General features: G+C 40.4%; 1 protein-coding gene across 3 annotated transcripts; it reads left to right on the top strand.

Moving 5' to 3' along the window:
• The first annotated feature begins 1,681 nt into the window (after positions 1 to 1,681).
• Positions 1,682 to 52,247, top strand: sptbn2 (spectrin, beta, non-erythrocytic 2). Of its 3 annotated transcripts, none has more exons than XM_074671864.1 (40): positions 1,682 to 2,199; positions 14,597 to 14,786; positions 31,340 to 31,491; positions 32,155 to 32,328; positions 32,681 to 32,772; positions 32,930 to 33,010; positions 33,755 to 33,870; positions 34,210 to 34,322; positions 34,429 to 34,616; positions 34,742 to 34,859; positions 35,017 to 35,175; positions 35,293 to 35,595; positions 36,982 to 37,135; positions 37,238 to 37,632; positions 37,717 to 37,980; positions 38,061 to 38,272; positions 38,874 to 39,011; positions 39,126 to 39,345; positions 39,477 to 40,013; positions 40,537 to 40,739; positions 40,843 to 40,933; positions 41,106 to 41,252; positions 41,399 to 41,662; positions 41,775 to 41,999; positions 42,090 to 42,179; positions 42,379 to 42,657; positions 42,743 to 42,873; positions 42,964 to 43,168; positions 43,271 to 43,645; positions 43,737 to 43,981; positions 44,089 to 44,227; positions 44,375 to 44,459; positions 45,054 to 45,250; positions 45,382 to 45,509; positions 45,650 to 45,725; positions 46,586 to 46,660; positions 47,697 to 47,875; positions 47,970 to 48,143; positions 48,336 to 48,378; positions 48,509 to 52,247. In XM_074671864.1, the coding sequence occupies exons 2-40, from the start codon at positions 14,630 to 14,632 to the stop codon at positions 48,719 to 48,721; spliced, it is 7,137 nt and encodes a 2,378-aa protein (XP_074527965.1). In that variant the 5' UTR covers positions 1,682 to 2,199; positions 14,597 to 14,629; the 3' UTR covers positions 48,722 to 52,247. The 3 variants fall into 3 exon arrangements, with proteins under 3 accessions (XP_074527965.1, XP_074527964.1, XP_074527966.1); XM_074671863.1 differs by having other exon boundaries at positions 46,583 to 46,660; XM_074671865.1 differs by lacking the exon at positions 46,586 to 46,660.
• Positions 52,248 to 52,470: the final 223 nt, after the last annotated feature.

Genomic DNA, 52,470 nt, shown 5'->3' with positions numbered 1-52,470 from the left:
AACTCAAAAGGGAACAGTAAGTTTTGAAACTCAAGAGGATGCCAAGTTTTGTGTGAAATGTTAGTTGTGTTAACAATCGACCAACCATTAGACAACAGCCAATGTGGATGTAGCATTTGTAGTTTACATCACTGTAGGCCCAAAACGGTCATTTTAGGTATAACTGAACTTTAAGTGGGAAATCTGTGAAAAACTGTAACTATATAGTTAACTAAGTAACTTAGCCATTAGCTGGAAGTCTTAATTGTGTATTTTACCAGTATTTCCTGCCTTTTTATATACATTACCAGCTTTATATTGTTCAGTTGGCCTTACGCTTTTTTTCGTTTGTTTTGGAGTAAATGTAACTAGGTTTTTTCTTTTTCAGCCCACTTTATGTAAAGCCTCCTTTTCGCATAATAACTTGGCTTTGCAATCACCAATCAAGGGGAAAAAAAGAGTCTGTTGAGTCACAGAGTATGTAAAAAAAAATTGAAGAGTCAATCTTTCATAAATATGTTGACAGTGCAAATCAATAACACCACAGAAGTTGTAGCTGTGGCTGAAAAAAAATCCATCCTAGTGGGAAAGCTCAAATGACAATAATACATTCACAGCAAAAATGCAAAATACTGGCACAGCACTAACAACATGGTAGGGCTTTTTCACCACCACTAACTGCTTATAATGAGTAGCATGCTAGTTTCCAAACTGCTCAGCCCTCCCTTCAAGACCCATCATCCCATAAAAACCCTCACCACTACTACTTTGTTGGTTCAGCTACACCCATACTTGAAAACACACACCCTATAGAGTGACGGAAACAGGGCAGATGGAAAACACAAAGGCATAAAAATAATGTACCGTAGGTGTCAGAGGGTGTCTGGTTGCCTGTCTACAGGCCAACAACAACCTCTCTAAAGTCTTTTTTAACAATGTACTACCTTTAAATCAAAGCTTGCCAAACTATAGAGTAAAACAAAGGAAAACAAATTATGGAAATATTTTGCCAGCTCTGGAGGATCTTATAAATAAACCAGATCTTGGTGACTTGCTTGATGTCACATAGTACTAAGGTGTGGCATGGTGTCTCAGGAATAATTTAGTAGGGCTGCAGTTCTTGGAGATAGAAAAAGATAATTAAAAAAAACTTGATAGACATTGTAAACTTCAGTGCTTGAGGATTTTAATCTTGATTTCGTAGAATAATTTTTAAGACAAAATAAGGTGCTGTCAATACTGAAATGTTTAAATGGTTTACTGTGCTGAAATTGTGCAGATTATCTGGGTATTATGAGCCAGAGGCAATGTGTGCATGCAAAGAAGCTTGTATTGTATGTATTTGTATAAAGTACCCTGTTTTAGATTCGTGATTAAGAGAATACTCCATAACAGGTGAGCTGCAACCCCATGCTGAATATAGGGCATGTATTTAGTGTTCATTCTCTATGCTGCTTTTTGTAGAATTTGCTCATTTGCAAGGCTGCATATCATGTCCAGATGTTCTTTCTGAAATATAAACCTAAGTAATATGCGAATGTAAATGGTTTTAGTACCAGGGACAGCACCAGATGCAAGGACTGAGCATCATCTTCTCAGTCTTGTTCAGTTATAGTTGAGAATACTAAGAATAATGTGCACGGTGTTTCCCATGTGACTGTGAAGGGTCAACACCCACCCACACACACACCCACCAACCCACTCACCACCACCTCAACCACCCACACCCCCCAACGCACACCCCTAACTACCACCACCACGGACACTTTTTCTTTCTTCTCCCTGTTCAACGGGAGTATCGCTACAGGGAGCGGGAGTGAGCAAGGTACGGACGGCCCTTCGGATGCTCGGCCGCGGGGGTAGAAGAAACGGCTGCGGATACCTGCCTCAAAACGGGCTCTTCTCGTCGCCCCTTTTCTTCTTACTCGCTGAACGTTTTGAATGAAGGCTAGATAGAAAAGGAAAAAAATCTGGTACGGTTTTGCAACGCGCTGCACCAGAAGCAGCGCGGAGGAAAATATATTAACTGAAGATGCGGATTTAACGGAGATACGTTATGAGAGTCACCTGGGATTTTTGAACGTTAAAATTCGAATTAGCTCAGGCGCACGCGTCGTTAGCAACGGAAGATCTCTTTCATGTCTGGTGAAGTATCTCACATAATAGCGACGCGGTAGTGGTGAAAAACGACAGCGTCTGATACAGAAGACGAAATAAGAGGTAAGCGCGAATTTTCTGTTTTCTTTTTCTTTCCCCGCCATCAGCAGGCTACCCACTAATAACTAAGCTAATGAGAGGGGGGATCTGTGATATTCAGGTGACTGCTGTTAGCATACCACTGCTATTAGCTGTCCAAGCAAGCAGATAACGTTATTGTAAAACAGCTAGTGCCATTTTTGAAAGTCTGAAAGAGATGCTGCTTAAAATAAGCCTATATGTAATTCTGTATTGTTAGCTGCCTGGGGGAGAAGTGTATCTGACTGCAGTGCCTTATGTTAGTTATTGAGAACCATCTCTGTATGTCTGTCTCTTCTTGCCTTTGTTTGAATCGATGTCAAACGTAGCCACATTTCATCTTCATGTTCTATAACGAGCAGCCTGTGGATCATCGATTCATCATCTGGTGTTGAACCAAACAAGCCTTGTTTCCTGCCTGCTAGTCAGCCTAGAATTTGTATCCTCTTACCCAGATGTGATGTAGTGCTGGTATTTTAAAAGCATGGACCTGCATTTTATTTGTCTCTCGACATTGTGGGCTGTGTGGTTATGTTATGATAGGACCGAGATTTATTCTGCGTGCCTGGCCTAGACTGTGAGTCATACCAAGGATGCATCAGGTTAAAAAAGTGTTAAAACCTGCACAAAACTAAGGCTAGTAAACAACTTGTTTTGAAACGCAGATATTGGGTTGCCAAAAGCTAGTTTTTTAATCTTTTGCTGACAATTGCAAGCCACGTGTGAAAGCTCTTGGAAAGAAATGACCCAGAAACATCAGCCCATTGTTAATTGGTAATCTGACTGAAAAGCAAAAACACATGGGCGTGCATATTAATGAGTTTATCTTCTGAATCATCATTCTTGATGTGCTATTTGATATGTGATGTTTTGCATACAGTGTATTGCAGGTGTCTTGAATAGCTGAGACCAACTAATTTTGAGAGGAATTAAGTTAGAGTTTGTGTGTATTTTTGCTGTTTTTCTCAGCAGTGGAAGAGAGCTGAAAGATAGGACACTGTAGGATACAGGAGCTAAGCAGGAGCCTTGTGAACCCCATTGGATTTTGCAAGCTAGAGTGTCCCTCTCACATGCAAAGGTCTGACTTGTGTCACAAGCAAACCTTGGCCACATTAAACAACCACATTTTGGTACATCATCTAACCACCACTATCTTTTGTCAGCACTGTTTTGTGAAAATAAATGGTCTCGCCATAAAATGCTGTCCATTACCATCCCATATGTCAGCTGTGCCCAATATAACACATGGCAGGTTGTCAGCCTGCTTTATATTCAGTGACTGATTTACACATTGATTGCCACCTGATGCAAGAAATTGTAGCCATTTAGGAGATGAGATGGAGAAAGGGGGTTTTTCTGTTGGACTTAAGATGCTTCCTCCTTCCCCTTTGCTTGCCTTGTGTTTCTGGAAAGGTTACTGGGTCGCATGGAAACCTAAAGCATAAAGATGATTTGGTCACATGAATTACTTGGCAATTTAGCATTTCTACTTCCATGCTTCTAAATAATTACCACTTCCCTTTATTTTTTCAGCACAGTTAGCACCCTGCTTCCATCCTAATTTTGTTTTCTACATCCCAGGTTTTAGAAAAGGAACATTTTTTGTTATGTTTAGGTTATGAGTTATGCAGATACCAACCCAAATCCTCAGAACTTTACATGAAATGCAAGTTAGATTGAATAGAAAAAATAAATAAAGAAAAACAAAGCAACTAGAGTTGCAAAAAAAAACCTGGCAGCCCTTGCCACATTCAAAGACAAGTTTCTTTCTTGAAAGGCATTGTATATTAAACCTTTGGGTCAGCTCCTTCTATGGATTAAGTAATACAGAGCTTTGATGATTATGATAAGTGAAGTTTTGCTTTTGAAAAATATTTTTTAAACTAAAACAAAAATGATTCCTTTTATTGGCTTCCATGTTTTAGTGAGTTCTGCAGGGTACCACCAGAGGGCGACATGATGGCTTTTCTTCTGGTCTTGTTGAAATGATGCTCATGGAGCATTGTCTGCAGGCCACATGCTAAATAATTAACAACGTCCCTTTGGAGCTGTCACTGAAATCTAGCCGTAAAAGCCTGCTGTGATATGACTTAACTCTAAATGTGACAATAACACTGTGTAATTGTGCATTAAACTAGCTGTGTTCTCAGAATAATTTAAAGGCCATGAGACGTTTCTTTGTCTTGGCAGGTGAGATGGACAATTCCCCCCCATGGCCCACCCCCACTATTATAGCTTCACAAGAAGAGTACTTACTGCATGATGGGTGTCTTTGAGAAATCTCAATATAATTCAACAAAATCCCTCTTCATTCGACTTTATCTGATGTGTGGTTTTTAAATCACAAAATCCTGGTGGGATTGTACCACGTTAGTGTGTTCTGAGCTGCAGGGTGAAATAAATGTAAAGGCTTTTGATGGAGTGACAGACTGGCTGTGATGATGGATGGATGAGACATGGCTGTTGGCTGGCGAGATGAACAGCATTCAACAATAGACTGGGACTGTGAATGTGGGCCCCCCATAGTGCTGATTCTCAAAATCCCTCTCGAACAAGCTTTTTTTCAGTTCCTGCCATTCACACATCTATTGTAATGCAGTGAACCGTGACATCAACTCAGCCTTGTGTAACTAGTGCTGCTTTCTGATGTGCAGTTTTTTTATGCATCACTACAGGTTTTTAATCTGTATTGTAAAAAAATCTGTTACTTTTCGCTGCTAGTTTGTCTTTCAGTGATAATTAGAGAGGGATGGTACAGGTTTCTTTTAGATGAAAATTATAAAAAATCTGCTCCTGGAAGCCAATACTGATGAGATAACTCACTTATTTCATTTTATTTATTTATTTTTTTAAACATTTTTTTCTTTAGCTTAGGATGTGTTTTTGGCAAACCTGATGATAAAAAGATCTCGTGATCAAAGATGTAAGCCATACTTTTTAATTCTTGGTATAATCAATTCTGTTGACATTTAAAGATGAAAGAAAGGCTCTGACTCCTCAATTTTCATTATTTATTAGTTCAAGATATATAAAACTAAACTGTGCAGCCATGAGTTTATCCTGTGCAGGTGGGGATCTTCTGCAAAGCAGCAGCTACTATGAATAATGCTCCAAATAGGGATGCACGATATTGGATTTTTGACGATATCCGTTATGCCAATATATCGAAACCCCTTTTGGCCGATACCGATACCAATACCAATACCAATACCGATAATCACAAGTTTGTTTGTTTTTTTCACAGTAAAGAAAGCTAAGTCTATCCTGTACTGGAATTTATATGTTACTCTTATTGTGACGGTCTTATTTGTTTAAGAAACACACATAAAACAAGACAAAAAACATTTGATTTTACCATAAACGAGAAATGTATTATTTTTTCAAACTCAAGACATTCAGTATTGAAATACAGAAAAATAATTTCTTTAGATCACATGAATTTTAAATGTACAATGCATTTTTAAGCATTTCAGATGGAAAATAATAATAATCCTTACTGAATAGCACCTTATCGGCTGTGCCTATCAGCAGAAATTTTCATATCTGCCGATGCCGATAGACGTGTTTCTAAGCTTTTACCAGCCGATACCGATACTGTGCCGATAATATCGTGCATCCCTAGCTCCAAACACTATCAGCTACCAAAATCCTTGGTTGTGTTTTATAGAGGGGGGGGGGTCTTAAAATGCCTACTCTGGGTTGCTTCAGGTAAACTCTAGTTCTTCAATATGATTATCATTTTTTAGTTAACTCAAAAGATTTCTTGTGTTAAAACTCAAGTACTCATGTCTGCAGAATACTTGCGTCACATATTTTGCAAGTTAAAACTGTGTTATCCTCCTCTAAGATAGTGAAAAAATACAGGGTGATGTAAGTGTAACTTTCTTGTCAGCTTGTAGCTGGCGGGGATGTTCTTCCTCTCTGTATCTTCAGGCAGATCCCATACTGGCACCTACTATTTTGGAAAACGTAGGCTTGACAAGTTAATTTGGGCAACTTTTATTGATGGATTGCCAGATAAACTGGTACTATTATTATAATAAAATATAACCTTTATCCAACCTCTAACCTATCTTATGGATATATATCATGCATCTTTGACCATGATTGAACCTCAACACAATCAAAAGTAGATGAAAGTTGGTTTATCAATCCAAAGCCAAAATAATGAGTTACAATGACACATCATGTAGCTCTCATTTTTAACTGTACCAGATACATAAGAAGTGTTCACTCATTAGGCCACTTCAGTTTATCTTCAGAATCCTCAAAACTGGGTCATGAGCATAAATATTACAGCATCTCTTCAACAAAGTGATGCTGAAACACATTTTTTTTGGTGTGACATATGATTTATTTCATCTCAAAACCATCAGAGACCAATTAAACTGAAGATCTGTCCCAAAGAAGCGTCATCTGCGTAGAATATGCACCCATTTTTGTGAGTTGTGTCATTAAAATAAATAGAAAATTATCTTGTATCAATAACTAACCAAAAGCCGATTAGTAATGTGGATAGAATGGAGTTTTAGTGCTTTGATTGCATTTACAGTCAATGGAATAAACATGTTCAGTATGCAGTTTTCTTTCCACACTACAAGCCTTGATTTGCTTTGTCCTCATCAGTATTTAAAAAAAAAACTTTTGTTGTTGTTTTTGTAACAACATGCACTGACTTTAAATTGCACTCCTCTTTGTCTTTACTTAAGAAATGATCCTCAGGTTACATCTTAGGTTTCAGGCCACTCTAAGTCTGATGCTTATATTTCACTCATACAATAATGAGTATGCTAATATTTCAGCGTAATGCTTAATGGTTCATAAAGGGGACAGGCGACTCATCCACTCAGTTTTTTGATTATAGAAAGGAAGAAGAGCAGAAAGAAAGTGTTGGGCTGCAGGGCAAAGCAACACAATCCAGAAAATGTGATGGATTTCGCAGGCGTTTTGTATTTTTTATTTATGGCACTGCATGTTCTACAAATGCCATATTTACAGAATTTTCTGTTATAGGAAAAAAAGATCAGATCACTTAAAGGTTTTTATTAAGTGTAGTGCCTCTTGTGTGGGCAGTCTCTTTATGCAGGGGCAGAAACAGGGAGCAGTTGTTGCACATGTGCACCACAGGCCTACAGTGTTGCCACCCCCACAGGAATCTGACAGTGTAAAATCTCTGCCAATTCAACACAGAGCTATGTTCAGCAAGTCTAACAATTCTGATATCGATCTCTGCAATATTTTGACTCCTAAAAAGGGAAATGTATGCTTTTAATTGGAGTCTGACTGATATCAGGGCTAAACTAGCACAAAAATGGAAAAATGAGAAGTGATGATTGCTCACCTATCAGCCCACAAAATCAGCAAGTATGAAGATTCACCTTTTTGTAATTGGGGTTTGCAGTGAGATGACTTTGCTGAGATTTTCCAAAGGCTGTTATCAGTAACAGAATAACACTCCGTGAGTCAAACTTTGCGATGGCATTTCTGAATTAACTCAAGAATTGTTTTCTGCTTGAAGAAAGATTTCATAGAACCAACCAGAAAACTGTGAGTAAGCTGGAGCAGGGTTACCTGTCTCCCAAACGCAAGGTTGGTAGTTTGATCCCAGGTCCTGTTGCCCATAATCTGAAGTGTCTTTTATATTTTGTACAGCAGCCCCTGCCATCAGTTTGTTGTGAACTAATACATTTTACATGTAATGCGCATTACTATGCTGATATGGGTCCACCCAACCAGTTAATTATTAAGACTCTTAGATGAACTCAAGACAACAAAATGCAATAGGAATTGGTCATTTTTGAGCCTTAAGTTATAAATCTTTTCTTTTTGCAGGATGGACTGCCTTGTAAGTACTTTCAAGACTCATAACTTAGCAGAATTCAGTGGTCGAAGCAGGTTTTTTCAGTCACTGGTCCATGAGGGCAGACCAGCAAGGATGCTGACACTGCTAACTCTTGCACTTGGGCTCGTGAGGTTTAAAATGGACAGAACCAATCCACGGTAGATTAGCCTGATCTGCATGAATATTTCATTCAGTGATGTTTTTAATTTGGGTTTTTGGCTGCTCAGGGGATTGATGCCGCCACTGACTTCCAGCCAAGTGCACTTCAAAGCTCAGACTGAGCTCAGAATTCATTCAGACACAGACCCGGGATTAGCAGCAGCTACTACAACTTTGCTTTACTTGTTTTGCCTGGCATGCAGTGGACACTCTTTGGAAGGTTTAGGTCTTTATAGTACAATATTGTAGCTTGGCTGGAACTTTGTATATGAAGAATGATATAATAAAGCACAAGCTGATTTTTTTAACTGTCCTGTAAACCAGTAGTGTTTGTTTTTCTTTTATTTTCAGAGTAGTAGTAGTAGTTGCTACACATCATTCTAGGGGATACTTTAAGAATTGAGCAGTAAAAGTCTTACTCCCCCATCTTGTTTACTCATACATCTTATTGATCAGCATGTGCAGCTTGTCTCACCCAGAAGCTTCTGATGAGTCAAGGCTGCATTTCCTCATAGAAGGAGGAGGCTGTGTTTGCTTTTATGATTTGAAAAATTAGGAAAAAAGTAGCCTTGTACAACACAAGACATTCATTTTGCATTATTGTGCCGTGTGCAGAACTCATGCCAAAAACAAGCAAATTGTCCGTGTCTATGCGGCGTGCTGCCGCTTGAGTGTTTGATGAATGTGATGCTACAGGTCAACAAAGGACCTCTGCTGTCCTATTCAGCAGGGCATTCAGGCCAGGATCAGCGGCCTGTGGAGGGGCCTCTGATGCATATGTGCCTCTGGCTGCCTCATCCCTGCAAACAGGAAAGGCTTGACGGCTGGCCTCAGCTCTCTGCTGACTCCTCTATTGTATGGGGCCAGTTTTGCGAGGCAGGCTTTGTGCACTGCATTTTGGGATCGGCCTCTCCACCCTCCTGGCTCATCTGAATATCACAGGCAACGGGGCAACGCAGAGGTGCCGCCTCCGCTCCCACTCATTAAAATTTGTTCATTTGAAGCTCCTGGCTGCTTTACTGTCACAAAGATTTGTTTTCAGCCGAAATGTTAGAATAATGACTGTGTATTTTGAAGACCTTTATCAAACTGGGGCTTTTAGTTAGAGCTGTGTGGTAAGGCTGATAGCTCCTTTGTTTGGCAGACCTAGGAGTGTTTTTTTGTGTGTATACGTCTCTATCCTATTCCCTTGGTGCCCAGTGGCAGTGTGTCTGGCTAATGTGCACAGGCCTAATTCCCTGCAGGCAACTGATTGTGGGCTCTATTTTTCTCCTCCTCTCTCCCTGATTAATGGGTGCAGTGACAAACAGACCTGGCGGGTGAAGGGAAGCAGCACCAGGGAGGGGAGGGATGATGGTGAGGGGTGTGTTGGTGGCACTGCCTCTTGCTCTGCTTTCTTAGCCGGTGTTGTTCTGCTGTGAGCGATAGCCTGATGTGTGTCTGTGTGTGAAGCTGGGAATCAGCCCTGAGGCGTTCCCCATTGTCCGACTCTTCACTGTTCTTTGTCCCTCAGATGCACTTTGAGGGTGTATGTCCTCATGTACATATATCCTTTTCTATTTTAGAAACACATGATGCCTTGGCCTCAGCTTTCCATTTTGGGATATTTCATGATAGCATTGAAGACCTGCTGTCAGTGTACATGTGTGCACTTTGCCTGAGGTTTTTCATTGCTTAAAAAAAGCCCTGCTGCGTTTCCAATGATCACAAAAACAGATCTATTTTTATGTTTCTCTTGATAGACTTAGAGTTGAAATTTAAAGGCCATTATCATTTGAGGGATATGCAACAAATTTTAAATCTTTCATTACATTAACGTGCGTCCTATGTAACATTTAGTGGATTTGGCCTTGAGGGGATTTCCTTTCATGGGACCTCTTTTATGCCCCCCTTTATGTGGCACATCTGTCTGACTGACTGCCTGTCTGTGTCTCTGTCTGGTATGAGCTGCATTGTTGTAGCACAGTAGCTTTGGGGTTAACATCTGATGTCTCCAGAAGGTTTGTGTTTGGAAAAAGGAAAACAGGACTCAAAAGGCTCCTTTTGTGCTAGTTTTAGTTTTTTTTTCTGTTTCTTATTTTGTTCCTCTCTGGTCCAGAGGGAGATAATTTTACACTACTGTGGCCTAGCATGACTGTTGGTCTTGAGTTCTCCCGTTGTGTGTGCTGAAAGCTGATACACTTTATGGTTACATGCTGAGTGGGTGGATTTGCATGTGGGGCTGTCAGGCGCAGCACTAACATGTGTGAAAAAGGGTTGATGGTGGAGGTAAAAGGTGTAAAAGGTCAACTCGGCTTGCACATGCTGTCTCACTGTGATGTGTGTATTTGTGTGGATTAGACGATGAGTACAGTAGGCTGTATCATAGTAGGTCAGGGGATTGTTTGTCTGATCCATTGAGGTGCGATTAGCGCAGACACTGAGTTGACCCTCTTCCTACCAACGTTGAGGGGAGGATTGTCCTCGATTTGCCACATCCAGACTCTTGTGACCTCACTGGTTCTGCCCTCCCACAGATGAATTTTTATAGACTTCTTTGCAGAAAGGTCTTTCCCCAACAGTGTACTTTATTTGCCTCCATGCTGTGACTTTTTAATCATATAAGCTGCATGGAAATCTTACTGCTTAGCTCTTTGTCAGCAGCAGCAACCACAATAAGTCTCCTGGTGTAGGTTATATATTATATTATTTATTTTACCATAACCTGGAGTTGTTGAACTGAAGGATTGAGATCCAACAAAATTGATTACTGGGATCAATAGTGTGATTTTTGTACGTGAGATAAAACTCAGTCTGTAAATGAAGGACAGAAATATCACACTGTCTCCTTGGCACACAAACTCGGTGCTTTCAGGGTCTTAGCCGAGCACCGGGGTTCCACTCAGAGGGGAGGTGACAGGTTGGGGGGCAGTGTGGAGGCGTTGTTCTGCCTTCTTCTCTAATCCCTGCATTTAGTTTCTATTCCCAGCGACTTCTTAATCTGCTCCTAATAGGATTTGTGTAGCTTTTGTTTTATTTTTTTATTGCTAGAATGCGTGTGTGATGTGCTTGATAAAAGTAAAGTGAACTTGGGGGTCGGGATACAGCCATGGTTTGGTGGTTCAGAGGCAGGAGCCAAAAGTAATGCTTGTGTGTTTGACGTGATGGTCGAAAGCTAAATCATAGGATAAGAAGGACATTTCATTCCACTGTGGGAGAAAACCTTTCCCGTCCATTTACATAGTGTCCTAATGTTAGCGCTGCTGCTGTATTCTACAAAAGAAATGGCTTTCATGGCAAAATCTCATCCCTTGGGTCATTGCGGCCTAATGGATCTAAATTGCTGTCAACAAAATGCAAAGTGCAACTCTGGCCACAGACCTTATGAAGCATCTGATTTCCTTCTTTCATTTTTTTTCTTACTGTCCCTGAGCGCATTGTGACCCTGCTCTTGTAATGTGCAATGTAGTTAAATTTTAAAAACGTAATATATGTTTTTTACCAATCAATAGCTCCCTACAAAATAAACAACAAGATAAAAGTTTAGGGATGCACGATATTGGATTTTTGCCGATATCCGATATGCCGATATATCGAAACCCCTTTTTGGCCGATACCGATACTGATAATCACAAGTTTGTTTGTTTTTTTCACTGTAAAGAAAGCTAAGTCTATCCTGTACTGGAATTTATATGTTACTCTTATTGTGACTGTCTTATTTGTTTAAGAAACATTTTACCATAAATAAGAAATGTATTATTTTTTCAAACTCAAGACATTCAGTATTGAAATACTGAAAAATAATTTCTTTAGATCACATGAACTTTAAATGTACAATGCATTTTTAAACATAACCAAGTTGCATTTGATTATTTTAGAGCAACTGTAACAACCTGGTGACAGACACAGAGCTCTGCAGTGCAAATAAATGAAGTGCTACATTTTATTTAAGGAGCTTATTTTTCAGATGGAAAATAATAATAATCCTAACTGAATAGCACCTTATCTGCTGTGCATATCAGCAGAAATTTTCATATCTGCCAGTACCGATAAACGCGTTTTTAAGCTTTTATCAGCCGATACCGATATTGTGCCAATAATATCGTGCATCCCCATAAAAGTTAACAATGTGCTCAACATGTGTGGACTCCTTCCATCACCCTCTTTTACTATCCGCTGAATGGTGCTAGCTGGTGTCTGTCATTAACCCTTCAAGACCTGCAATTGTGCAAGTCTGCCAGGATATATTCTTACATTTCTATTTTCTGTAGTTCATTTTTTTGGGTATTTTAATTTTCTTTACACCAATATGACCATTATATCCCAAGTTATAATGATATGTATTAACATATGTCTTAGCCACTACAATAAATTGCTTTTTGTCACCCACTTGTTTCAAAATATAGAAATGGTATAGCTGTTGTAAATGCGAAAAGAAGCACAGGAAATTTATGTGAAGTCTGTGCAAGACTATGTACAAAACCATGGTCACCTGTAAAAAGTGCATTTGAAAATTAAAGAAAATCAAAATCATTATCTGAAACCAGAGTAGAGGACCACAAATGACAAAAAGCCATCATGTTGTAACATAGGAAGTGAGGTAAATACCTGTCGTCTCATTTCTTGTAATGTGCACTTTATTGTGTATTTTCACAAACTCATCACTGCAACGAAAAAGTGCTCTGGGACATGGTGAAAGTGTGAAATGTCTGGTTAACTCCCCAGATTTTGCACGCAAAAAGAATGATCAACCTTTCTTATCTGTTTTTTTTAGGTGCTACACTGGGCGCTATAGGGTTAACTGCATCACTTAGTATAAAAACATATGTTTTGGCTCATCTTGACTAAACACTGAAATAGTCATTTAAAGTATTGGCTCTGGTAACTGTCTGTTATTGATCTGCAGGTTTGGCTTAGGAGTTCACTAACATAGCTTACCATGAGTGATCCAAGTGTTGCTCAATCGCACCTCAAGGAAGAGAACAGAGAGTGAATACATGAATCCCTCATTAGCGTGCAATGTGTTGCTTTGCTGGCCTACTTAATCTCTCCAGAGAACCACCTCATTTGTTGCCTGGAATCTCTCTCTTCCATCCTCACACTTTAGTGCAAAATCATTTGACACAGACTGAAGTGAATCCACCACGCCAGATATCATAGAGTTATTACATAACCAAAATATAACCACTGCAGTTTTTTTTGTGTGCGAATTAAATGATCAGAACAATCTGATAACACGACAAACACCACCTTCCTCTCTCTGTATATTTGTTATCTCTACAGCAGGCACAGCTACTAGACACAACAAAAGATAAACTCTAAGGTATTAGCAAACTGACTATTCAGCCTCATCTATAAATCCGTTCCACAAATGGCCTCAGTTAGTTAATGGGTCTGTCTAGTGTGGGGGACGGGAGGGGGACTTAATCCTGATGTAGATCCCCTATTGGGTGTCAGTGTCTCATACTAAGACATGATCTGTCTGGTGACTTGCAGTTATTGTTCTTTTTTTTAAAAACAATGGGATCACACTTCTGGCTCAACATAAATCTGTCTTTACGATAACTAACAACCAACCCTCTCTGAGGAGGGGTATGATTGACCTCCTTGTTTATGAGATATTGATTATTGCTATATGAGGATACCCTTGTTGTGCCAAAGCTTGCTTCACATGCTGTTTATAACTGGATGCTGACGTAGAACATATAGCAGGAGTGGAGGGGTTTTGTATGGCTAACAGTGAGTAGAAGGGCAGGGACTGAAAATATAAACAGAGCCTCTTCCGTGGAAGCCATGGAGCCATATTTCATGAACTAGTTACCATACTGTTTGGATATGCAAAAAGAGGCTGGCTGAGTTGACCAGTTAACTTCATGCTAAGTAGGCTCTGACTGGCACTTTGTGTGTATGTGAGGTTTTGTGCAAGTCCAAACCTAATCATCCAAGATTGAAGTTTTTCATGCCATTGACAGAAATATCGGCACTCTGGTTGAAATGAGATTACTGTAGTTGCTCTGGCTTACAGGAGAAGCTTAATTCAATTATTTCTTTGCTAACTCAACGTCATCATGGCAGTTGCAGAACTTATCTCAAAGTTTTTATCTCATTACCCTCTCTGGCGGTTGTACAGTCCAAGCTACTATTTGCATGACTGTCATTTGATAAAATAAAACTTGAGTGCAGCTGTGAGGCAGTGAGTGGAGTGTGGCTGATGGATGTTGCACTGAATCATCTGAGCCCTGATGAAATAGAAACAGACGCTCAGCTCCTAAACTTCTTACAATCCTAGCCTTTGTAAACATTTCAGTGGTCAGTCTTGTGAAGCCTCTGGTATTACTCAGTGTCCTTCTTTTTAAATGCAGTGACTTTAGATAATTTTCTGACTCTTTGTTTGCATTGCAGGTTGAATGTGTTTTCCTGAGTAGCCTTGACACCATGAGCACCATCTCACCAACGGACTTCGACAGCTTGGAGATCCAGCAGCAGTACAATGACATTAACAACCGCTGGGACCTGGCAGCAGAGACTGACTGGGACAATGAGAACAGTTCTGCACGCCTCTTTGAGCGCTCACGCATCAAGGCTCTCGCAGGTATGCTACACTTACAGGCTCCTAAAGTTTATGTGATTGCAGTCTGTCATCATGCAGCTGTCTGGTCTGTATGTGTGATGATGTACTCTGAAAAAGTAATTTTCAAGTTTAAAAACAAAAACAAAAAAACCCACCTGGTAGGAGTTGGCTCGTGGACAGAAAAAGATCATCATATCAAGATTAACTTTTTAAGTGTTTTTGATAAATTAAGTCATGTGTGACTTTGTGTAAAAACATATTTTAGCTTATTTTTTCTGAGTCACATACCATCACACTCTTGTGTCAAGCCTTTTCTTTAGAAATTCTTCTGTGACTGTCTGCCTTCTTGGGCTTGTAATGTAACACAGCAGTGTTTGACAGTGTGTTTCTCAGAGGTTTGACAGATCAGTCTATTTTTATGGCTGGGTAACCAGAAGATGCTGTCCATTGTGATGAACATTCTTAGTCTCTCTGCCTTGTGGTACTGGCCAGATAGAACAGATAGTGAAAAACTCAGAGGATGTGTAGCAAACTGATGCTATAACACACTGTTTTAATAATATGATAATTTTCTTATCTGTGATGATGGACCACTAAGATAAACCATTTTCAAGCAGAGAGGTCAAGTTTTATTAATCAACTGATTTCTCTTTGGTACCATCAGAGTCTATACTGCATTGACTAAACCTGTTTATCAGCACTGCTTTAGAAGAAATATAGGCTAAAACATTTTTGAGTAACAGATAACATGAAAAGAGAAATTACAGATGAATTGCCAGTTGCTCAAATCAAACAGGGCCTTTCGGACTGAGGTACCCACTATTTTTTCCTGTCCCTAAAGGCAAAACTCACTTTTTATAGGGCAAGACAAAAATACTCCCAAAATGAGGACAAAGGCAGACGGCTGTGGAGTCAATTCACCAAAGAGCATGAAGCAGTGATTGAATGAGGTGATGAGACTAGACTTTAGGGTTATACGAGGGAAAATTTTCCATTAGTACATCACCACTCACTCATAAACCAAGCATCAAAATTTTCCTTATTCATCCTCAATACCAGTTATGGAATGATTGTTTTTTTTTTTCAAATAGAACTATCCCAGAATTTAATAAAGTGTATACAGATAGACTTTTTTTTTCCTCATTTATGCTCTAACAGTACTCTACATACAACAGTTTAACTGAAACTAACCTTTTTGTAATTGGATGCTCTTGTCTGTTTCTGGCTTTGTTCCTCACCTACACCTGGCATCCACCTTTCTAAGCTGTGCATGTCTGCTTATTAATCCTTTAGGAGTTTTTTTAATGTCTGTGTGAAAGCAACTCTGCCTTTGTGATTTTACATTCTGCAGATAGAATTTCTACTTTTGAAAGTCAAAATAGGTTGCAGTATCATAGAGAACCCAGCAGGGGGGAGCAACAGGCAGACAGGCACACACAGACATTCACACACTAGCAGCAGAAATACCATGCTCTGTTGATCCTGAGCACCACTGTAGTCAAAGTACTCCTGAAAGATAAACCACATTTCACTTACAAATACAGCATGATTCATTTCCTCATGCCAACATTGGACATATTTTGATGCTACCTGGTTCTACATGCAGTGTTCTGTATTTAAAGCTATTCTGTTTCTTCCTGTCGTGTAATTACGGTGGTGTGTGTGTACGTGCACTTCTGTGTGAATACCTGTGATACCATCTCTGTTTGACGAGTATGGGCTTGAAGTACACATTCTTTGACATGCTGGAGCACCCCCCCCTTCCAGGCACAGCTCCTGCCCACCTTTTACAACTAATCCCCACATGTCAAGACCTTCTGCATCCTGTAAGCTGCTGCTTACTTACGCTGCTCTCTCAATGAAACCGTCTGCTTTTTCTCTCTGTAATATGATCACTGTATTTCCTGCTTCACACCTCTTGCACTCATGTGATCTACAGGAATCACTTTACTCACCGTGTGACAGTATTGTTTGCCACAGAGAACACATAACACTGATTAAGATAATAGAAACTTGCGTGAATAGCCCCTGTATCTTCTCAGCTATACTGTGTGGGAAGCAAGCCAACTGTGCAAGTTTGCCCTATTAGAAGTAGTGCTCTGCTTTGCACTCAGTTACATGTATTGACAAGATTCTCCAGGAGAAAAGGGCAAAAAAAAAATCTGTTTTAACATTTCATGTCTTAAATACAGACATGAGAAAGTACGCAGAAGCAGGTGTGGTGAAATGTTGAACTTTTGCCCACATTTATAATACTGGCACTGGGATGAGTGATTGTATGACCCATAAGAATTCAACTCTGCTTGCTCCAGGAGGATTCCCTTCAGATCAGATACTTACCACCAGCATTTGGACTGTGGTCAGCCCTCATCAAGACCCACAGACAGGCTTGTACTGTAAGAGGCATAAAATTCATAGTCTCAGCAAAGTTGTCTGTGTTCATTCACCACACCAAACTATCATTAATTTTCATTAAACGTTGTTTCCACAAAGCAGTAGTTCCCTCCCCCACTTCCTTTGGCAGACTTCTCACAGTTTGTCTTATTTCACAAGATTTAGAAAATAACTTTTTCTGTTTATTTCATGTAAGTATCCAAATAACTGATGAGTTTTACAGGGAGTTAACTGTCCAGCTTGACAATTTAAGATGCATAAGCCAGACACAAACCTGCTATCGCATCTGCCCCTCATGTTAATTGGAAATGTAACGTTTGATATAACCCCAGTGGGATTTTAAATGGCCATTACTGAGATTTACCAGCTCCCTGCTCTTCATCCCTCCCTGCATGTGTCCAAACCATATCGTCTGTTCCTCAGAAGGAAGTGTTCGCTTTGGCTCTCATTAGTCCAGTAACCCCCCCTCCCTCATAAACACTCACTCGTAGAAAGCCTGGAGCATTTTTGTCCCCTAATGAGACCCATCCAGATGCTCCCTGCTCATCACGACAAACTCAGATCAAAAAAACCCACCCAGACCTTTTTACTGACACCCCTGACCAGACCAGACCAAAAAAATAAAAAAACACTCAGAAGACCTGTGACCTTAGCCCTCACTGTGTTTACAGTCTTGTGTAATAATTGCACACTCAGGCATTTGGTGTGTTATTTTCTTCTCTGCAGCATTTTGAAACATGTTAATAAGTTTCTTCTGCAAAAAGAAGTAAAGCTCTCACCCAGTTACTTGATTATTATTTAAGTATTCCATAATTTCCTTCAAATCCACAGAATCCCCTGATTGATATCTTGGTGTGTATCAAATACATTTCAGTGAAATATTTTTCAAAATATGTGCTATATAGGAAAGCCTTGAATTTCAGGTCCAAATTGGTAAACAATTTTGTGAATTAGATATTTTGTCATACATTTATCTTTCTGTCTAAAAGTTTTAATCTAATTATTTTCCAAAAACTCAAGACTTAAATACCAGTGTGCGAGATATGACTCAGTTTTCGTTCCTCTTCTTGTTAGACAAAACAGTAAGTCTACTACTGCAACTGTTTTCAGGTGATGACTTGCCTCTGCCCCCACTTTTTTAACCACCTGCTTATCAAACAGACTTACAACTTCACCATTTTAAATCTTGTTGAGGCAGGAAAAAGTGTGTTCTGCTTCTCAAACTGACTCAACAACTTCCTTCCTGTCTTAACGTCTTAGTGAAGGTAGACCTCGTGCCTCGTGAGCATAAAGAGAAAGTGATCAGATATTGTCTCAGAGAGAGTCATCGAAATCAGATGAAACTACGCAGAGAGAATACAGGCCAAGAGATGGGGCTGTCATGATATACCTTCTTGGCAGGCCACACCCGCTTCTCAGTGGAATTAAGGTGGAGCTGAATAATCTGCCTTGAGCTACACTGAGCAAAGAACTCCTAATGGTTAAGTCCACCTCTATACCTCCTCCCTCCTCTCATCCATCTACCATGTTTCTCCTTTGTGCTCCTCCCTCAAACACACCTTATGCAAATGGCTCTATGTTCAGACGGCACAGCAGGCTTTGTTTACACAGCTATCCGACCGCAGCCGGTTAGCCTTCTCTGCTGTGCTCAGCTCCACCAAATGCGTGTTCAGAGTTTGAAGTGAGGGCATAGCCAGTATTATGTTGCTAGAACTGCAAGGGAGTGCAACCAAAAGCTTTTACTTTGCGCCGTGGTGAGATTTTCACAGGAGGAGGTGAAAAAAGGGACATTTTGTTCTTTAGTTCTGTTTGAAATTACTTTTTTAAATCTTCTGCTCGGCCAGTCACTGCTGTGTTTTCATTGGACAAGGTGGGACATACAGTAGATGAAGAAAAGAACTGGCGCCAACATTACCAAGCCACAGAATTGAAGCAATAGAAGAGAAGGACAGACCAAAGCTTTTTGGAATTAAAGAACTTTTGTTTCCTGGATCTGCAGGGTCGCATAATTTTTGGTGGAAATTGTCGCTCTTGCTGTGCTATGCACACAACTTCCATTCAATCTGTGTCTGAGAGGAATATTTAGGAGAGATCCAGACAAAAGGCCATGGAGTTAGACCACAGGGACAGAGAGCCCTGCTTGTCCCCAGCAGCATTTGTTAACCAGGTGCAATATTCTAACATCCTGGAGGGAAGGTTTAAACAGCTGCAAGGTAAGAGTCAAAACAAGATGTTGATTTGGATGAAAATGAAAACTTTTGTTGTTTAAAGAGTGTAAAACAGTTTTTTAATGGTTTGTTTAGATTACGAAATACATTTGCAGTTAAAACTTTCACAGGTGAGTCTTTGATTCTTTCTGTAGCCCTGTTTTTGGCTCTTGGAATCAGCTCTATCAAAGGGTATTAATACTTGCATGGAGTGAGAGAAGTAATCCTTTACGATGAGTACTATGGAGAAAATATAAAGTAGAACTAGACCATCAGTTGATGCCCTAGTGGTCGTTTCATAATAAATTTTTAGCTGTTAACTAGCCAAACAGCTCAGCATTTTCAGGCATTAAGTGGTGACCTGCGAAAGTCTGTAGACACTCCCCTTTCAATCCGGTACAATTTCAAAGCTTAATGTGGAGAGAGCCAAGGAGAGCCATAGTAGGCTTCAGCTCAGCTCTAAAGCAGGCCAGCAGTCTGGCACCTGATCACTGGGCCACCTGTCCTCCTTATCTCATTACAATGCACGGCTCTGTCTCTGGCTAACGCCTGTGAGGTCTGCGAGGCCCTGCAAAGTGAAATCACAGAAGCCCCGGGTTTTCACCTGCCACTTTGGAAAGTAGTAGTAACTATAGTAACTGGAGTTTAAAACCGCTGACCCCCAAAACTCAAACTGAAAAGATTAATTTTCGGGGAAACCTCTTTACGTCTCTTTGCACAGTTATTTTTTTCTATCAATATGAGTCAGATTGTCTTTGAAATGCACTTTTACTCATGGGTTCTTAATCACATTTTCTTACTAAAGTTCTTGTATAACCAAACGACCTGTGCCTGTGAGCTTTAGACCCCCTTGTTGCACGCCATAAGACAAGGTATTTGCATTACTCGAATGGTCATGCTTCAGCATATGGAGCTGTCAGCCACTGGTGCGCATGATGATTGCAGAGTTTGCTGACTTCCGGTCCCTCCCTGGGTGCCGTCTGACATTGAAAGTTGTCTTCAAGTGTACTTAAGGGGCAAGTCTACTCTCTCCACATATTTGACATTCCAGTGGACAAACAAAATTCACCTCCAGTATTAAGCACTATCCTCATTGATTGTAAGGAAGAAACTAGTATGAGGAAGTATAAAGCCAGTATAGACACGTGGATGCATGTACGTACAGTATGTGAAGTTATACCTCAATAACACATCTCCACACTGACAGCCCCAGGATTTTTGACAGGAGATAACAATCACTGAAGAGATAATGTCTCCTTTTTTCAAGATTCACAACATTTTCACATTCAACCATGCAGCCTCATGCACAAGGAATTTTAAGGTACATACCACTGTGTCAACTGTTCATACCTACTCGTTTATTTTTCCCTTTAACTCGTCAGGCAAGAAAATCTTTAACTCACTGTGTAATTTGGGGGTCAGAAAACTGTCACATAATTTGTGCTGACGGGCCTTTTTGACACTTCCTTGCAACAAGAATATTGTGAAACAGAATTCAGAGCTCCTGGTTATGAATATAAGATTTAGGGAGTGTAGATGTTGAGCATGTATATGAGATACATACTTAAATGTACTTCTCCTGTCTCTATTGGAGTGCATGAGGATGTTTTTTTGATAGAGTTTGCTGTAAATATTCTTGTGCACACACATACTCAGACGCATAAACACATTTTGGCAACACCCACTTGTATTTCCAGTTTGTCTACCCTTGAGGCTCATTCCTGGTGTCACTCATTCCCTCCCCGTTTTAAATTATGGTACCAGCAAGAATGACGAAGTAGATAATGTTAGAGATACCAAAGTGCTTTGGTGTCATTACCAGCACTTAGACAAATGGAATCAATTAAAAATGTCTGTGCATTTATATGAAGTCATTGTTATCTTTCTTTCAAGGTTGGTGCTTCCTAACTTTTGTGATGCATAAAAATTAACCACAGCATTGCAAGTTACTGTCTTAAAGAAATCATGAACATCTATACATATAAACTTGCAAAGAAATGTGTAAATAGTATCAGTATTTTTGGATATAGAAATTGCTGAAGACAGATTTTAGCCTGTCTCCAGTCCTAAAAGCACTGAACACATCTGTCATTATATGACTCATTGGTAAATGATACCCAACAAGCAAAGAATGAACTGAGTAACTAAATAACTATCGCCAAGGGAGACAGGTTTAATGAAACACTGGCCCACATGGTATGACCGAAGTGAGAGGAAAAAAATCATTTTTGTGCCATGGAACAGGCTCTATTGACAGATGGAGGGACAGTTGCGTCTTTTTTATAGCTTTGTCTGTTGGCTCACCCTCATATCAATCATTCATGGCTGAATGTACAGATTATTGCAAAGCCTGGCACCACTGTGTCCACTTTGTATTAATTATTCTACCTTATTTTATAAAAGCTTTTCTTATCTACTTATCTTTTATCCAAGTTTTAATTTAGACATCAAGCTTGGTTTGATGGTCACAGGGTGTCATGTTAGACTGCAGGGGACTCATCAACAGGGTCACTACCCCAGCTACCTGCACCCTCTGGACTTTAGTTTGGACTGTCACTCAGTGGGCGTCAGCTGTATGACTGTTTGAATAGAAAGCTCGAAGCCTTTTTTGTTTGCTTCTATACTTGTTCAAAATAAACAAATACAGAGATGAGAATGAAAACTGAAAAGCTGTCTAAATGAAGTCTGCAGCTTAAATCTTTGTTTGCTCTCAGTTGACTGATCCCATGCTGTAATGTCTGGTTGTGTGCTGTAAATCTGCCTCTATAGACTTGTTTTCCTCGGTTAATTTATTCTGACATCTTTGAAATAAAATTATTTTTTTTTCTCAGTACATGTTAAGTGTTTTGGTAAGAAGCCTTTTTGTTCTTATACTTTATTTAGGGGGCTAAATCGATACTGGGAGAGATAAATATCACATTTTGGTTCCAGTTTCAGGACCAGTAGCACAGTTTGAATTGAACAATGTAACTTAATATTTCTAACACTCCTAGTGAAAGCCCTGACTCCTGTGGCCTCAAGCTGCAACTCAGAGTCACATTACCTGGGTGCGGAGGGTTCACCAAATGTACACATGCACACTTACACACACACACACACACACACACACACACACACACACACACACACACACAATTGCCTTTTCGTTTGTTTGGTTTGACTAATATTGACTCTGTCCTACTTGGAAGACTAACAACTAAGTGCAGTTTTGGATTCTTCGGGATAATTATATTGTCTTGTTGACATTTCACACCCTGTTTGTGTGCAGATGTTATGGCTGTGAGGTGCCTGTTTCCGGTTACTTTCTCAGGGGATTGGCCTTGGCCATTCCCCCCCCATCTCTCCTATCTTCCCCATTATCAGCCCCAGTTGCAGATGGTGCAGAGGGCCATGACCTGAAGGACATGTGCAGTGCCTTCAGTGTGTGCAGAAAAGGGAAGACAACAGTATTGTAAGGTTTTGTCATAGCTTTAACTAACCTGTTAGAGTTGAGAAATGCACAATATTTTACTATAGGCGTCAAACTGTTCAAAGTGTAAAAATAACTCATGCCACATGTGGCAAGGCGTCGGTTTCACCACAGGCCTACTTTCAAAGTACTCAAAGGGGGGCAGTTCCGCTTCTGTGCTTCTGTAGAGAAGAGCATGCACATCTGTACATTTAGTTTCACTTAATTTTTATGGGTTACATGGGTGCAAAACATTTATTTGGAAAGATAATTGGGGCAATTAGAAGTGTACAGACATGCAACGTCAACTGGTTGTGCAGAGGAAACAACCTCTGAAAAAGCGTTTATTTCATCACTATTAAATAACTGAAGCAAATAAAGACTTAGAAGGACAATCTTTACAGTCTTTATTTTGAAAAATAATGCTAACTGAGTACAAAAAAGTACAAATGTCCTTTGTTAAGTTCTGGGCAGTTAGGGATAAAGCAATGTAGCTTCAATTACGGAGTACATTGTGTATCAGTTTTCCTTGTGTTGTAGAATTAAATTAAAATGTAAACACAAACTTCTACTACAGCCACTCTTAGACGGTCCATTCCTGTTGTTTGCATTCCTCACAGCACCCATCAAGTACCCCACCACAGCCATAGGCTCTCAGCTTAAACCACCCGCTGATGTCAGCACAGAATGGCAACCACCAGCCAGTGTTTACAAGATGCTTTCTGTCTGAGCTTGGTCACTTCTGTGTGTGATAGATACCTCATGAAGTTAAATAACAGAGTAAAGTTCAAGACGTCAGAGGTATTCCTGTGATAACAGCCTTGCTTTAACACTGTTATTTCAAAGAGACTATTGAACCTAATAGTTCAGGGTGTGTTTTTTAGTTGTTAGCTCCAGTTTGAAAAATTCAGGCCAACCGCAAAATGATTTACTGTCTGATTGTGGCACTACTAACTATAAATATGTATCTTATGTGAATAGGTGCTTGGAGAAAACCAAGTGGAGACTTATTTTCATGTTTGACCTTTCAGAATTTGATTTGACTCTACTTCACTTCGAGAATACCTGTGTGCTATTATTGAAATAATTAAAGGCTTAGTTTAACAGCTTCTCTTCTTAACTTGCGACAACAACAACAACAGTATTTAGCCTGAGGAATCTGTAAGTAAGATAAATGAAATACTTTTTTTGCTCCAGATTTTCCAGTCAGATTTCCCTGTTGCTAAATACAAGCAGAGCTTTACTTCTCCTGATGAGCTCCTTTCACCGTAGCCTTTGGCACAGAACCATAATCTTGTCTGTGTGGGAATGTCCAAGAGAAGGTCATTAAAGCAGATTAAAGCCAGCAGATTGATGGAAGTAGTTTACTCATTCTTTCTGAGGACGGAGTGACCAGAGGCACCAGTTATACAAGATCAGAACGGGTGAGATACAGTATGTAAAGACTTTGCCGGGTCAAGGGCATCACAACCCTGCTTAAAAGAGAAGCATGAATGGCAATTAGGGAGGAGGGAGGTAGGCATGACCTGGGCAGCACATGAAACAAGGTGAAATTTTGAGCAGCACTGAATGGTTTTCAGCCTGAGCTGAGGCCTCAACTATTGCTTTTTCTTAAACTCTGTGGAAGCAAGTGTTCAGGAAAATGGAAAGTAGACAATATCTGCAGAACACGTTTGTTGCCATTGTGTGAAGTGCTTACTATGGTGAGCTATTTAAGGATGGAGTCACTCCTTGTCCTCTGTGCTGGACTGACGCCATTGGGAACCAAAGTGCAGTGTCAGGCAACAGAGCAGAGAAATGCAGTATTCAATGAAAAGTTAGTGAGCAATATTATGATAAGATTACAATGCACACAAATTTCCCTGTCAAAAAGATGGTTTGATTTACAGGAAGATGAAGCTTCAGGAAATTTGGGAATTGAAATACCTACTGTTGATGACATAATCTTTAATTTGTGATGATCAACAGTCTTCGGAGGTGGTCAGAGCTGATTAAGCGATCACATTCTTCCATGTGCATCGAAAGCCTCTACACAAATTTATTCCTTTTGCTACCGTAAGAGCATGATAGATCTGCACAGTATGAAGGGGCTACTGAGCAACTAGCTACGGATGGTTGTCCATCTATTACTGTTTCCCTAAAAGTCACCCTACAAGTACAGGTTGGCAACTCATTGGCAAGAAGACAACGCCTAGTCTTAATCTAATTACAATCTATGCCAGCAGGACACCTTCCACTCAAACAACACACTGCACACTGACATGTCATAAGCCTTTGTGGTGTTTCTAAAAAAGGAGAAGCAGTTGCATAACAGTAAGACCCACTTGACAGTACAGTTGGCAATTTATATACCCATTAAATAAAGCGAAAAAACAAAGCTCTAGTACATAAATTACATTTTTTAATCTCCATTTTACCTTTTTATTGAGATCAGGCTGTCTTATTTTCAATTTCCTCTTGAAAGGCTAACACTCTACATTTAAACTGCTTTCAAAAGAGTTCTCTGTTAAAATGCAGTCATTTGAATTCCTTGCATGTTTAAAATCACTTTATTTTTGTTAAAAACAGTATTGAGTCCACATTAAGGGTGAAAAGTGTCTTGACTGAGACTCAGAAAATGAGTGCAGTGACTTGTTATCAGTTTAACAAGCCTGTAGTTAACTTATTTGATTTAGTTTAATCCACAAGACACCCTGGTGACTTGCACTCTCCAATCTGGACCTGTGTGCTTAGCTCATAGGTGGAGGCTCAGACTCTGATTTCTTTGGTGATGTTAAAATCTGTTAAACAAAAAGAGAGTATTGTTTGTTAATTGGGAATTTTCTAGCCTCAAATTTGATTTTCATAAGTGTGGTGAGGCTGTTATTTTCCATCATAGTGCCAGCAGGAAGATACCACAGGAGCTTAACTCTGGCTTGCTGAGAGAGTCTTTAAAGCACACCTGAATTTTGGACCATAAACACACCATAATCTGAGAGTTTAAGACTGTTCTGTATAAAAGCAACAAGAATCAAATGAAAACCTTGACAAGGGTGACTGTTGAACGTGATTTTAGAAATGGACATCGTGAGGTGGGACAGATGTGCATGAACCTTCCCCTCAGATTCATTGTTATTGTATTCGTCCATGTGTTATCACCAAACATGATCCAAGCAACTATGATCTACACAAACAGGACTAAATCTGGTGGCATACTTGCTAGGATTACTTTCAGATCAACGCTGTTATCAACACAACACAAGTTTGTCTCAGGCTTAGATATGATAGAGGCAGAATGCTAAATCCCAGTGCCTCTAACAGTAGAGAGGACACAGTCTGAGCCTCTCTCCTCCCCCACCGACTTTAAGCTCACTACTAGAGACAAACATGCTCAAAATGACTGGACATGCCCGAATATGCTTTTTGAAACATTCAGTGATTCTTCTAACCACCAGTTCTGATCTGCCATTAGTAAACAATGGAGAAAAACACAGATTACTTGTTTTTTTAGCTTGCACGCAGAGAGGTTCAGAGGCAGGTGGAGCTTCAAGATATTCAGGTGAGATTATGACAAATATAAAGAGTCACTTCTGTAAAACTTAAGTAAGACTATATTAAATGCTAATCCTGTAGAGCTTTTAAGACATATAAAAAGGGTATTAATAAAAGAGCCTTTTTTGAAAGCGATTACATGTTTTTATAAAAGAAAAAAGCACAGTAATTAATTTGATAAGCTAGTTTAGAGAAGTAGAATGTATTTTGTGTGAGACAGGCTATGCAGGCTATTCAGGCCTGGGGCATTATTGTATGAGGCTTTTTTTGTCATGCCTTGCAGCCCATAAAAATGACACATTTTATTGAAAAAAAAATTAACACCTCATTTTGTGGCAGAAGCAAATTCATTTCTGTGTTTTTGTCCAATAAAAGATGATGCAAACCTCAAGAATGTGAAACAACAGAGTAATTACAAGGCTTACTTTCTAAAAACTCACATTTTTCTCACCCTTCTCTCTTGTCACCTGTTGTGCAACAATGCTGGCAGGCTCTGCAGGTATTTTGTGTGACGTGCGACTTAAGACATCTTACAGCATAGGGGAGACAGTCCTATCTTCTCACCTCCAGTTATCAAGGCTATTTTAGTTAAGAATAAACAAGCTTTACGTTGTAGACCTTGAGTATTTCTACCAGTAAGTGAAATGATAACAGGGCATTTGGAGGTGGATGTACAAACATTACAGTAGATATATCCTCCCATGCTCTAACAACACAACATACAAATGTCACATTGTAAGTTAAAACAGCTGCAACGTTTCGCCCTCATCTTCTGTGCCTGCGACGGATGACAGGTTTGTGTTTGCTTGTCATAATGAGCAAACACATCAGAAACTGGTGTCTGTGTTTGCCTAGTCCGGTGTTCTTGTTCAGTAGCCTTGTTATTAGCAGCTCTGCATGAGCTGCAAGGCAACATTTCTCCTTTGGGACCCCTACCCACCACATCACTGCCTCCTCCTCAGCCCAGGGTGCTGTCACAACACGACTAAGTGTCATAAGGAATGTAGATCCTCCACTGTACCTGTGTCTCACTTGGCACAGCAATTTGTCTCTGCTGGTTTATTGAACAACTTTAAATAGTAACTGGTTCTTGAATAGAAAGAGAAACTTAGCAAGTGAAGTAGTTGTCAATTTCAAAAAATATTTTTATCAAAATTATAAAAGAATGACACAACACTCAAACAACCAGCAGACGTGATTACAGTACAGAGAGAACTGAGACTAAGGGAAACCTAAGGCAGGACTTTTTGACCGATAGTAGTTATTACAGTTTGATGCCATAACATTATCTTGTTTGTCGGATGTCCTTGAGTTTCAGGTGACTGAGAAGCAGAACAAATAGCCCGGAGACTAACAGTCTGGTTGCAAAAGAAGCTTGTTTCTCAGCTCCAGCCAAGCAAAATGTCTGGAGGTCATTCTCCCCCTGATTTGAATTAACATGTATTTGTACATTCCTGTATCTTAAATGGCTTAATTCATACATTTTTTAAAGCATATTGTTGAGTTTAGACACTTAAAAATAGACAACACTTTGCTTGTTTGTTTATTTTCAAAACCCGTGACTTTGTGTGTATGTGTGCTTTTGCACCATTTACCTTTAATCCTCTGCTGTTTGTCTGCATAGTTACCATAGTCAAAAGTTAAACCTTCAAAGACTAACTTATCTATTCAACTGTTCTATAGTTTTGACATGCCGTTTTATCTGTTGTTGAACTCTTTGTCTGAAACATTTGAGGCTTCACCAGTTAAGTACAAAAGTGCAAAGGTACAACCAGGTGAAACATAACCAGAAAGTGGTGCTCTGTTGTTGCACACATTTACACTGTTCTGGAGCCTCTTGTGCATGTGAGATACAGTATATTGTCTCCTACTGCTGGTCAGAGTTTTTTCACAGATGGTGCTGTCAGGAGAAAAGCAACTAAAGCATTTTTTGTTTGAGCTAGGATTACAACCAACACATTTTTAGAAGTGTTTTTTTTCTTACAGTTATTCACATTTTCATTTCAAGGCTTTAGGAAACAAAAAACACATTTCATGAAAAAATAACAACTCAAGTCTCAGCAGGGATGTATGACATGTCTCTTATTGTCAGCTGCAATGATATCACCTCCTTAGTTGTGGCTTACATATGAATCACTGTGAGACCGTTCAGTGGGACACTCACAAACACCGAGTAAAATATATGACAGGAATCTTATTGATAGTACAGTGTTTACTTTTTGTCTGTTTCTGCGTTTAGAATAGGGTTCAGGTATAGAGGAAGAACTGTCAGCTTGCAACAGATAAAATACAATGTCCCGTTGAGTTACACCACCCTGGAGGGTTGTGTGAAATTTCTGAATCTGTTCTGTTTTTAGATGGCTGTTAGATACAGCTCTATTGCATAACATGACATTCAGTCACCTTAAGGTTGCTTTTTTTGCAGAGGCTGTGTAGTCATTTAATGTCTAAAAGGAGAAGAAACAGAAACAGTCACTGGGGTGGTTCAAAGATTTCATCATGTTCTTTTCGTGACATGATCATGATCTCAGCTTCATCATCATTCCCTTTTCTGATTATTCCTGATAAAGAATATTTTGCAAACTACTGACCAGTGCACCCAAACTAATTTCCCTTTTAAAAATACGTCCTCAAAGATAAAGAATAAGGGGCCATTTAGGCCAAAAAACATTTTTGAACAGATTTAATCAGTGTGTGCAATTTGGACAACCCGTGCCATGTACAGTTGACATTAAACAAGAATGTTGACACAGATAATACTTAAAGTACACTCATTAATGCTAAATTCAAAGTAAACATTTCAAAAGGTAAACATAAAAATACTCTGTCTAGGTTGGCGTTGGCGTTAGAACAGCTGTTTTATCAAACCAGCACATTGATCCATTTACTTCACTTTGTTTCCGAGGCAGCACTCTGTATACAACTGCTTATCTCGGATACATTTCTGATATTTCCATTATTACTCTGTAAAAATTCAAAACAGTTCGGATCTAGCTAAATATATGAGGTTAATCACCATTTTGTTTTGCATAATTCAAGTCTGACAAAAGTAAGCAATTGAACACAATTTCTGTAGATCGTAAACATGTTCCAACCTTTGTGATCAACAATGTCTGACCCCAGATCCCCCATAGTTTTAACTAATCTGTGTTTGTAGCCCCTTTTTAGTCCTGCTTTTTTAAACTTGAAATACTTCCTGTAACAGATCTCTTTTTAGGTTATTTTTTTCAAATCCCATAAGTCCTGCTGTTGATGTCTTGACCTTGTGATGTAATCTCATGGATCTCTTTTGAAAAAGCCTTTTTTCAACTTGCTGACCTTCACAGTCTCCCTCTGTTACACAAACTGCCTTGATATTTGGACCTTGCCTTTGGGTTGAAAGTGTCAGCTTTGAATGGTAATGCATTTGAACATTACAATAGCTTTCAGCTTCAAGCCTTAAGGTTTAATTTTGAATCAGGAAGACAATGTTTTTGAAATACAAATCAAGATGGTGAAATCCTTGATTTGTAATTCTTTATAAAACAGTTTTGTAAGTAAAAAAAAGACCTTTAGCAGAAATATTTTGGTACATGTGGGCTAGGCAGCTCTCCTTTCTTATTTCCATTTGCACATTTTGATTTATTTAAGATGCAACATCTGAAACAGAAGATGTTGGATTGCAGATGTATGTTGCAAAATCAAGCAGCTTTAAAAGTTATGCATGGGAATACACACCATTAGTTATGAGTTGATATTGATTTATTTTCATTTGATGTAAAGTTTATAACACAGTTTAACCAAAGTGTGACTATTTGTGGTTTCGTTTGTTGTTGGTGTGTTGCATTAGTAGGCAGTCAATCTCCACCATGATACTTTATAGAGGTGGGAGAAAAGATTGTTGTGTCATAGTATCTGGATTTTTTGTTTAGCAATTTTAATTTGGGATGTTTTGTTCATAAATTGATTATTTTTTTAAGTTTAAGTCCTTCCTTTTAGTCTTTGTTTATAAGCTGGGTTGGGAAAAAGTAGAGATGTCAGATCCCCTGGATAAACCTTAAAAGCTGACTCACATGTGATATGCATACTTTGAGAAAATATAGCTCCTGATATGGTCTGTGGAAATTGTCATCATCATTTCACATGCTCTGGTTTTAAAAGAGCAACTCAAAGTCACAAAAATCTAAAATATCACAATTTAAATCGAATCAGCACCCCCCAAAAAAGTAAAAGAATTGAATCTGGAGAAAAGCATATCGTCGCAGCCCTGATACTTTATGTCCCGCTGCTGCTTGCAGGACTTGTTGTGTTCGACCAATTATTACAGAGCTCATCCTCTGATCTGTTTTCTGTCTGCTCCAGGGCTGTTGTGTCGTGGCCTATGCTATAGGTGTAGGGCTAGAGTAGTGTTTTCAAAAGGCAGAGGGAGACCTTGTGTCCTGGAAATGAGGTCACCTTGTTAGGTGTCGGAGCAAGATTAGCTTCTTACTCCCCTGGTCCATATGTCTGAGCTGCTGCTACAGCTTAATTTATTGTGACACTTTTTTTAGTCTCGCCCTGATAGAGAACAGCAAAATGCTTACTAAATGTCCTCACTGTTTAATGGAGTTTCAAATTGTCACTTTTTTCTTGTGAACTCACATATAGTAATTAGCAGTGCACACATAAGAGAAGCCAACAGTGCACTGAGGATTCAGAGGAGTGAAAACCTCTCTCTAAGCTGTCGATGCTGAGATCCAGGAGACTTAATGGTGTAGCTTATCTGTGAAATGAACTGGTCACAGCCAGGCTTAAGTCCTTATGATTTATTGTCACCTGTCTGCTCTCGGAAGGGATCAGAGTTGTAGATGAAACCGTTGTTTGTTTTGAGCCAAATTGATTCCTCATAATCATTTATTTCCCTGACAGTGATGATGTTGATGATGTCTCAGCCAGCAAAGTGGATTGTAATCTTGGTGGAAGGTGACTTCAGCCTCACTCTTTCTCTCTTTCTCTCTGTGTTGTGTGCGTTGTAGATGAGCGTGAAGCAGTACAGAAGAAGACTTTTACCAAATGGGTGAATTCCCACTTGGGCCGAGTAACCTGTCGCATCGGTGACTTGTACACTGACCTGCGTGATGGCCGTATGCTTATTCGCCTTCTCGAAGTGCTCTCAGGAGAACAGCTGGTCAGTATCACACAATATCACTCCATCATAATCATGACCCTCAGGCCATGTCCAAACGTAGCCGGGTATTTGAGAAACTGCATATATTTTTACATGTCTACAGCTGTCATCCACACAAAACTGCAGCTTTCCATCACTAAAAACGATGTTTTCTAAAATCTCCGGCCAAAGTGAAGTTTTTGGAAAACTCTGGTTTCACGGTTTTGTGTGGATGCCGGTAAACAGAGTTTTCAGTTCTTAAACGTCACAGCTGAATGACAGGGGCTCATTCTGATTGGCTATCACAGGTTTTACGTGTGGAAACACTGCCAAATATGGGTTTGACATACCTTGAGCCACACTTTTCGGTGGATTTGCCTGCTGCGTTTGGACGAAAGTGTTTTTAAAAACAACCGATGGGGGATATTGGTTTTACAAAAATACTTGGCTACGTGTGGACATGGCCTCAGTGTCAACCCTCAGTTTGACCGTCATCTGCAGCACAGGTCTATAGGAAGGAGAATATCATGTCCTTCATTTCTCCTTTGCTCAAGCATGATTCACTTTTTCTCTTGTATCTCTTTTCTATTTCTACTCTGAATGTCACTTTCTCTCCATTCATGCAGTGATTATTTTTTTCCAAAGATTTTAACAGAGGTCTTTTTTTTCTTGTACTCTTTACAGCCAAAGCCCACAAAGGGCCGCATGCGTATCCACTGCCTGGAGAATGTTGATAAAGCTCTGCAGTTTCTTAAGGAGCAGAAAGTCCATCTAGAAAACATGGGGTCCCACGACATTGTGGATGGGAACCACCGTCTCACCCTGGGTCTCATCTGGACCATCATCCTTCGTTTCCAGGTATCACCCCCTGGGTGCTCTACTAAGCACTTTCTCAGCACAGCTGCCAAGTTATTTAACCTTTATCAGAGTGTGAGTTTGTCTCTACATGTAGTCTCATCCAACCTCAGGCAAACTCATAAAGTGGTAATGGAGATGAATTCTGTTTTCTTGTGATTTATTATGTAATGCTGGCTGTCTTCAAAGTAAGCCACCAAAATGATTTTAGATGTGATCTTTTAGCCCTCTCGAATTTGGCATAGTGTGCAAAACAAATAAGAGAGTGCTGAAAATAAAATTCTCAACCAGATGACCTAAGAACTGTGTAAAATTACGCAAGATGGTCTTAACAGAGTGAATTCTCTGCTTGCAGATCCAAGACATCAGTGTGGAGACAGAAGACAACAAGGAGAAAAAATCAGCTAAAGATGCCCTCCTGCTTTGGTGCCAAATGAAAACTGCTGGGTGAGAGCTGGCTGTGGGATTGAGAGAGGGTTTAAACACACAGGATAAACCGTCTTAATAAGATATATTTGATCATTTAGCTTCAAACTGGAGTCCTTACTGATGAATCCTCCTGTGCTGCGTTAATGATTAATGATGTCTGATTTGGCCTCCACAGATACCCCAATGTCAACATTCACAACTTCACCACCAGCTGGAGAGATGGCCTGGCGTTCAATGCCATCGTGCACAAACACAGGTCATTGACATCTTCCTGTACTCACACTTACATCTTTGTTTGTGGTGGGCACATAGAAAAGACAGCTTTGTTTGAGCTTTTCTGGTAAATGTAGATTTCAGATTCTTATTCTGCTAAACAAAAGGGTGACTGTCACTCTTTTATCTTTAATCTTTCTTAGACTAATGATGTGCACCTGTCGCTTTACTATTACAATTCTCTGAAGTGTTTTTCGTCCCCAACTTTATTTAGGTCTCCTCCTACTCCTCCCATCCTTTCTACCGATGAAAGGATGAAAATAGGGAGTAAGATGACCTAGATCACAGAAATAATAACCCACTTATTTTCTTTGAAGAGCTATGTTTGGTAACTCACTTGCACACCCTGCTGGTAATAATGTCATCAATCTAACTGAGCTGGAAGCAGAAGATGTAGCCTTTGCTCTGGAGTCAAATTCATCAGGTGATACTGTTTGTTACACTGAATGCATAAGTCATGCCATTGTGCTTTCTTTAGAGTAAGTAAACAAAGGGATACCTGTTTAAACCATGACTGAGATATTTACATAATCGGGCCTTATTCAAAATCTCACAAGGAGCCAGAACAGGCGCCTCTAATATGCGAAAAGACTCTTTTCTGTTTCTATGTAAAACAAGAAGGTGTACTTAAGGTATCTCAACCCACGGATACTGCTGTTTGTATCCACCCAGCTCCTCTGTGCAATCTGTGCTTATTAAACCCATAATTGTTCCCCGGCCTCTACAGATCTGACCTGATTGAGTTTGACAACCTGAAGAGGTCCAACGCTCACTACAATCTCCAGAACGCTTTCAATGTGGCTGAGAAGGAGCTGGGGCTTACCAAGCTGCTGGACCCAGAAGGTGAGTGTGTAAAGCCTACACAAAACAAGCAGCGCTCCTCAGAAGTCACGCTGTCGATCCTTTACTGCCTACTAAGGCACTAAGCTTGCGTCTGTTGTCCAAAACAGCCTGATGGGTCAGACTATGGAGGATTATGGGAATTAATTCTAGCTCAGACAACACTACATCACATGTTAGCTACACTGACACCACTAAAAGCACGTCCAGGGATATAAACACCTAGGCACCTGTTAATCTCCTAATCAAGAGTTGGAAGAACCTGACACCACTGTTGTGTTTCTATAAATTTAAGATTAAAAAGTAATCTGGTGCAAATGAATCATGCTGTCTCTTTTTCAGATGTCAATGTTGATCAGCCTGATGAGAAGTCCATCATTACCTATGTGGCGACCTACTACCATTATTTCTCCAAGATGAAAGCCCTGGCAGTCGAGGGCAAACGAATCGGCAAGGTTAGCTTCAAGTGTTTACATGTATTTTTACTTGTCCACGTGTGATTATAAAAACACTTGAACACTTTTTGGCACCAATTGCTCCGAATATCTCTGTTGCTTGCAGGTGCTAGACTATGCCATTGAAGCAGATCAGCTGATTGACAAGTATGAGACCTTGGCATCAGAGCTGTTGCAGTGGATTGAACAGACCATTGTGACACTCAATGACAGGCAGCTAGCAAACTCACTGAGTGCTGTGCAGAACCAGCTCCAGGCTTTCAACTCCTACAGGACTGTGGAGAAACCCCCCAAGTAAGAACAAACAGAAACCAGGGTGATTATAACTTAGTGAAGGAGCAAGTACGTGAGCCATAGCCATGTGGATATAGGGTGAAGCAACATGGTATATTAAATAGAGGTGATTTTTGTCTCCTCAGGTTTACTGAGAAAGGAAACTTGGAGGTTCTACTCTTCACTATCCAGAGCAAGATGAGAGCAAACAACCAGAAGGTTTACATGCCAAGGGAGGGCAAACTTATCTCTGATATCAATAAGGTATGTTTTCCTTATTCTACCGTTGTCCATCAGGAAATGTGGAAGCATGCCTCATAATGTTTGCATTCAGTGAAATGAATTTGTTTTGTACCTTTTAGGAAACTGTTGCATTGAGTTTGCAGGTTTTAAACAGACTGTGTTTTTGATGGTGTTGTAGGCGTGGGAGCGACTGGAAAAGGCAGAGCATGAACGAGAGCTGGCCCTGAGAAACGAGTTGATTCGTCAGGAGAAGCTGGAGATGCTTGCTGCACGCTTTGACAGGAAGGCTGCTATGCGTGAGACATGGCTGAGTGAGAACCAGAGGCTTGTATCTCAGGTAGTCAAAGAAAATTGGATTCAATACAAAAAATTGTCCATTTTTGTTTTTAATCTTATTTCTGACTTGAACACACTGAAGACTTTGCTGTGCTGAGCTAATGTTCTCTGTTGTCAGGACAACTTTGGGACTGACTTGGGCGCAGTTGAAGCCGCCACCCGTAAACATGAAGCTATTGAGACGGATATCGGGGCTTATTGGGAACGTGTGGCTGCTGTTGAGGCTGTTGCCAAAGAGCTTGAAGCAGAGGGATACCACGATGTGCGACGAATACTCGCACGAAGGGACAACGTGCTACGACTCTGGGAATACCTCAAAGAGCTTCTAGCTGCACGCAGAGAGCGTTTGAATGCCCACCGTGACCTCCAGAGACTATTCCAGGAGATGCGCTACATCATGGACTGGATGGCGGACATGAAGGTACTAAACCATTAAACAAAAAACATACACAGATCATTTCACCTAGCTGATTCTTTTCAAATGACTGCCCTGCACCCTACATTCCTAGATTCTAATGGGTTTGATTTTAATCAACATAAAGGAATCTAGCTAATCCTCTCATTACATTTGTTGTTGTCCGCATATGTCACCAGCAGCTTTAGTGTCTGCTGGTAAGAAAAGACCATTAAAGCAGTAATTAGCTGTTTACAAGCCTGCTCTGAGCTGTGTTGCATGTCATTGTTGGCTTTACTGAGCTTGGCAGAGCTCTGCTTCAGCCCCTGGGAGTGGGTATTACTCCTTTACATGGTTCAATCTGGGGACTCGTGTTTTGTTATGACACACTCTGATTTTACAAGTTTTAAAACGCTGGTTTTACCAAATGCAGAAAATCAAAAGCTTCAGACACAGCATTTTAAATTTCTGCTGTTTTTTAAGAAGTTTATTTTAGCCTGGTTAGCATCAAAGAGCCTGAGTGTCTGCATTCAGTGCTTCTGAGGATTGTTGATGCAGGTTGACTACTTGGAATGACATTGTTACACCTCTGCTGACAGGAATGTTGGGTAAGCAGTTGTAATTATAGGCCTTTCTGGCTGTTAGTTTGATTTCTGTTATGTTGCACGAAATAGGTTTTGTTCAGAGTCAGAAATATTCAGCTCAGCTTGCAGTGACTTTGATGTAACTTATTATTTTGTCTAAATGTTAAAACAGAAGCATTCATGTCTGTCTACTCTTGCTCAGTTATAGTGATTCAAATGAACTCTACAACTCAGCAGGCTTGGCTTTAGCAGCCGCCCACCATCTTTAAACAAACAGAAACATTTGTTTGCTATGAGCTTTGACCTGTTTTGAAGTTGGTGTTTGAGGTTTCCGCTACATGACTAATTTGAGAAAGAAAATAAACATGATTTATTTGAAGGTTGACAGCTGTTTACAATGAGGAGAAATGATTATTTCTGGGGTAGAGATGAGAACTTACACCCTTTCTACCTTAATTTTCAGTTTTAACTAGGACTATACTGTAAATATCTCTGTGATTCAGTCACCTATCATCTGATGTTTGGATAAGCTTTTTTACAATTTATCATTTCTTTAGTATGTTGTCCTGTTCTTTTTAAAAATATCTGAGCTAGCTTCTCAGATACAAATTCATTTTTCCCTTATTTGAACAAGGTTCGAGCTCCCTGGAGCAAGACCATGGAGAAACATTGGTTTCAGAGCATATTATTGGCATTTTAATTAGTCACAAAGTGCATGCCTCTGAATATGATTAGAATTTAAATTTTAAAAACTGTTTTTTTTATTATTTGAAATAATTTTCCATGTGATTCGGTTTGAAATAAACAAATACCCTTCACTGTGTTTTAGGGTCGTCTGCAGTCACCAGACAGTGGCAAACATTTACATGATGTGTTAGACCTTCTGCAGAAGCACACACTGGTGGAGGCTGATATTTCAGCGCAGGCAGAGAGGATCAAGGGAGTTCAAGCAGCTGCGCAGCGCTTTACTTCCTATGAACAGGGTGAGTCCACAAATATACTTTAACACTCTCTTCAGCCTCAGTCAGATGTATTTGTGCAGATGATCAAAGAAATGCTCTATATTTCTCCCTTTTCTCTGGCAGCGTACAAACCGTGTGAACCAGGGCTAGTTAGTGAAAAGGTTGACCAGCTGGGTCAAGCCTATGAGGAGCTCGGTCAGCTTGCTGCAAAGCGCAGAGAGCGTCTAGAGGACTCCCGCCGCCTGTGGCAGTTCATGTGGGATCTCGGGGAGGAAGCGGCTTGGATAAGGGAGCAGGAGCAGATCCTGGCCAGTGGAGACTGTGGCCGTGATCTCACTTCTGCCCTTCACCTCCTCAGCAAACATGAAGCTTTCAGGGATGAGATGGCTGCCCGCTATGGGCCCTTAAGTAACAGCATCGCTGTTGGAGAAGCTTTGATTGAAGAGGGACACTTTGGAGCCCCGGAAGTCACTGAGAGAATCCAAGACATCCGTGCACAGTGGGCACACCTCGAAGAGGTAGGAGCTGGTCCAAGTATACGATTTTATTTTTAAATGATGCTTTTTCAGTGTTTCAAGTGTCTTGGTCTGACTGCTCCCCAGACAACTAAGCTCAGAGAGCAAAATCTTAAAGAAGCAGTGGCCCTGCACCAATTCCAGACAGATGCCAACGACATGGAGGCATGGATTATGGAGACGCTTAGACAGGTGTCCAGTCAGGAGGTGGGCCACGATGAGTTTTCCACCCAAACTCTGGCTCGCAAACAGAGGGAGATTGAGGAGGAGATCCAGAGCCACCATCCCCTCATTGACTCCCTACATGAACAAGTCCAAGCACTGCCAGAGGCCTTTCTACATTTCCCAGAGGTAGGTGCTCTTGTTTTTATGGTTGTTTGGTGGTGTCATGCTGTTTGTAGAACTAACTTATTGCTAATCTCCATGTGTAGGTGGAGGGTCGCTTACCTGCTATTGAGCAGCGCTATAAAGAGTTAGAGTCTCTATCAGCAGCTCGCCGCCAGGCTCTAGAGGGTGCTCTGGCCCTTTACCGCATGTTCAGTGAAGCTGGAGCCTGCCAGCTCTGGGTGGAAGAAAAGGAAAAGTGGTTACATGGCATGGAGATCCCCACCAAATTGGAGGACTTGGAGGTGGTGCAGCAGAGGTTAGTGTTTGTGTTATGGGATGAAAGTGTGCTAATACATGGAGTTTAATTCTAAAGAAATACAATGATGACTGAGCCACTAAGATATTAAAGTTGGAGAAGTTAAAACTGAAACTGTATTTCTGAAATGATTGCTAAGAGCATAGTAAGATAAAAACCAGAAAAGCACTCAAAGAGCGCAGACCTCCACCAGAATATTGCCAGGATGTAGTGTTTTCTGAGCTAGAATATATTATATACACATATGCTGAAACTGGCCCTATCTCACAATGATAAAGAATCCTTTAAAAAAAAAATCCTGGATCCAGACGATGATCGGGATCAGTATCTTCAAAATTTAATTACTACTTTCTTATCCCATTTTGAAAATTTCCTGAAAATTTCATCAAGATCTGTTTCTTACTTTTTGAGTTATAGACGGACAAACCCTCCCAAAAACATAACCTCCTTGGTGGAGGTAACAAGAGATGTACCTTTTGTTTAAATCTCCTGAAGGGTTCAGTGATTACAGTTAACTCCTTCAAATATGAGAAATATCTTGTTATAATAAAGCTTGTACTTTATGATGTTAAATTAATGCTGGTACTATCTGTGACTATAGATTTGAGACCCTGGAACCTGAGATGAACAACCTCTGCACTCGTGTCAATGATGTGAACCAGGTGGCCCAGCAGCTGCTGAGTTCTGACAATTGTAACAAGGACCAAATCCACCAGACACAAGACCAACTTAATAACAGGTGAGAGCAACATATAAAGCTTTCATATCCATAACATGAAACATTCAAATAATTATTCTCAATGAGCACTGGGGTTTACATTTTTGAGTAAATACTTATTTGGTACGTCCATAGATGGAAGGAGTTTGAAAAACTAGCTGGTCAAAAGAAACAAGGCCTGGAGTCGGCCCTCAACATCCAGAACTATCACCTGGAGTGTAACGAGATCCAAACTTGGATGAAGGAAAAGACCAAAGTGATTGAATCCACTCAGGGATTGGGTAATGACCTTGCTGGAGTGATGGCATTGCAACGCAAACTCACTGGCATGGAGAGAGACCTGGAAGCCATTCAGGTAAAGATGGATCACACTACATATCTGAAGAAAAGGAAGAACAAATCAAGCTGCAACCTGGAAATCAGGTCAATGTGTTGAGGTGTCTTGTCATCACCTCCTACTTTAAATATGTCTTTGTGTTTTTACAGGGAAAATTAGACGACCTGAGAGAAGAAGCTGCAAAGCTGGCTAAGGAACATCCAGAACAGGCTGCTGAGATCCAAGGACGCTTGGCAGAGATTCAGGAGGTGTGGGAGGAGTTGAACGACACCATGAAGCGGCGCGAGGAGTCATTGGGCGAAGCAAGCAAGCTACAGGGCTTCCTCAGAGATCTGGATGACTTCCAGTCATGGCTGTCCCGCACCCAGACAGCTGTAGCCTCGGAGGACATTCCCACCTCTCTGCCTGAGGCTGAGAGTTTGCTGGCACAGCACGAGAGTATTAAAAATGAGGTGGATAACTATAAAGAGGACTATGAGAAGATGCGTGCAGTCGGTGAGGAGGTGACCCAGGGTCAGACAGATGCCCAGCACATGTTTCTGGCCCAGAGGCTCCAGGCACTGGATACTGGCTGGCATGAGCTGCGTTGCATGTGGGAGAACCGCCACAGCCTTTTGGCCCAAGCCTTCGACTTTCAGACTTTCTTGAGAGACGCAAAACAAGCAGAAGCTTTCCTAAACAGCCAGGTTAGGAAGATACAATTACAGCCTTACAGAGAACTGTGTCTTCACCTACTTAGATTATTTTTTATGCACAGCCTTGTTAGCATACACATTCAAAAGTCATTAAAATTACAGCATGTCCCTGAAGAAGTGTGTGACAGAAGTGACAAAACAGGCTTTAAACAGGACATGGTTAAAGCAACAACTCATTAGATCAAAGTGATATCTGAATCAAATTATTCAACAGATAATCCCATTTTTGTGTTTGTTGTAAGATTTTAAGCTCCTCGTAATGCTGCCCCAATAAAGAGGAGTCAGCAGAGTTGTAAATAGGCCCTGGGCCAAGATTTTTGAGTTGTAGACACTCATTGATGTTTATACTTATGTCATCAAAACAAAACCTTCAGTCACATTTGAGATTAAAAATATCAAGTTTACACATTAGGAATTCATTTAAATTTAAAGGACCAGGCTGCAAAATCTCAGGATTTTCTGGAATTAAATAATGACACATAAAAAATGATTTACATTCCTTTCCCCTCTGTAGGAGTACGTGTTGTCCCACACAGAGATGCCGACCAGTCTGCAGGGAGCAGAGGAGGCCATTAAGAAGCACGAAGATTTCCTCACAACTACAGAGGCCAGTGAGGAGAAGATTACTGGTGTAGTCGAGGCTGGACGGCGCCTCATTAATGACTCTAACGCAAACTCTGATAAGATCCAGGAAAAAGTTGACTCCATCCAGGAAAGGTTAGAGCAGAAGTTGAAGCAAAGGATAAACTCCTCGAGTTTTCCTTTTTAAAGTGTTTGTTCTAAAGTGACTGAATTGGATTTTTTTTTTTACTCACTCCAGGCATCTTAAGAATAAGGAAACTGCAAATGAACTGCTGACAAAACTCAAGGATAATCGTGAACTTCAGCACTTCCTCCAAGATGGACAGGAGGTTGGAATACATCTATTTTTTAATCGTACAAAAAAATATCATAAGAAAGATTTAGGAGTTTAAATCCAATTGTTATTAGAGATGACTATCAGCCACATAACATGTCTTAATCACTTGTTTCTTTTTGACAATACACAAATGTCTGTATCATAATGCTGTTGTCTTTCTTTAGCTCACTTTATGGATCAATGAGAAGATGCTGACAGCTCAGGACATGTCTTATGACGAAGCAAGAAATCTTCACAGCAAGTGGCAGAAACATCAGGCCTTCATGGCAGAGCTGGCTTCAAACAAAGACTGGCTGGACAAAATCGATAAGGTAAGGCTGTTTTTTTGCTTACTGTTACATTTTTGACTGGATTAGTGGATTTTTTAAAAATGTAATGCTACCAAGTGTAGTCTGGATATACGTTTTGTACTTGTAATTTGTTGGCTAATTTACTTAATATCTTCCGTCTTCAACAGGAGGGTCAGGCTTTGGTGGCAGAGAAGCCAGAGCTCAAACCTGTTGTGCAGCAGACCCTCGAGGACCTGCAGCGTCAGTGGGAGGAGCTAGAGAACACTACCCAAACCAAGGCCCAATGCTTATTTGATGCTAACCGAGCAGAGCTGTTCACCCAGAGCTGCTCCGCCCTGGATGTGTGGCTGAAAAACCTGGAGGGTCAGCTACAAAGTGATGATTATGGCAAAGATTTAACCAGTGTCAACATTCTGCTCAAAAAGCACCAGGTACACCTCAATATCAAACATTTTGTAGCAGGATGAGTTATTTTAAAATTCATTAAATAAAACTACCAGTTGTCATATTTTTCTGCCTAATGTCTTTGTTCACCTTGTGTAGATGCTGGAACACCAAATGGAGGTCAGAGAAAAGGAGGTACAGTCCCTCCAGTCTCAGGCTCTGGCCCTGACTCAGGAGGATGCTGGTCTTGCTGAGGTAGATGGCCAGCAAAGACGAGTTTCTGACAACTTCTCTAGCCTCCAGGATCCACTCAAACTGAGGAGACAGCGACTCCTTGCCTCCAAAGAAGCACATCAATTCAACAGAGATCTGGAGGATGAGATTGTAAGTGGGATATATGTTGTTAGTGAGTGTTTAAGTATCTTTTTTTTGCCTGAGACTCATGTTTTATTAATTCTTCTCTTTGCATTTAAGCTCTGGGTGAAAGAGAGGATGCCTCTCGCAACCTCCACTGACCACGGCAAAGACCTGCCAACTGTACAGCTACTTATCAAGAAGAACCAGGTTTGATAAGAATCTTCTCTAACATGCAGTAGAAAATTGGTGAATGAGTCGAGTGTTGATTGAAAACTTGCGTATCAACTGCATAGAAATAAAAGATGACTTGCCCTCAAGTTCCTTTTAGTTTATCAAACACTGCAACTCAGTCCAGACCTAAGGTACCCAAACTGCCAACTCAGCTTCTCTCTGTTTTCTGAACCAGACTCTGCAAAAGGAGATCCAAGGCCACCAGCCTCGTATTGATGACATCCACAGACGAGGCAAGACTCAAAGTGAGGTAGACGGTGAGAGGCAGTCAGTCCTCGAGGACCGCCTTGTCGAGCTGCGGGACCTCTGGGACCAACTGATCGCTGAGACAGACAAACGTCATGACCGTCTTGTAGAGGCCAACCGTGCCCAGCAGTTCTATGCAGACGCAGCGGAGGCTGAGGCCTGGATGGGAGAACAAGAGCTTCATATGATGTCAGAGGAAAAAGCAAAGGTTAGAAGATACATAAAGACTTTTGGTGTCACTGTTTATGCTCTTTGGTTGGTAACAAAGTGATAACACCCTGATTGTCTCCCAGGATGAGCAGAGTGCTCTGGTGATGGTCAAGAAGCACCAGAGTCTGGAACAGGCACTTGAAGACTACGCACAAACAATTCACCAGCTGGCCAACAGCAGCCGCCTCATGGTAACCAGTGAACACCCAGAAAGGTGAGAGCACATAAATCTGAACAAAAAACATCTGCTTTACTACTGTTTGTGGTAAGTAAATGCTGAACAATTGATTTTGATCTTACACAGTGAGAGAATCACCCTACGACAAGCCCAAGTTGACAAACTGTACGCTGGGCTGAAAGACCTTGCTGAGGAGCGCCGTGGACGGCTTCAGGAGAGACTTCGGCTGACCCAGCTGAAGCGCGAGGTTGATGACCTGGAACAGTGGATCGCTGAGAGGGAGGTGGTTGCTGGCTCCCATGAACTAGGACAGGACTATGAACATGTCACTGTGAGTTTTTTTTTCTGTCACATACTTTGGAGACATCGAAGCTCAGAGAAATTTAGCTGAATTAATTATGTTTCTTGCCTTTGCCCTGGTTTTCTTTTGCAGATGCTAAGGGACAAGTTCAGAGAGTTTGCTCGTGACACCAGCACCATCGGCCAAGAGCGTGTGGATGGTGTCAACGGGCTGGCAGATGACCTAATTGAGTCGGGTCATCCCGAGAATGCTAGCGTAGCCGAGTGGAAAGACGGATTAAACGAGGCCTGGGCTGATCTGCTGGAGCTGATAGACACACGTACACAAATGCTGGCGGCCTCTTATGAGCTGCACCGCTTCCATCAAGATGCGATGGAGGTTCTTGGGCGTGTTAAGGAGAAGAGAGAGGGGCTGCCTTCTGACCTCGGCCGTGATCTGAACACTGTTCAGCACCTACATAGACAGCACAATACATTTGAAAATGACATCCAAGCCCTTAGTGGACAGGTCAGCAACCTTTTTTATCAAGAACTCTCATGTGAGGTTTCCAAGAGAGCTGTGAAAAACAAATCTGAACGCCTCCTCTTTGACCTCTTAGGTTAACCAGGTGCAAGATGACGCAGCCCGGCTGCAGAAGGCCTATGCAGGGGAGAAAGCTGATGACATTCACAGGAGTGAGCATGCTGTCACTTCTGCCTGGGAGGGTCTCCTGGAGGCAGGTCAGGCCCGCAGGCTCCTCCTGCTGGACACAGTGGAGAAGTTCCGCTTCTTTAACATGGTGAGAGACCTCATGCTCTGGATGGATGGAATCAACCTGCAGATCGATGCACATGACAGCCCCAGGTTAATGTCTTCTTAAGCTTTATTTTTCCTGTAAAAAGACTCGTAGTCGAGCTTTCACATTGACTTTTATTCAAACCAATCCCTCTCTCTACTGTCTTGTATCCCAGGGATGTTTCCTCTGCTGGGTTAGTCATTAACAATCATCAGGACATCAAGTCGGAGATTGAGACCAGAGCGGACAGCTTCACTGCCTGTAATGAGATGGGAAATACGCTCATCAACAATAACCACTATGCAGCTGATGAGGTAGTGTTCAACAGGTCACATTTACTGTAACATTCAGTGATACACAAAATTAAACAGGGACCATACTTGCTGCCACATTTCTTGATTACCTTTAAATGTCACTGTGTTCATTTATCATCTTGTCACTGAAAATTTCTTGATTCACAGATCCGAGAGAAACTGGCTCAGCTCCAAGAAAAGAGAGACAAAATCAACAAAAAATGGCAGGACAAGATGGACCATTTACAAATTGGTATGCTCAACATGTTAAGTAAAGGTTCAACTCAAAGGGGCACTTATTTGTCTGTGCTTTCCTCTGCCTACACATCTGGTCACATGAATACACCTACTTAAAGATGCTACTAGGAGGATCTGTTTTAATTGGGCTGGACTTCTAAACTTTGTCAGCCGCTGTGGTGTTGTCATAAAGCAATCCTGCGTGACCCCATCAGGAAGCTGCAAAGTAGCGGTTTGAAATAATTTATATTGGCGCTGATAATCTCATTTCAAGTGTGGATTACAATCAGGCATATGCCTAGTAGGGAGACTTTTTCAAGATCATTTAGAAACTCCTCACAGCCCCTTAGACTGTTGCTTGTTATGCCATGAACACGAGGGACTGTATTCAAAATCCTTTTCTATCAGGTGACAACACAGTGGTCAGAGTGCAGTCAATACCAGGAGTGTTTTTCATTTGTTTTTCATCTAGACTGCAAAGTATTACGGAAAGAGCCCTGACTCATTGCTAATTGTTTTTAAGCTATTAATGTTTTTTCAATGGTATTATTTGTTCACTTTCCCTTTTCTGTCTCTCTCTTTTCTTCTCTGTCTGTTTTCTGCCTCTCAGTGCTGGAGGTTCTGCAGTTTGGACGTGATGCCTCTGTGGCAGAGTCCTGGTTGGCAGGTCAAGAACCTCTTGTGCGAGCAGCAGAGCTGGGTGCAAACGTGGATGAGGTAGAAAGCCTAATTAAGCGCCACGAGGCCTTCGAGAAACTCGCAGCAGCCTGGGAGGATCGCTTCGTGCTGCTGGAAAAACTCACAACAGTAAGTAGAAAAATATCTGGTAGAAGCACAGCATGTCATCCTCTGGGTCATGAAAGAAGGTTCAGAGTTTCTTCTTCTTATGTGGGGCCTTGAGTATAGATAGCATTCCTAAAGTCCTTTTTTACTTTCAGCTTGAGGAGCAGGAGATGCAGAGGAGGCAAGAGGAAGAGGAGAGAGCTCGACGACCTCCTACACCACCCCCAGCTGAAGAAGTCGCACAGTCTGAGACAGAGAGTCAAATGCATGATTCTGCAGCCAGGTAAAAAAAAAAAAAAAGTACCACTCTGGTGATGAAAATAGTCTTAGTGTTTTGGAGATATCATCTGTGTATTTTAAGGGTAAACATGTGCTGTTTGTTGTTTTTTTACCCCTTATATTGTCATTCTCCTTCAAATGCAGAACCAGTCTAGACCAGACCACGCTTAATCAGTCAGCATCCGTGAATGGAGTTCACAGCGACAATGACACATCACAGGTAAGATATGGGGGTTTAAACATTTCACACTGTGGCATCAAAATTATATAATACCATATTTCCAGTGTTTGTTATTGTCTTTCAGCTCTGGCAAGTGATGCCCTGTAGTGTCTTTTCTATGTCGTTCCTATCTCATCTCTTATATCATATTTGTTTGTAGTCACTGTTCCACTCTCTGTTTGAAAAATGTGACATTTATACACTTATAATACATGCTGTGATTTCATGTCCCAGTCTTTGTCTGTTACACAGTTTTAATGTTCATACAGTGTCATTTTTTACCATGATCAAGTTGAACCAAAATGATTAAGTGCTATGTATTCATTCAGTATGTTGAGTCCAAAGTGTTAGCTAAATGCATCAAAAACTTGTAACATAGATTTTGTAATATAAATGGGGATGAGTGAGAAATTTTAGATTTTTGAAATACTGATAAATTATAAGTTAGGTGTGTGGAACAACTGTTTTTAAAAGATTCAGTGCCATGTTTGTTTTGTAGACTAAAAACTCAGCCACCACTTAAAGAACACTGATCTGAACAGAAATTGCAAAAGTGAGGAAGGAACTGGTGTCTTTGTGGATGAATTAAACTTGACTTTTTTTTTTACACAGTACACAGCAAGTTTTGGTATGAAGCTGACACGGCACAAAAAATCAAATGGAGCAAATCTCTTTTGAACTAATCTTCACTGGTTCTGATTTTCAATGTAATGTTGTTACTGGTAGAATGGTCGACATCAAAATGTCTTTTAACCCTCAGTGGTAACTTTCTGAGAAAACATTCTGAAAGTGTAAACAATTAACAAACTTTTACCCTTCAAAGACTCTTTAACGTTCTCTTATTGCGTTTTTACCAGCAGTCATTATCGCTATCGTTGTCAGTGGGAAAGAAATCAGAGCCTAAACGTGTGTGTAAGCCAAAGCAGCCGGAGCGTGTGAGTACCAAGCCATGGTCAGCTTTGTAGCTTCTCCCTCGCCCCCTGCACAGCCTCCGCTCAGCTCCTGGTCAACAGCAGTGCCTGTTTTTTTTTTTTCCTCCCTGAAGAAGCTTCTGCCTTCTGTCAGAGATGCAAACCATAGCTTTTTTTTCCATTATTCCACTGATTAGTCTCATTGCTTTTTGAAGGCATGATGCTGATTCATGAATAGATTGTTTTCATGGATCAGTCCACTGTTCATGTGCTTTTATTGACCAGGACAGGAGTGACTGTAATTGTGAAGCCCAGAGTTGTTAATGTGGTGGTAACTGTAGCTGTTAGAGTCCTTTTAAATGTAGTTTGTTGAAGTTGTGCTTTATATCTATGTACTTCCTGTGGTGTGTCCTTCAGTGGTGAGAAAACAAAGTAAATTCACACTTCCTTAGGTGATGATACTTTTTACCTCTGTTACAACTGAGTACGCTGACAAGGTTTACTTCTGCTGTTGGATTTCTTTTATTTGAAATTTATATATGACATAAAGAAGCCCAGCTTTTGGAGATTTGTAGGATGTAAGGGCTTAAAGAGTTGTATGTAAGAGTGGTTTCATGTCTGTTTTGGTCATTTTTGCATTACACTGTGCTGCTACAGTTTATTCAATCAGAGATGTTTTTTACATAGCTCACTAAAGATGAGCTTTCAAGGCGAAAAGTTCCTGTGTTTGTGTCGTCCTCAGTCCAGGAAAGTCTGATATGGCAGTTTTTGGAACAAAACATAGAAATTGTAAGCGTCTGTTTTTGGCAGAATGCATGTGTCACATATACATCTGGAGTGACTGTAATTGTCCTGTGTGAAATCAGTGTACTGTGTGTTTATGTCAAAGGTCTGTACCCAGGCTGTGAAATTATCTCAGGTAATCACACTCTGTCGTTGGAGCAAGCCCCATCATGCCTCTTCATCATGGCTTTGAATGGCGGTTTGCTGCTTAAAGCTCCTGCCCAATTTTGTGTTTTTCTCCGTGCTAACTGCCTACATGCTCTGGTTTGAATCGCAGGGCTCAGAGTCAGAGTCGGTGAATGGACCAGGCAGGGACAGCGGACTGGCTTCTTCTCGCCTTGAGCCATCCGCCACGTTACCGAGCAGGGGCGGAGCAGAGTCTGAGCCAGAAACCATGGAGGGGATGCTCTGTAGAAAACAGGAGATGGAGTCTCACAGCAAAAAGGCAGCTACAAGGTGAGTACTGATGGGATTAGTTGAGTGCTAATAAAGAATATTCCATTTATTTGTTTTACACCTTGCTACAGATCCAATATCTTCGTTTTTGTAGGTCCTGGCAGAACGTGTACTGTGTCTTAAGAAAAGGAAGTCTCGGCTTCTATAAAGATGGCAAAAGTGCTAGCAATGGCATTCCATACCACGGAGAGGTACCCATCAGCCTCGGGGAGGCAGTGTGTGAGGTGGCCCATGACTACAAGAAGAGGAAACATGTATTCAAGCTCAGGTGAGACCAGATTTTCCAACTATAACCCCTACAGCAAGAACTCCTCATGGTACCCATGTCAGTTTATAATCCAATATAAGGGTTGTGTAGAATACAAAAACAGTGAAAAAGTTTTATGATAATATATCATTATAATAACATAAAGAAGATTTTTGTAACTCATGGTTTTTCTCTTTATTTCTGTTTGTTTAGGCTAGGAGATGGGAAAGAATATCTGTTCCAAGCAAAGGATGAGGTGAGATGTTTAAGTTTTGTTTGCTACAATAAATGAAATGCAGATTACTTTATTGTTAAATTATTATTATTATTTTTGCTTTTAACTGCCCTAATGTTGAATTATAACAAAGGTTTTTGACTCCCTAAAGGCTGAAATGAGCTCCTGGATCCGTTCCATCCATGGCTCCATTCCAACAGGATCAGGAGACTCGCCCGGAGGTCCACGGGCGCTGAGCCGTGCCATGACAATGCCTCCCATCTCCCCCAGCTCAGGTGATGCGGGAGGAGTTACCATGCGCAACAAAGATGGGAAAGAGAAAGATCGTGAAAAGAGGTTCAGCTTCTTTGGCAAGAAGAAATAGAACACTTGTTGAATCATCGACAGAAGCTGCATTTGTCAAAATTTCAACAAACTGAAGCAGGCAGAAAGTAAAGTCCAAACACACTGCGCTCAGTGCAGGTCCTGAGGAGTTTGTCAACAGCTTCTGTATGTGGCTTAAAGAGAACTTTGTTTCTTTTCTGATTCTCTCCCTCGCCAGTTTATCTGTCAGTTTCTTTTACCTCCAACCAATCCATATTTTATATTAAGCTGCACCCAACAATGAAAGCCCTCGTTCAGTTTCAGTCGGCTAGCACAGCCTATCAGTCTGGGTCAGTACCAGGTGAGGTTAGCATTAGCAGGGATTCAGGCCCAGTTCTCTCTCTCTCTGTATGAATATTTTCTGTTCACTGAGTCTCAGCTAGCTGAGCCATTTGGGCGTGGTGAGATAAATCGGTGGATGATGGCTTTCCACTGTGGTGTGTTCTGCTTTTAGTTCCCCTCTTAAAAGCTAAGCTCTCTCTGTCTCTTTGGGAAGGATCCCATCAGTCTCTCTTTCTGTTCTTGTATTGATGTTATTAACCTGACCAATATTATTGCTGTTATTATTATTATTATAATTATTTTTATTTATCTTTTGGTATTGCTGGTTTGAGAAACAGACTAATTACTCTGACAGTAGATAATCTAGATTCACGTGGAAACAAATTTGATAACATTGGTGGAGAATGTCGGGCTTGCCCTTTGTATGTAATTTTTTTTTTTTTTAGGAATGACAGTTTATGAGGTGTTTTGAGAAAAAAATAAAGTTCATTAATTTTAGCTGTGTGCAGTAAGTGATCACAAGTTTCATTGGGAAAATTATATATATAAATATATATATTTAATAAGTGGTTTTATTTTTTATTTTATCTCTAATTTTGCCTGTATTTGACTATTTCTTTTGAGTGATCTTTTCTGCTTGATTTTTGATTTTTTTTCTGTACAAAGCAGAGAAGATTAGTTTTCTAGTGTGTGTGTGTGTGTGTGTGTGTGTGTGTGTGTGTGAGAGTGACTGAGCTTGTGTGTGTGTGAGTTGTGGTGCTGTGGATTTTGCACGTTTATGTTATTTCTGATCAAACGTGGCCAGATGAATGCTACTTTTCGCTCCGCAAACGCAGACGAAAACCAGGCACAATCGCAGAAACATTTTTACGGGAATGATTTCATAAAATGAGCTCTTCTTTGCTTTTGGTTTTTATTTCATGTAAGCTTACATCACCAATGAAGTTCCTCTTGACAGTTTCATTTTTTCTGTTTTAAGTCTTCTAACTTCTATTTCCGTTCTTTCTCTATCTGGTGTGAAGGCGTCGGGACAGTTTGTAGATTAAAAAAACTGAAGCACATTTTCTGTGGCAGACCGCAGAGTTAGAGCAGGACAGATGGACAGCTGACAGGTGTCATGACAGATGAAGTGTGGAGTGTGGAAGTGAGATTGGATGAGCAGTGAAGAATGGGCTTTATGAGCTACCTGACAGACAGAGGTGTACTGAGCCTTACTTGAACCCACCACAGACTTCTTATTACAAACACATCCTCCATTCAAAAAGACTTACAGGAAGTTTTTTAAGTATGAAGATAAGTGTAAAAATGTGCCCTGTGGCAATGATCTAATGTATGTCAGTGGATTATTTATGCAGGTACAATATTAATTAGTAGTCAAATCTCTGCTAACAGGCATTTGCAGAGAGATGAAAGCCCAAAATGTTTATTAGATGAGCTTTGCGCTCTTACATACGTGGCATGACTTCATGTAGGTTTATACTTGTATGTGTCTCATCATTGCCATGTATCTTCCTCTGTGTCGATGTGCTCAAAAAACATGAGGCCGCTTTATGTTCAGGGTTGGAGATCAAGTAATCTTATGTAATTGGCTTTTATAATCCCAAAAATGATAATGGCAATCAAGTATAGTAAATGTTAAATATGATAGATGTTAAATAGTTTCCTGGACTACTCTACATGTTTAAACCCAATAAAGCATAAACAGTATCCTGTGAGACTGTAGGCAGTAGAACATTTTATATAAATATCTCGAGACCACTGAAGCGGTTGTTAGTTGTTACCATAGTCACTTAAAGTGTTCATTTGCCTTTAATTACTGCCAAAATGTTTCTGGAAAACTGCTGAATTTAAGAATTGAATGGTCAATCTTACCAAGAGGTTGCAACTTGTTTTTATTTTTCTACTTCTTGAGAGGAACTCTTATAAGCTGGATCTGTGTATCAGTCCACAGGAATGTCCTAATTAAGTGGAACTGCTGGAACCAAATGTGTATTTGGTCACAGGTTCAAAAGGTGGATTTTCCAGTCTTTAATGAATGTGGAACAAGGGCCTGATGCTTAAATCAAAGATTGGGGAAAGGATACACCTAAACATCCACTTTGCTACTACTGAAGTGGTTTTAGCTTGGTAAGCCACGCCTAGTCTAAACCTTAAAAAACTGACCACCTTGTATCTGTCAGGAGGACTTTGTATCCCAGGTGTGGGACAGCAGCCTGAGCCGCCTTAGCCTAAACTACAAAGTGGGAAACCAAGTACTAGAGATATTGCATACATAAGTGAGCCAACAGTAAGCATACATTGTGCACATTATGGAAGTAGGAGTCTTTCCCCAAGTGAGTGAGCTGGTTTTACTGGACATTGCTACCTTTCCTCTGCTCTGGACACTGGACATGGCATCCACTTGGTGTTAGGGAGTTCAAGTCTAAAAGTCAAACAGTGTATTTTCTTATCAGCTCATTTGAATGTGAATGACACAAATTAGTTTGGCCAAATTGGCCGTGTGAAGCAAAAATAAAATCTCTCATACTTGACAAACTAGCTCTCTTTCACACACATGAACATAAACACAGTACTGTATATTTCACGCTGAACAGCCCTGGTGATGCAGTCTGGTCCTCAGCTGGCTGTGATTCGATGTTGCATACAGCATCCTTTTCAGATAGCATTGTGCTAACGGTAAGCTTTGACCAGGACATGAGAAGTGTGAATTATTGATGTCAAGGAGATGAGTTTTTTGGTTAGGGGAGAACTTGTAACAATGGAGTACTTAATGACGACAACAAAACTTTGACTTGTTAAGTATTAGATCTGAGTGAAACAGACTGGTGACAATTTGAGCTTCCTTTTTTAGAAGAAGGCAGGATATTTGCTGTCTAGTGGGAGCTTGTATTTTTTCATCCAGTGGTCTGTCTTGCAGCATTTGATAAGCCTGTCCACCTACCTTCATCTCATTACTTTGACGAATGTCTGTTCCTTCCTAATTCAGAGTTGTTAATACCACTACTATTATTAATTGCTATTATTACATTATTGCTACTGTTGTTACTATTACTACTACTGTTACTAATGCAACCTATTGCAAAACTTATAACTGCTGTCCATTTTCAGGTACGTGTCTGTAATACCAGACCCTTCCACACGATGTCAGTGTGCTGTGGAGCATTTTCATTACAAATTGAAAATAATGTTTGTTGACTTGTGTATCTACATCTAATATTAGGAATAATAAAACATGGTTTAATCAAAACAAGAAAACTGTGTGGGGTTTTTCATGTTAAAAAAAAAAATTTAACCCTGTTTTGTGATATTAAGATTCAGTTATGCATCGCAGTAGAGTACAGTACTTATTGGGTAATTCTTTGTTTTCCATTAGTGGAAAATTATTCATAAGTGTTGAATAAATCACAAATTGTTTAAAGTAAGTGCAGAGTAAGGTCTCTCTTGATGGTTATACACAGTTTATGGAAA

This window comes from Halichoeres trimaculatus, unplaced genomic scaffold (assembly GCF_033239565.1).
Source record: "Halichoeres trimaculatus isolate MK-OKI-2021-1 unplaced genomic scaffold, fHalTri1.1 fHalTri1_scaffold_6, whole genome shotgun sequence".
Classification (NCBI taxonomy): domain Eukaryota; kingdom Metazoa; phylum Chordata; class Actinopteri; order Labriformes; family Labridae; genus Halichoeres; species Halichoeres trimaculatus.
This window is presented reverse-complemented; position numbering and strand designations above follow the sequence as displayed.

Coding starts and splice junctions, on each gene's coding strand:
- sptbn2 (XM_074671863.1), top strand. CDS start 14,630: ATGAGCACCATCTCACCAACGGACTTCGACAGCTTGGAGATCCAGCAG. Junction 14,787..31,339: donor ACGCATCAAGGCTCTCGCAG/GTATGCTACACT, acceptor TGTGCGTTGTAG/ATGAGCGTGAAGCAGTACAG. Junction 44,460..45,053: donor GATGGACCATTTACAAATTG/GTATGCTCAACA, acceptor TCTGCCTCTCAG/TGCTGGAGGTTCTGCAGTTT.